Source organism: Myotis myotis, unplaced genomic scaffold (genome assembly GCF_014108235.1).
Source record: "Myotis myotis isolate mMyoMyo1 unplaced genomic scaffold, mMyoMyo1.p scaffold_m19_p_1, whole genome shotgun sequence".
In the NCBI taxonomy this organism is placed as follows: domain Eukaryota; kingdom Metazoa; phylum Chordata; class Mammalia; order Chiroptera; family Vespertilionidae; genus Myotis; species Myotis myotis.
The window spans coordinates 204,165,820-204,236,919 of record NW_023416313.1 but is presented as its reverse complement, the minus strand read 5'-3'; the positions used below and the strand labels follow the sequence as shown (position 1 = coordinate 204,236,919).

The 71,100-nt window shown below is 47.9% G+C and overlaps 1 protein-coding gene and 2 long non-coding RNA genes across 8 annotated transcripts; 1 reads left to right on the top strand and 2 right to left on the bottom strand.

Moving 5' to 3' along the window:
• Nucleotides 1-34,677: 34,677 nt before the first annotated feature.
• Nucleotides 34,678-37,234, bottom strand: LOC118658248. Of its 4 annotated transcripts, none has more exons than XR_004968258.1 (3): nt 37,070-37,234; nt 35,300-35,675; nt 34,678-35,171 (listed from the first exon to the last, which is right to left on the bottom strand). It is a non-coding gene; the product is annotated as an uncharacterized LOC118658248 (long non-coding RNA). The 4 variants fall into 4 exon arrangements; XR_004968257.1 differs by having other exon boundaries at nt 35,300-35,643; nt 36,925-37,233; XR_004968259.1 differs by having other exon boundaries at nt 35,300-35,643; nt 37,070-37,233.
• A 141-nt stretch (nt 37,235-37,375) lies between these two features.
• LOC118658238 lies at nt 37,376-45,205 on the top strand. Of its 3 annotated transcripts, none has more exons than XR_004968248.1 (3): nt 37,376-37,612; nt 38,179-38,385; nt 44,805-45,205. It is a non-coding gene; the product is annotated as an uncharacterized LOC118658238 (long non-coding RNA). The 3 variants fall into 3 exon arrangements; XR_004968250.1 differs by lacking the exon at nt 44,805-45,205 and adding an exon at nt 41,045-41,227; XR_004968249.1 differs by lacking the exon at nt 44,805-45,205 and adding an exon at nt 43,789-44,388 and having other exon boundaries at nt 37,378-37,612.
• A 576-nt stretch (nt 45,206-45,781) lies between these two features.
• On the bottom strand, nt 45,782-49,639 carry FOS (Fos proto-oncogene, AP-1 transcription factor subunit). The gene is made up of 4 exons (XM_036313446.1): nt 49,337-49,639; nt 48,301-48,552; nt 47,742-47,849; nt 45,782-47,616 (listed from the first exon to the last, which is right to left on the bottom strand). The coding sequence occupies exons 1-4, from the start codon at nt 49,475-49,477 to the stop codon at nt 46,975-46,977; spliced, it is 1,143 nt and encodes a 380-aa protein (XP_036169339.1). The 5' UTR covers nt 49,478-49,639; the 3' UTR covers nt 45,782-46,974.
• Nucleotides 49,640-71,100: the final 21,461 nt, after the last annotated feature.

The following is a 71,100-nucleotide window of genomic DNA, read 5'->3' as shown; positions in this document are numbered from 1 at the left end:
TCTTCCCACTCCCCAAATGTATGGGGTTGACCAGATACCGGGAGGGCTTCCAGAGTTCCTATCTGTGGACTTGTTCTGGAGCTCTGGCTGGGTCCAGGCTTCAGGCGGGCATCATATCACTCCTACTGGCTAACAGGGTATTTCTTTCGTAGGATCACATGACGCCAGGCTGCCTGAATGGTGTCAACATGCTAATTTGGGGTGACATATTGGAAACAAGGAGAGTTCAGGGTTCTGGGATATCAGTGCTGACTACAAAACACGAGGCTTGAGCCACATAAGTGGGCTATGCGTCAATTCTCTCTGCTCCCCTCCCTCTCCTCAAAAATTTAGTGCCAGGGAACCCACACACCATAAGGTGTTCCTGCTCACACATATGGGCAGTTTCTTTGTCCACTTTCTTCCAACTTGGACTTTGTGATCTCAGGAGGAAAGGGGCTTCTCTCTTTCTCCCTTCCTTCACATTATTCCATTTGCTAGCAAAAGCCCAAGCCCTTATCACATCTTTAAACAGAGGGTTAATGATGCCTTAGGAAGGCAGAGAAAGTCACATCAAATAAGCCATTCCCAAGAACCAGGATCATCAACACCTAAAGCCCTTGGAAACCTAAAGGGTCCATCCAGAACCCTCAGAGTCTCCATCTACCTCCATTTCAAACACAGGCTGCACACCTTACCACCAACATTCACAATCGTTTTTTAAAATCTTATTTGACTTTACAGTTTTCCTACTTAAGCACAGATGGTGAAAAAGTAGTGTTTCATACTTGCATTAATTCCAAATGGGCAGCATTTCAACTCTATATGAAGTGAAGCAAGTTTCAAGCATTAATTAAACCACATATAATGTTTTTTATGGGAAAATGTATTTCCAGTCCCCATAACCACTTTATAAATGAACTTCTGGAATAGGAAGTTCGTTACTTCTTTTCCAGTATCACTTACACATGCGAGAGAAAAAAAAAGAATTGGGAATACTGACCACACTGGCAATGAATAATGCCTGAGCTTCTATCTAAAAAGGACAGATTCTGCCCTGGCCGGTTGCTCAGTGGTTAGCGGATCAGCCCGAGGACCAAAAGGTCGCAGGTTTGGTTCCCAGTCAAGGGCACATACCTCAGTTGCAGGCTCGATCCCCAGTCTCAATCATGGTGCATGTGGGAAGCAACCAATGCGTCTCTCTTAGATCTCTCTCTTTCTCTCTCTCTCTCTCCCCCTCCATTCTCTCTAAAAAAAAAAAAAAAAAAAAAAAAAAAAAAAAAAAAAAAATCAATGGGAAAAATATCCTCAGATATGGATTTAAAATAAATAAATGAATAAAATAAAATAAAAAAGGACAGATTCTTCCAGAAACAGTCACTTCTTCCAGAAATTCATTTGAGATATTGGTGCAACAAAAACTATTACAACAAAAATCCCTGTTGTAGTGTGCCTGCTTCGGTGCATGTGCAGGTACACACACACCCTGCCTGGGTTTCACGGTGTGAAAGGGATCCGCTACTAAAGCATGTGCGCCACAACACGTTCACGTTGGTTGGACGAAGCTTTTTACTTAAGAGCATGGGGTAGTCATGTCCTGCCAGGGAAGTGACGCAGGCATCGGGGAAAGTTGTGTTCTTCTCTTTGGGGGCTATTGGACATATTTAAACCTCTTACCAAAAAAAATTTTTGCTTGTACTTTTCTTCATGAAAATATAGACATGTATCTGTATGAAATTAATTTTCTGTTGATGGGCTAAGTGTCCATGGTGATGGAAGAGCAGTGAATGAAGGGACAGGCCTTCTCAGTTCCAGACCAGGCCTTCTGTTGACTGTGGGACTGAGGGTAAGTTATCTCACATCTCTGAACCTCAGTCTGCTGAGCTGTGAGCGGGCAGGTGAGGCCAGATTCACATCCAAGAGTCCTCCATTCTGAATGTCCGCAATGTTGCCCCTTGACCTTCCCTGAGTCATTTGAGGCTGTCACTGTATCCACACAGGCCTTGGAGCACCAGTGCCAAGGCTGGGACCTCTGATTGGGTTCCTAGGTAAGAACTGAATCCAGCTGCCACTTAAGCAGATGTCTGCACACTGTCACCTCCCTCCTCCTTCTCCAGACATTTGGTGGCCTCCTGTGTACACAAACTCACGGAGCTTTGTACTGCTGAGTATAAACAGGGATGTTCAGACCCTGAAACTATGAGAAACAGCTGATGGTATCATAACACCAGGCCGAAAACCCGGGAAGCTTGTCCAACCCACACAGCAAATTCACAGCGTGATGTTCACCCCGCTGCAGAAGGAGCTGGGTGTTCACTAAGGTGAACCCTTCTCCTCGTGCCCACCTGCCAACTCAGCACCCCTGGAGGGCCAGACAGTAAGCCTGGGGCGAGGGTGAGGATGAATTTCGTCTCCAGTTTCCACCCTCTTAGAGCAGCGAGTGCTGGGCGGCCCCTAAGAATGTTTGCCGGCTGCAGTCTTGGCCACACTACAGTCAGAGCAAAACCCCTCCCAAGTCCTGGTGTTCTTAGCACAGAAATGCCGCCTCCAGGATTCAATAGGAAGGGAGGGGAGCTGTGTGAGGGGGATCCTCTGGTTGGCTGAGTGATGTTTTTATAATTCTAACAAGTCATGAATGTTCCTGCCACATATATCCAAAGGCTAACCCAGGATAGGCTAAGAACACACAACTAGGTCTCCATTGTGGGCTGACTCAATTATCCTGCCACTGGAGTCCAAGCCCCAAGAAACCCAGGGTTTTACCTGGTATCTGTCTTGCCCACTAAGTGGGCATGGCTTCCCATCCGATAGGTCTTCAGTAAAGATGTGTTGTGCACTTGTTCATTAGCCAAAAGAGCAAGTCCACTTGGAGTGAGAGGACGTTCGTTTTAGATGAATAGTGTCTAGAGGAGCAGGCCAGGGAAAAGGAGACGACAGTCAACGTTGTGACATGCAGAGAGGAGCTGCTTTGCATGCTGGGTCAGTGTTGTAAGCATTCCAGAACCATAAACATTCACCCCCAGAAATCTTAGTGAGCTCCCCCAGGGATGCTGTTTGCCCCCAAAGTTATCAATACATTATATACACTCGGCTGGCATAGCTCAGTGATTGAGCATCGGCCTACGAACCAGGAGGTCACGATTTGATTCCCCGTCAAGGGCACATTCCCGGGTTGTGGGCTCAAACCCCAGTGTGGGCATGCAGGATCAGGCAGCTGATCCATGATTCTCTCATCACTGATGTTTCTATCTCTCTCTCCCTCTCCCTTCCTCTCTGAAATCAATAAAAATATTTTTTTAAAAAAGACAGTATATACAGGGGGTCAGGCTATGAACTTTTGGAGTATGACAAATGGGTGAAATTTCCCCTTTGTCTAAAAAGACCCAGCCTAGGAAAGGAGCCCCTTACTAGCTGAGAGCTAGGGGGTGTATTCTCCTTGAAGCAACTCCTGGCCAGGCCAAAGCCCTCATTCCCTCTGAACCTGAGGCAGTGGAGGACAGCCACAAACGAGGAGAGGAGAAGGCGGCCAAAACAGCTCCCCTTTACCTACCCCAAGCCCTCTCCCCACCCCCACTGTCCTGCGATCTTACTCCTCAACGTCAACAGGAGGCTGAAGTCCCTTCACCATTCCCATAGATGGCTCTCTGTTCTCTGGCTGGTTGCTAATTTATGAAAAGAGGGTTCTGGGAGCTACGATTATCCTGTTCTCCCAAGGATTTTCACACCAAGGGAAGTGTGAAAGTGCTGGGACCAGATGCTGTGAATAGCAGCCAGGGTGGACCCCCTCCTCCCCCGAATGCCTGGCCTTGTGAATTCCACAGCCTATGTCTGGCTGATGTCCTTAGGGCTCCTTACACCCAGGTCCTGCCAGGAGAACGCAGGAAAATGTGTTGGGGCGACATACCTACTTCACTATCTGCTGAAATTGGTTCTAGGGCCCAGTGTGGGTAAACCATGGACTTGTGAGGATTCAATGAAATTAGGCAGAGTCAGGACCGAGCGCAGTGCTTGGGAAATAAGCAGGCATTCAACAAATATTTATTAGCAGCTTGCTGTGCGCCAAGTATTGTTCTAGGCACTACAGATACAATTCTGAACAAAATAAAATCCTGTTCCTCTAGTGAGAGCTTCCATTCCACCGAGGGAGGCGGGTAACAGGTCAGCGATACATAGCACGTGCCTTGAAAAAAATTAGGTATCTCAGCTGGAGGGTCAGGGAAGGCCTCCCTGAAGGAGGCCACGGGCAACAGGCGCCAGCATAGCCAGAGGTAAGAAGGCTGAGTCTAGAGTGAAGCGTGGCTCTGCCTTCACACAGAGCGAACGGTGCTGGGGCAGGCAGGAGCGGGTGGTCATCCCTATAAAGAGAGTGTGGTTTGGTTTGAACGAACTTTCCAGAAGCCTTTCCCTCGGCCGTTGCAAAGGAGTCATTTGTTTTCCCAAAGCACTGCCTATTACAAAGTGTCCCCTGTGCCTCAAGACAACACGGCAGTGCCCCACCCCCCCACCCCCCACAACAACCAGTGTCTCCCAAGGGCTGCCTCGGTTTCCCCAGGGTGATCAGTCTTTAGAAGTCTAAAAACCAAACCATTTAGGACAAGCTCTTCGCCGGGCATTTACTGAACTGTGTCCTTGAGTGGGAAAATTATGTAACTTCTGGGGGCCTCAGTTTTCTTTTCTGCAATGTTGAGATGAGAATGGCGTCTCCCCTGTGGGGGTGGAATGGTCATGAGGATAATAAAATGTGATGATCCAGGAAATCAGTTGGCACAGAGGCTGGCACACATCATGGCCTCAAAAATGTTTTCTTCCTCTTTAAAAGCAGCATGCCTCTACTACTGGGTGAACATGTGAACGTTTTTATAAGACAAAGTTCCACTTCCAGCCTCAATTCTTGCTACTCCTTCCACCTGGCATGATAGGCTTCGATAATACAGAATATATTTCAATTCCTCAAACGCTACAAGCTCTTTCTCACCTCCCAGCCTTTGCACATGCTGTTCCACCTTCTCAGCATTGGTTTCATTGACCAACTTCTCAACCATTCTCTGCTCGTTCACAGAGAGCTTCAAGACCATTCTCCCTGTTCACCCCATGTTTTGCCATCATCTTGGGTGATTTTGCTGGCCACACAGTAGGCCAGTCCAACTCCACTCCACACAGAAACCCCAGCCTGTCACCCGAGTGGCTCTGTCATCTCCACAGTCCTTGGAGTTCTCCATTGCTTCCCGCAGTGTCCAGTCAGGGAATGAAAGACAAGAGACAGCGTGATAGGTCACAGGGAAGGTTTCATGGGCCAGGCCTAGAGAGGGTCAATGGCACTTTCCCCCACATCCCATTGGTCAGAACTCAGTCAAACGTCCTCACCCAAGTGCAAAAGAGGCCGACACTGTAGTCTAGCTATGTGCCCCAGAGGAAAAGGGAACGGGGATTGGTGAACACACAGCAATGACTTGAAACTAAGAACTCTCAGCCCACAATACCCTGAAAAATTTCAGCCTCTGTTAAACCAAGTAGCACAACCTCAGCTACTCAACTGACCCCAAAGTATCAGCTTAATGACAATAACCTTTAAATAACTGCTAGCCTTCATTCGTTCAACAAATGTTTATTGAGCACTTATGTGCCAGTCACTGCGTTCTATGTGAGTGACCCTTACCACCTCAAGCCAAAACACATTCTGCTAGTCCTGGGTTCACAAAATTCTTTAATGGTTCTTCATTGTCTATAACAGTGGTTGGCAAACTGCAGCTTGCGAGCCACATGCAGATCTTTGGCCCCTTGAGTGTGGCTCTTCCTAAGCCTTAGGAGTACCCTAATTAAGTTAATAACAATGTACCTACCTATATAGTTTAAGTTTAAAAAATTTGGCTCTCAAAAGAAATTTTAATCGTTGTACTGTTGATATTTGGCTCTGGTGACTAATGAGTTTGCCGACCACTGGTCCATAAAATTCAATTCAGTACAATAAATATTGTTTTAACATCTTCTATGTACAAGATTTTGGGACCACCACAGTGAACAAGCTGTGGCTTCCCCTTAAGGGGCTTACTGCCCATCCCGAGGAGGAGGCAAACATGTAACAGGCAGGAAAACAAAAAACTCCAAATCATTTGACCAAGGGAAGTTAATATCCACTGTTTCTGCCTACCCAGTATTCATTTCCCTTATTCTAGCCACAGCACCCTGCTCTTCCATTGGAGAATATCTTAGTTTCGGTTTCCCCAAAAGCAGACCCTGAGACACAGATTCAGGTGTGAGGACTTACTTGGGAGGTGACCCCTGGAAATGCCGGGGGGGAGGCGTGTAAAATGGGGAAAGGACGCCAATAAAGAATGTGTTATCAGTCAAGTGACCATTCTGGGCAGCTGGAACTCAATCCCACTGGGAAACTCTGCAAAACACTCTGGAACATGAGCCTCAGAGCTATCCCACCCAAGAGGCAAGAGAGCTGGGGCATTTATACACCAAGTCCACCAGCCACTGGTTGCGAACTCCATCAGCCGTTGGGTGTGAACTACTCCTAGGAGGTGTCATTCCCTGGCACTTCTGGCCTGTCTTGAATGTGCACCGGCGGGCTCTGGTGATCAGAGAAAGCCCCCCAGGCAAAGAGATGCGGGTGTGAACAGTTGAAAGCTGAGCCCCAATCCACTGAAATGGGAAGGGTCCAGGGGTGAGGATGAGGCACTGACAGCATCTGCTACAGTGCCCATCCCTCCCGGTGGTTGGGGTGGAACTAAACTTGTGCTCTTAGGCCATGTCCAGACCTGGTTAGTGAGAGCTCCCACCTCCCCCTGGCCATGGTTATAGTTCCAGTGAGGATAGGGCATGATTACTCATGACTCGGGCTAAGCCAGTCAGCAAGCCCTGAGAATTCTGAGAACTCTGCTAGAAATATTGGGCAAGAGATTACTGAACTGATGGTGTAAGCCTGGGCTAACCAGGGACCATCACATAGAGAAAGCCTGCTGGAAAATGAAACCAACACAGATGAACCCAGAGCTGAGAGATACTGAGTCCTGATTAAATCACTGGAATACCTGAATTTAGCCATGTCTCAAACTCATGCCCTTGGGCTTTTTAATTAGATAAAACAATAAATCTCCCTCTATCTTAAGTTAATGAGTTGGATTTCTATCACTTCAAAAGCAGTCCTGACTAATACACAGGACAATCGGGATTCTCCAAAACATTGTCCCGATTAAAGTTTCTATTCTTATTGTCTATAATTCTGCTACTCATCTATATGCACACGCCCCACTCACTCTGAGCATTGTTCACCTCATTCCCCCACCATTCCAGGAACACCTGCCTAAATCCTACCCATTATTCAAAGCCCAGCTCCAGCTCTGCCTCCTCCAAAAAACCATCCTGACCACCCCAAACAGAGCTCCTTGATCGCTGTTGTCTGTACCATTCATTTGGTGCTTTCATAACGTGGTTTTCCTGGCTCCCCATTCAGACTAGAGGCCAGACATGTAACTGTGTCTTTCATAAAGCCCAGAATGGACTAGTATTGTAATATGCAAAACAAACACACTGGTTGACTCAAATCTCTTTGTGAAAGTATCTTAAAACGAAGTAAATAGTGATGACAGTTTGGGTTGGTTGCATGAACAACCTAGAACACAAACATGTCTTACTTCTCTATTTTGTCTAAGACCAACGGAACATAGTGCTGCTGAGGGAGGCTCACCAGACAGAGTGGGGCACTTTCTCACACTAACTGTTCCTGGGTACCCTAGGCCACAGCCCAGACACCTTGACGTGGGTGTCTGTCATCCCTGACTTCCCAAAGGGCTTTGCATCTCTCTCCCCATTTTAAGGGCATTCACATGGGTTAATTGTGTGTGTTTGTAGATCTTTCCCATATTCCCTAGCTGCTAGGTACAGATAGGTGGCTTGGATTTTGCCACTTAGATGTCCCCACATGGGACTTTGATTTAGAAGTGAGCTACATGAGGAAGAAGGAGGGTGCGGGCACATTTTTTGTGGGCCCAAGGGATGGCGGGTTTCTGGGGTTAGACGTGTCAGTGGCAGCATCCTGGCTGTGGCAGAGGCAAGCATGGTTCTCTGGTTGGCAGTGGCAGCCTCACCCTACCAACCCAGACTTGCAGTGTGGCTCTGGGGGCTGTTCATAGAAGTTCAGCCTCAAACCTGCTTCTCCAGCTCTTCTGACAATTCTGCGAGCTTTCTGATGTCCCCAGGTAAACTCCTTCCTGCTTAAACCAGCTAGAGTGAACGCTGTTGTCTGCAGCTGCGCACTCTAACCAATGGGACCTTGATGTCTGCTGCTCAGCCAATGGCTTGCCCCACATTCCCCACATCACAGGTGTGAATCAAAGTCATGGGAGCTTACCAGGCAGGTGGCCAGCTTCAGTTCCTTCACAGGTCAAAAGCCTTGGAGCTTTGGGGTTTATCTGCTATTTCTCTCTTGGAGAGAAGAGAAGGGGTTGAGCAGCAAGACCAGACAGACAGCCCTGGAAAATCTGCTTAGGTTTCTGGCATTGTGGAAGTTTTTCCTAGTCTGATTGGGGATTCTGCCATTTGCCCCAAAGGTGACTTTTGACTAGAAGCTTTTACTAAAGAAATGTAAGTTTTCTTTATGTCTCTTAACGATTTTTATGGCACCAGAAATTCAAGATTAAAAAAAAAAAGTTCTCTCCCAGGGTGAGGCCGCCTCTGACTCTAGACCAAGTTCCTCTAGTTCAGGTTCCTCTTGTTGGCTTCTGACTCAGCTAATTTTCCCCTTCTTGGGCCTCTTGAAGACCTTCTTCAGCTCCCCCACCCTGCTCCTGCTCAGCTGCTTAAATCATATTTTCCCCTGAAGTGCCTGGTGACTTCCCAATAAAACTTGACCATGTGTCTGCGAGGTCTGGGGGTCTGGAGCTATGGTGAGGGCTGGTTCATCCTTCGTAAATGCCTTTTCTCTTCTGCCTGATCTGAATTCTAAGGTAAACCTTTCCTCCCTCTGCTTCCCATTCTCTACTCCAGCTGGCTCCAGACTAGGCCAAGAATTCCACAATCAGCAAGTTGAATTGTGTGTCCATACTTTATGGCTTCCTTGAAGTGTGCCACCAAGGACACGGATAAGGAGTCATGGGGACTCCCAACTCTAACACAGAAGCACGTGCATGCTGGGCTTATTTCCACGTGGCCACCAAAGATGCTCCACGGGAATTCTCCCCTATGACCTTTCTAGTTCATCAAACAATTATTTCCTGGAGAAACTTCTCTGTACCGAAATCCTATAAGAGGTTAGGTTCAGGGTGGCTTGCCAGATCAGTTTTTGTGGAGAAGTCCGGGCCAATGGCTTCAGAGGAAACAAGGTCCCTGGAGGCCTCCTGGCTATCTGATCATGTGACCCTCTTGGCTGTGTTACAAGGACATCCTGTTCCTCTTGGAGTGATGGCTCTATTGGGGAAGTGACTGTGTCATATCTGGGGCAGGAGAAAAGCTATTTCAAGTCCTGAAGTAATCACTCACTCTGTGCAGCCTTTTCAGGAACTGCCTGGAAGGTAGAGAAAGACCAGTCTTGAGGGAGGGTACCGGAAGCTGATGTTGTTATGGCAAAGGCAGACCACCTGGAGGGAGAACAGGGACTTGTCTCGTCACTCCTCCATTGTGACACATCATTGGACGACTGTGAAATGATGACAGGTGGGGATCATTATACCTGATCCCCCAACCAAGAGGCAGAGGACTCTCCACACTTCCAGGGAGGCAGGGAGGAATGGGCACATCTTCACATCATAGCATCCTTGGGTTTCAAAAGCAGAAGGAGCAACAGGAGGGTACTTGAGGGCTAAGAAACTTTCTCCTTGGCTGGCTAGCGTCCCCTGTGTGCAATGAGAGATTTAAGGAACCTCATTTGTATATTTCCTTCAGGAATTCTGGGACTCAGACCCAAAGCTTATCATTTCCTCATCACCAGAGTGGACTGGTGGAAATAAGGGTTACATTCAGAAAGCTCATGGACCCACACACACTAAGCAGTCAGTGGTTTGGCCACCACTCTTAAGAAAACAGGAGAAGGGAAAAGGCCTTATTCCTGGAGAGATCCTCTGCATTTTCAGCATCATGCCTGTACCTGGGCCTGCCGGGCACACTGTAGGTTTTCACATGTTCTTGGAGGGTGAACGGGTTCATGTTTATGTGTAGAATTTTTATACCATTCTACATTCTCCTGCATCTGTCTGTGTCTCCAGGTGGTAGGAAGATTCTGAGTCTGGATTTCCGTCCTCAACAGTCAATTAGTCAATCACATTCATTTTTTTTACTTGCATGAAAAAATTTCTTAAGTTGCAATAGAAGGCAGAAGGTTGATTTATTGCAAGTCTATAGAGTTCTGGTTTTACCCCCCAAGAAACCCTCCCCTCATCCAAATGGTCTCTCCATTGTCATGCAAAATCAGAGAAAAATAACATTGCTCTCAGAAATTCCTGAGCAGCTGTTGTTTTGAGCACCTAGGTGGGTGATGGTATTTGTTTGGCATGCTTGCTACTGCCTTGTATTCTGTGTCCACGACAGACATCACTAACTCTATAACTCTATACTACGGACCCCCAGAGTCTGTCCCAACATTGCAGCATTCCAGGTAGCCACTACCAGTCAACTGGAATTCACTCAGGAAAAGAAATCAACATATCTTCCTTGATCTATAGCCCATGATGGTTTGTGATGCTTTTGTATCCTAAATCAGTCTGGAAATCCTCACAATATTCTATAACAATGAACATGGAAATTACAGAATTACAAATCTGAAAGGGACCTTAGAGATCACCTAGTTTAATTCAAAATATAAGGTAAACCTGGAACACTTTGTATTGCAATTTCGGACACTGAAGTCCAGAGAGGTTATGCAACTCACCTAAGGTCAGAGCATTAGCTAATGCCATTAACAATCCCTCATGTCCGTATAGTGCTGCAGAGATGACAAAGCACTTTTACCTGAAGCATCTCATATGACCCTTAATTCATCCATTCAATAAGTATTTATTGAATTCCTACTGTGCTCCATGTACCATGCTGGAGATTAGGAAATCAGCAGTTAGTAAAGAAAAAGGCAAAAATTCCTTCCTTACAGTTAGGTAGGGAGCGTTGAAATAACCCCATGGTCTGAGCCGGACAGATACCACTCTCAGTTTTTTAGGCAGTAAGTGATGATAAATAAGAGAGGATATGACACTGATAGAAAATGGTAGCTCTGAAATTCACAAGATCCCTCAAGTCACCACTTTTGAATGAGGTCATCACTGTGTGACATGTAGGGACCAAATTCCCAGGCCCCTCAGTCATTTCTTAATCAGCTACCCCCTATTTCAGGGTGCACAAGGTGTGAAGGAACCTGGGTCTACCTTTCTATTCAGGAAATGGGCTTTTTTTTTTTTCCCTGCAGACCCTGTGACCTTTGACCTTATAGCCCACACAGAGTGGTGAGAAGAACACAGATATGGGAGTGTTAAGTCCTGGCTCCTATCCCCCCTTATGGCTCTAACCAGCTAGCTCATCTTGGACAAGTCACATCACCTCTAAGCCTCATGTCCTCATCTATACAGGAAGTAGGTTGGGCAATGGGATCTCTAAGTTTCCCTTCCTTCCCCCTGACCTCTGACGATTCTACCTGACCAAGGAAGAGACAAGCTGCTCAGCCCTGTTCCACCCTCTGCTTTGGCCAGACGATCTGTATAACAGCTGTCCCTGCAGCTCAGACCCACCGAGCAAGCAGCAGCTCCGGGGAAGACAGTGTGGTCTGGCAAAGCCCCAAGTTCCAATCATGGAACCAACCGATCATGTGACCAGAGGCAGCCAATCAACCTCTATGTGTCAAGACTTCTTCCCTCGCACAACAATAATGGTACAATTGGCCTGGCCGGTTTTCTCAGTGGTTCTCAACCTTCTGGCCCTTTAAATACAGTTCCTCATGTTGTGATCCAACCATAAAATTATTTTCGTTGCTACTTCATAACTGTAATGTTGCTACTGTTATGAATCGTAATGTAAATATCTGATATGCAGGATGGTCTTAGGTGACCCCTGTGAAAGGGTCATTCGACCGCCAAAGGAGTCACGACCCACAGGTTGAGAACCGCTGGATTAGAGCATCAGCCGGAAGACTGAAGGGTTAGATTCCGGTCAAGGGCATGTACCTCAGTTGCAGGCTCAATCCCTGGCCCTGATTAGGGCCCATGCGGGAGACAACCAATCCATATGTCTCTCTCACATCAATGTTTCTCTCTCTCTCTGTCTCTCTTCCTCCCTTCCATTCTCTCTAAAAAAATCAATGGAAAAATATCCTCTGGTGAGGATTCACACACACACACACACAAAGAAAAGGAAGGAAGGAAGGAAGGAAGGAAGGAAGGAAGGAAGGAAGGAAGGAAGGAAGGAAGGAAGGAAGGAAGGAAGGAAGGAAGGAGAGAGAAAGAAAGAATTATCACACCTGTATTAAGGGGTGAGGCTGGAATTCTAGAACGTTAACTACAAAGGCCAGGAACTGGATTTGCCACTAACGTTTGAAACAAATTCAAGGAGAGGCACAGGGAAAAGGAGGGAAGCCTGGGGAGAGTTGATGGCATGAGGTCAGGCATGGAAAGCTGTGTGAGGCCTTCACAGGCTTTCACTGACTTCTCAGCGACAGTAACAGGCTGCCCGTGGGACTCGCTTCTGTTGTTCCACTCAGCTCTTACCTGTGGGCAGTCATTCCATGGGGAGCTGTTTCCCTGAAAGGCCTGGTTTGTGATCAGAACCTATTGTCAGGGAGAAAGAAAGTTCCTTCTCCCACGCAAATGCCAGCCAGGCAGGGGATGGTGCCAAGTGGACACAGGACCCTCATTTTCTGCAACAGTGGTTGCTTTGTGTAAAGGGGGCAAGATGCCAGGGCAACTGCTGCCCAGCATTGCACAGCCCCAAGCGTTTGGGGAGTTTCAGATGGAGACCCGTGGAGGAAAGAGGACTTCCCCACGTGATCCCCGCGCCATCTTCTGGGAGGACTTGTGGGGAAATAATGGAGAGACATTGCTCGTTCCTGTTTCACAGATGCAATGGCAACACTGGTGACATAAGAGCAGAGGGGACAACGGTTAAAGCTAAGAGTCCTCTAGAATGAATTACCAGAGGAGCTGAGCTTTTCAGAGAGGGGTGAATTCCTCTAAGTGTCTAACTTCGGTGATTTGGTTTTGGGGGAGATGTTTTTGTTTGTTTTTTAAATATATTTTGTTGACTTTTTACAGAGAGGAAGGGAAAGGGAGAGGGATAGAGAGTTAGGAACATCGATTCAGCTGCCTCCTGCACACTCCCCACTTGGGGATATGCCCACAACCAAGGTACATGCCCTTGACCGGAATGGAACCTGGGACCCTTCAGTCTGCAGGCCGACACTCTATCCACTGAGCCACACCAGTTAGGGCTGCAGGAGATCTTTTTAAAGCCTGTTACTCCCCCCACCTTATTCAACAGAACTCATGACATAGAAATTAACCTTTCCCTGGTGGTTGCAGGTCACTATGGCGGCCACCATTCGTGGCACGTGCTGAGACACAGACGTGCATGCGGCGACTGGGACATTTGCTGAAGGGGTGCTGGTCTCGGCGACCGCCCTGGAATTTGCTTTCTTGAAAGAAACCCTGACCTCAGCTTGTTTTTCCTTCAGGAAGGTGCAATGCGTGTTCCCTCTTCTTCACAAAGACAAACCAGAACACTGGCCCCAGGAGCTGTGTGACCTTGGCCGAGTGAGGTCATCTCTCAGTGGCTCAGATTCTTCACCTGTAACGTCAGAAATCAGGTTATGAAACTAGATGATGCGTGGTTAGAACACGCACGGGATGCTTTAGAACAATCTACGCAGAACAGTGCGGGCCACATAGGAAGACCTCCGTGTGTCCATTATTACTCTTCACAGGTCAAGACGGGTCCCCAGGTCTGGTTACTCTGGTCTACCTCCTTTAGCTGTGTGCTCCCCAACATCAGCCAGCTCTCTAGGAAGCCACACTGCTGGGGACTTCATCCCCGGGGCCTCGTGGCCACCAGCAATGGTGCCAATTTTAATCCACACACAGCTCACCTCCAGCCTGTGCCTGGTTTAGTAAGAAAGGGAAGAAAGATCTCCTTGGGTTGGGGTCCTCACGGAGCCACGGGCTCTTGCCATCCACCCTACAAGGTCCCAGAGCGAAGCACTCGGCAATTGTGCACTTGGGGCAGCGTCAAAGGCAAACTGGCCTTAGGAGCTACGGAGACTCTGTTCTGGGCACTCCACCCTGTCTTGGAGGCTGAGACAGCACTTGTATAAGATGGAACTAGAACGCTCTGGGAGGGCAGGGGCCTAGGACTTCTTCAGGAGCCAGGGTTGGGGGTACAGTGAGGGGCTAGGAGCCCCTCCAGGCAGCCAGTGTACAGGATGGCATGGCCCCCATCACCCTTTGCCCCAAACCCCGTAAGGAAGGCACTCTCTGGCCTCCCAGCTCACCTTCCCACCGGTGATGTCACCCGCAGCGTTTCCAGCTGGAAGTCAGACATGACCAGCACCAGCGCAGCCTCGCCCTGCACCCTGGGCCACCCCCCACCCCAGCCCCAGGGGGCTCAGGAAACTCTCCCTGCCTGCTTACAGGACCCCCTCCTTCCTCAGCTCACCCTCCCCACACCCGCGCTGCTCCCACCCCCTCCTTGCAGGGCTGGCGCAGCCTAAACCAGGGAGGCAGCTCTCCACCGGCTGGAGAGCCCAATGCGCCTGCTACCCCGCCCTTTAGCATAGACTCCAGCCCCCAGCAGACCCAAGACTAGGGAGACTGCTGCCTCGCAGCCCACCTCTGACGAGAGGTCAACCCCTTAATGGCCTGTTTCCCTTTGCCGCTGCCCTGAGTGCACATTTGCTGAGTGCCTCCCTCTGGGGCCTCGTAGGATGGATTGCAAGAGCCTGTGGCTCCATGAGGCCCCAACTCAAGGAAACCTTTCTTCCTTTTCTTACTAAACCAGGTGTGGCTGGCAGGCCCTGGGGGAACCTTCCCCTCCTGTGCCAGAGACGCATAGCACTCTTTCCGTATAAACCCGTACTTGCCCCTAACCTCGCTCCACCAACAGAGTAGCTCACTGAAGGGGTGAGCAACAGCCCAGGCAGGTGTGGGCAGAGCAGGGGGAGGTGGGGGAGGGGAAGGAGCCCTCCTGACACCTGGTGTGCTGTGGGTGTTCAGTTATCTATTTCTGCTCTCCCCTTCCTCTTTTTCTTTCTCAGTATAAGGCACTCTCTCTCCTCCCACCTCCTTCTCTCTGTGTGTCCTGCTCCTTCCCTTCTTCTCCCACTTTCCCTTTTGGATGGATGCTGCTTGCCTGCCAGGGACACCCAGTAGGGCTGAGGGGGTGCCCGTGGCTCCATCACAAGTTCTCCTGGACCACTGGCCGCCGACCTCTGAACTAGCCTCCTTCGCCATAGTCCTGTGCTTCCCTAAATTCACTGTGGCTCCTTCTCCTCCTCTGGCCCCTCGGACTTGCCCAGTGTGGCCAAGTTGAAGGAATCAAGTCTACAGCAACCTGAAGCACAGTCACGGGGTAGCCTGGCTTTACCAAACACCGCCCCGGTTTTTAAAATGCCCCCTTCTGAATTAGTGTTCCTTTTGCTGGGTGTTATTGCAGTTCTATCTTTAAAGCCCTTGTCTATTAGAGATATATTCTTTGAAGTATTCATAGGTGAAGTGATGTCATGGGAGGGGCAGCTTTAATTAGACAAGTTAGCATATCCAGCCCTCAGTTCTGCCCTACAATTGTTTTACTTTAATTTGTCGTGAGCCCCACTTTTCGTGGTAAACTATTAGAAATAAATGAGGAATTGGGGGGGTGGACAGTTCCCCTTTTTAATGACTTACCCTCAGCTGGGGAAACTAAATACAAATGCTGATAATCTACAGCCAGGTCCTTACTCTACCGCTCCCTCGCTGTTTTCATGTTGGTTTAACTTTTCCTCCCCATTACCTAGTGGGACCCAGAGGGACTGCTCTGGGCGTTAAAGTAGCAGCTATGTCAATAAGGGAAGCATCTTAAGTTCAGGGCCATTTAAGGCCACAGCTGTCCCCTAAAGGCGCTGCTGTCGAATCATGCCAAATACTTCTGCGTGCCAGGCACAGTGCTAACCCATCTCTGCACACAAATCCCATTCTGTAGATGAGGAAACTGAGGGTCAAGGAGGATACGTTACTTGTTCCAGATCATACAACCAGTCCGTTGCAGAGCCAGGATGTGCCCCCAGAATGTGTTTCTACATCATTCTCAGTAAATATTCTCACCTGAGGTGGCAATAGGGCACTCCGTAAATTTTTAAAAGACTCTTAAACCAGTAAATGTACACTTTGTTCATACAAAACTACAAGCACAGGTTGTGTCCGTCTCGCTGACTTCCTCTGTAACTTTTGACAAGTAACATCGCTTCTCTGAGCCTCAAGTTTCTCATCTGTAAAACAGGACTACAATAGCTTCTTATCACAGGGTTGTTACTGGGACTGAATGAGATAGTGGGTATTAAACACATAACACCAGGCCTGGCATATTGTAAGCAAACCAGAAAGTGATACTTAGTAGCTCTGACAATATTTATTTATCACCTACGATTTGCCAGGCTTTACGCTGTGTATTATAAAATAGTATCTACATATATATAGAAGCCTAAGCAACCATTCTGCCATTTGACCGTTCGACCATTAGCTACAAGGCACACTGACCACCTGGGGGCAGACGCTCAATGCACAGGCATGGAAACATGGAACAGACTGATGAATCTCAGATGGAGGGGGCTGGGGGAGAGCAGGAAGAGATTAACAAAAGATCTTATATGCATACTAGAGGCCCTGTACATGGATTCATGCACCAGTGGGGTCTCTCAGCCTGGCCTGCAGGGATCAGGTCAAAACTGGCAGTCCGATGTCCCTCTAGGGGTCCCGGATTGCAAGAGGGTGCAGGCCAGGCCGAGGGACCCCACCAGTGCATGAATTTGTGCACCGGGCCTCTAGTATATAATAAGACTCTGGCATGATATGTGGAAAATACATACATGGAGAGATGCAAACAGGAGTGTGCAAAAATAGGTTAATAATAAATGATAAAATAATTAATTAATAATGCAAAAATAAAGTTTGGCATACTCACAACTGTAAACCTACTTTTGCCACCCCTGTGTATGAATGATTAGGAGAATACAGAAAAAAAGTTTAGGATGACATAATATTAACAGTTATTATGAGAGGTTTTCATTTCCTTCTGTGTCTTTATTTCCCAAATCTTTGTATACAAAAGATGGATTACTTTTATGATCAAAACAAGAGAGTCTTGGGGAATCCGTTTGAAGTGCAATTCATTTTGAAATGGGTAGAACGCTTTTTTTAAAAAGAAGCCATAAAAATTTAAAACCTTTTTAAAAGGTACAGGAGCTTAACAGCCCCAGCAGGGGGAAGAAGTAGGCACTTCCTAGCAAAGCTGAGCAAACCCAGCTGACTTCGCCAACAGCTGCCCTGACACCTGGTAATAGAACAAGGACCTTAGGATTGGAAAGGGGCGGCTTTTGGCTGTCACCTGAGGGAGGCGATTGGCCACTGCTCAAACCCTTTTCTGTTGTTCTGAGGCCAAGCCCAGCTGGGACTCAGCCCTCCTGAATCCCAGTCATCCCTTCACCTTGACATGTGCGTCCGTCCTGCGTTGAGACCTCTCACGGACGAGGGTGCAGCAGCAGCCAGGGGCTGCTCCAGCTCTCCCCACCTGGAAGGCAGATGCAGCCTCTGAGCAGGGACCCACCTGGGCCCGCTGGAGAGCAGCTCCATAGACAGAAGCAGTGGGGTCTGGGAGTGGGGGGGAGCCCCGTGAAGAGGAAGTGGGGAGCGGCACAGGGGGAGGGCAGAGCGCCTTCTGCTTCCCAAGGACGTTCTCAACCAACCCTCACCACAGACTCTGGGGCCCATCAGAAGTTCCATCTTTCAGATGAAGGGGTTTCAGGGAAGGTAGAGCCTTGCTCAAGTCCCACAGCTAGTGTGAGGGGAAAGACTACCGAGTGTTGCCAGAGGGTGAGGACTGTGGCAAATGGGAGAGCTGAGCTAAAACGGGACCAGCTTTTCAGCTCTGGGGATGGGCCATGCTGGAATGCAGGCCCAACTGTGGCGGGATCTTTTGAACTGTTTTGTAAAATAGCTCCATTTCTGACTGTTGGATTTATTTTAAAGATAAAATAAAATCAAGGCATCTGCAGGTCAGTCAGAACACCCCTTCAGGCTGAGTGTGACCTGCGCCTTCGGCCTCAGGAGCTGCCTGGATTGGAGACAGGCTGCCTGGCTTGCCTAGCGGTGGCACTTGTGTGTGCTGCTTGACAAGGGTCCTGGAGCTTCAGGTCCCCTGGAGAAGAGGTAACACTTCCCATTGGGCTTGGGAACTTTTGGGGTGATTAAGTCATGAGGGTGGAGCCTTCATGAATGGGATTAGTGCCCTTATTAAAGAGGTTCCATAGGAGCCCCTTGCCCCTTCCACCATGTGAGGACACAGAGAGAAGAGAAAAGGCACCAGCTTTGAATCAAGAAGAAGACCCTCACCAGAAGGTGACCATGCTGGAACCTTGATCTTGAACTTGCCATCCTCCAGAAGTGTGAGAAACAAACTTCTGTTGTTGATAAGCTATGCAGTCGGTGGTATTTTGTTACAGCAGCCCCAATGGACTGACACAAGGTAATATTAACCACTGAATGAAGATTTAGGAAGAGATGCATGGTAGCCTACAAAATATATAGTATTTCCAACCTATGGATATAAGAGGAATAAATAACCTCAGGAGCATAGAGGTAGTGGAAAAATATAGTAAAGTAATTAGGAAGTGATAAGTTTTGAGTATTCAATACCATAGTTAAATTTTTAACAATGGCTACGTTTAACAAGCAGCTTGCAAAACTCCCCAAAATTTAACAGTCAGTCCTTGTGAAGCACATTGGTGAGGCACCAACCTCAACTATTTAGCGGGCGAGGCCAGCTGAGACCAAAGGCGTGAGACTTAGAGAAGCCAAGTGGGACCAGGTGTCCAGGCAAGGAACCAGCATGGAACAAGGTGGAGAACACATTACCCCAGCAGCTGAGCAGGGAGAGTGTTGTTCGGAGAGTCTTTTCTTATTCAAGAGAAGAAAACTTGGGCAAAAGCTGAACTTCTACGTCCAATGCATCTGATGGCCTTTTGTTTCAAAGGAAGGGGGGCAGTTATTGTGCATGGTGGCGGGAGGAGGACTGAGAGCTCCCAGGGATGCAGTGGGGAGCAAGGCAGAGGGAAAGGAAGGGGTGAGCTGAGTACTGCACAAGGGACCCACCCTACAACAGCTTTCTCCCTCAAACTTCAGAAAAAGCCACACTGCAAAGAGGCAAAACCCTTGAAGAGTTTAATTTCTTGTGGAAAATGCAGTAGAGGCCGAGATTTGTGTCTGAGTCAGTACATACATCAGCCCACAAGTGCGAGAGCATGGGGTATCCTGAGAACTGAAAATGGCTCATCCCCCAGAGCCCAAGGTGTGAGGCGGGAAGTGGGAGGGAAAGGGGGGCCTGGAAGTCCAGTGGACAGTGCTGGATCCTGCCTTGTGCAGCTCAAGGCACCTGGTGCTTCACTCCCATGCACAGTTCTGGGCCTCTTTGCCTTTCTTCTGTAGTTACTCCAGGCGTGGGCCCAGCAGGTGGCCCAGACCCTGCAGAGCCTCACATGACAGTCAGGCCTCTCCTGCTGGGTAGGCCTTGATCCCCTGTCCTTGATCCCAAATAGTCTTCCCGGGACCCAGAGGACATGGTGTGACAGGACCCAGGCAAAGCTCACTCTGAGAAGCCCACCAACACCTGCCCCTGTACTAACAGTGACCTTTAACGGGCATCAGTGGCCCAGAGTGAGAACAGCAAGAATTCCCCCCACCCCAGCTGCAGAGCGTCCTGCCCTTGGACTCCTGAAATTCACCCTATGGTGACACAGCCAGCGCTGGGCAGTGACTAAGCCGGGTTTGAGGTGTCTTTCCATGATGGGGCGATGAAGCCGTGGAAAAAGCCCACTCCCTCTGCAGGGGGTTTTTCTTCCCCCATCGGCAGCTGGCTCATCCTGAAGCCACAGAATTCTTGCCTTCCTCTTCCCCATTCTCTAAAGCCCCAGCGGTCCTGTTCCTGTGGGAAAGGAAGAGCTCCCTTGGGGCCCAGAATCCAGGTCCAAATCACTCTGATCATCTGCCCCGAGCTCCTACACGCCTGCCTTCCAGGAGCCAGAGCTGCCTCCCGGGACAGTCCAGAGGGCTGGGGGACAGAGGGACAAACCAACCACTGCAATGCAGTATGACATGCGCCCTAATAGAGATAAGCCAGGGCCCTCAGGAGACTGGAGAACCTAATCCAGCCTGGGTGCAGTGGGAAAGGCTGCCCAGAGCTGGTGGCAGGTGATTCTAGAATTAGACACCAAGTCGAGTCAGCCTAGCTGGAAAGCAGGGACAGGACATTTCAGACGGATGCAGCAGCATGTGCAGAGACATGAGCAGGAAGGTACACTCAGGTCGAATGAGTGGGTCAGTGGGGTCAACTATATTCTTGTTTACATTTCTACACCCTGGTTTTGGGCGTGGCCATGGGACTTACTTGGCCAGTGAAAGTGGAGCAAAACTGACACCCATGTCATTTCCAGACAGAAATGTATGGTTCAAAAGCCCTAGTCCTCCTTCCCTACCTCTCCAATAGTGGAAACATGGCAAGATAGAGTTTCCATCAGCCTGGATCCCAGATTGACCATAATGAATAGAGCCCCCTGCTGGTTGGAATGGCCATTTGCTACCGCAGCATAACCCAGCCTGTTCTGGTATCATTGGCCTGACTAAAACAGAGAGCATATATTGGGGAGTGCCAGGAGGCAAGCCTGCATCTGTCTGCAGTCAGCCAGATCCCCGATTATTGTTCCTCCAGAACTCAGATAGCAGTACAGTTTGTAGTTAAGTGGGTTGGAATCCCAGCTCTGACATTTCCTAGTTCTGAGGCCTTGGGCCGTTTAGCCCAACCCTTTGAGCTTAAGTTTATCCATCTATAAATTGAGACGAATGAAAACAATATTACCTTTCTCACAGGGCTGTTGTGTTTCCTGAATAAGTAAGTGCTGGATTTTCCCTAACCCCAATTATGACCCTTACCCAGTCACCGGGGTACTTATTTAAAATGCAAATTCTTGCCCTAACCAGTTTGACTCAGTGGATATAGCGTCGGTCGGCCTGCGAACTGAAGAGTCCCACGTTCGATTCCAGTCAAGGGCATGTACCTTGGTTGCGGACACATTCCCAGTGGGGAGTGTGCAGGAGGCAGCTGATCGATGTTTCTCTCTCATGGATGTTTCTAACTCTCTATCCCTCTCCCTTCCTCTCTGTAAAAAAATCAATAAAATATATTTTTTAAAAAATAAAATAAAATGCAAATTCTTCCCATTTGCAACAACATGGATGGATCTTGAGGACATCATACTAAGCAAAATAAGTCAGATGGAAAAAGTCAAGAGCCATATGAATTCACTTACATGTGGGATACAAAACTGAAAGCAACGAATGAACAAAGTAAAACTCATAGACACAGACAACAGTGAGGGAAAGGGGGAGAGGAGGGAGGTAGAAAAGGGTAAAAAGGATCAAATATATGGTGACAGAAGACTTGACTTTGGGTGGTGAACACACAATGCAGTATACAGATGACATATTATAGAATTGTACACGTGAAACCTATATAATTTTATTACCCAGTGCCTCCCGAATAAACTTAATTTTTAAAAAATAAAAATAAAATTGCAATTTCTCTCCCCAACCCTAGACCCAGTGAGTCCCAATCTCTGCTGGCGGGGCCCAGAAAACTGCCCTTCTCCAAAGCACTCTGGGTGGTGTTTTTGCATGCCAGAGCTTCAGAACCACCGCCTTTCAGATTTTGACAGTCAACACCTCTGCACTGAGGGAGAATCGTTATGTGGAAGCTGGGTTGGTCTGAGGCCACGAATCTTCGGCCTGCCGCTGACCAGGTGGCCACAGGGCCTTGGGTGCAAGCCAAAGGTCTCAAATCTCTGTGTTACTTAGAGATCAGGTAACCTCACTTGGAGCCAGCTCGGTCTGTACAGCTCCAGCATTAATGGGCCTCTGCAGCCAGCCTACATCTGCTGCTGAACTCTTCATGAGGTGTTCTTCGCTGAGGAAGAGCCTCAGCAATGTACCTCTCTCCACCCTGCCCACCCCCCAGCCTGGCTCAGTGAGGCTTCCCTCTTGGAGATGCAGTGGCAGTCCCTTTTCCTTCAAGACAAGGCTGGTCTTAGGAGAACATAGACTGTGTAAGACGGAGGCCAGGGTGATGGCTGCACACTAGGTCCTGGGAAGTAGCCCTCTGAGTGTATAGAGCTACGGAGAAGAAAGAAGCTTTAGCTACCTTACTGCCCAACCCAGGCCCAATGTTCTCCTGGCCAGCAACGGCCTCCCAACACATGCCACTGCCATATGACTCTTCCTAAGTACAGCAATCCTTAACTCTTACTGGCCATTTCGTTTATAGAATTTGCACATGCACCACAAGACAAGCAAAGGCTGGCTCACCTTGGCTCATGGTTAATTAAGAGGTGCTGGCCCTAGCCAGGTTGGCTCAATGGATAGAGAGCATCAGCCTGCAGACTGAAGGGTCCCCGGTTCAATTCCGGTCAAGGGCACATGCCTGGGTTGTAGGCTTAATCCCCAGTAGGAGACGTACAGGAGGCAGATGATCAGTGATTCTCTCTCATCGTTGATGTTTCTATATCTCCCTTCCTCTCTGAAATCAATAAAGATTTTTTTTTTAAAAAAAGAGAGGTGCTGATTTTCTTAGTCGACACGTGTTCACACTGTCCCCAGGCTCTCCACCCACAGAATGAAGAGACTAATTCTATCACTTCTCACATGGTGATCTTCAGGCATCAATTCAGAAAAGGATAAAAGACCACAGGTGTTGAAGCCCATCTGCCTGGGTTCATATCCCAACTTCACCTTAAACTGTCTGGGGGTCTAGGGCAAGTTGATTGATCGATCTGTGCCTCCACTTCCTCATGCATAAATGAGGAGACTGCTACTGCCTACTGCACAGGGCTGTTGTGAAGACGAAGGAGTTGTTACATGTGAGGCACTGAGAGGAGTGCCTGGCTCATAGTAACCAAGTGCTGGCTGCTGGAATGTCTGCTCTTCAATGTTGAAGAAATTAGTCATCATGCAAATTTCCCTCATTTACACAACCCACTCACATACACATAATATACACATACACACAAGCACACAACTAAATACACCCAACATCCACAGCACATGCAACACACAACACACACACAACAGAATACACCAAGGCACACAGCCAAGCATTGTTTCATGCTCTGTCGATGGTGGTTTCAGCCCATTTTAAAACCAAATCCCTGCTAACACACATCCATGATTCTCATTGCTCTTCCCCATTGTATGTCATTGTGACATCATGCAATGTCATAATAAAGCAATTTACCAACCGCTCATTCTAATTGCTCTCAGAGCAGAATATTCACCACCAATTTTGTTCCATAAGCTTCTTAGCCATAGCGTCTTCTCCACCACAGTGTGGTGTTCCAGTGCAGAGCTTTGGAGTCAGAAGGACACAGGTTCAAATCCTGACATCATGACTTAACGGGCTCCTTGACGTGGGACAAGCCGCTAAAGTTCTCTAGCTGTGGCATCATTCTCGGCTTATGAATGAGGAAGCAAAGAACCAGAAAGAACAAACTGGTAAACATGAGCCTCGCGTTGCTGTCTATGAAAAAGATTCACCTAGCGTGGTTCTAAGGAATGAAAAGATAAGGCATGGACCACATTTAGATTAGTGCTTGGCACATACTAACAGCATATGCCAATGTAACATGTTGGGTAAGTGGTAGTGGTGATGATGGACTATTCCTTTAAGTGGGGAAAAAAAAGTACTTTGAGTAAATTGTTGACAGTTAGTGGGACTCTCTGATGGTGACTTACGTTCCACTCACACATTTGGGCTCCAGATCCCATAAACTTGGACCCAAATTATGTTGTAACTGCACCATTTCCCTTCATGAAATTTGAGAGGTGATGTTTTGACATTGCTTCATTTCATTTCATTTCCTTCTAATGGGTGGGCTTAACTCATTTCTCAATTTAGGCAGAGCAAAAGGGAGAAGTATTTTAAGTTGTGGTGATAGTCCATGTTGGGCTTACCTTCCGGCCCCTGAGAGTGGGCCCAGAATTCTCTTACATTTTCCTAAGGTATTTGGGCTGTCCAGTTCCTCTAAGTGCCAAATATAATCCTTTCCTTAGCTTCCTCCAAAGCTGCCCCTTTCTCCTTCCTCTCCCACCTTGGCATTCGGGTGCCTTAACATTAACTTTTGAAAGAACATTCCTAGGAAGCATTCACTTCTGTTCTTCTATCTGACTGAAGGAAGATATAGCCCATGTTATGGGTGACACAGTTGAGGCTCAGAATGGTGAACCAAACCCTGATGTCAGCCTTCAAGCAAATGCCACTCTCTCCTGGTACAAGAAGCGAGTCTTTAACTGACAGACACTTTTATAAAAAACTAGAGGCCCAATGCACGAAATTCGTGCCTGGGGTGGGGGTGCCTCAGCCCGGTCTGCGCCCTCTCGCAATCTGAGAGCCCTCGTTCCTAACCGCCCGCCTGCTTGCTCCTTACTGCTTGGCTTGACGCTCCTTAGTGCTGCTGTGGTGGTGGGAGAGGCTCCCACCACTGCCACTGCACTCACCAGCCGTGAGCCCAGCTTCTGGCTGAGTGGCACTCCCGCTATGGCTGTGGGAGCACACTGACCACCAGGGGGCAGCTCCTGCATTAAGCATCTGCCCCCTGGTGGTCAATGCGCATCATAGCGACTGGTCGTTCTGGTCGTTCCACCATAATGGTCGCTGGGCTTTTATTATATAGACTAGAGGCCCAGTGCACAAAAATTTGAGCACTCGGGGGGGAGGGAGGGTCCCTCAGCCCGGCCTGTGCTCTCTCGCAGTCTGAGACCCCTTGGGAGATAACGACCTGCTGGCTTAGGCCTGCTCCCGGGTGGCAGAGGGCAGGCCCAATCCCTAGGTGCAGCCCCTGGTCAGGCTCAGAGCGGGGCTGATTGGGGAGTTGGGGCGCTGCCCCCTGTCACACTCAAGGCAGGGTGGATGGGGAGGTTGCGGCACCACCCCCTGTCATGCACAGAGCAGGGCCAATCAGGGGGTTGGGGCGCTGCCCCCTGTCACTCACAGAGCAGGGTCCATCAGGGGGGTTGGGGCTCTGTACCCTGTCACGCACAGAACAGGGCCCATCAGGGGGTTGGGGAGCTCCCCCCTGTCATGCACAGAGCAGGGCCAATCAGCGGGTTGAGGAGCTCCCCCGTCACTCACAGAGTAGGGCCGATAGGGGAGTTGGGGCACCACCCCCTGTCACACACAGAGCAGGGCGGATCAGGGGGTTGGAGCGCCGCACCCTGTCACACTCAGGGCAGGGCCGATGGGGAGGTTATGGCTCTACCCCGTCACACACAGAGCAGGGCCCGTTGGGGCGCTGCACCCTGTCACACACAGAGCTGCAGGGTGATCACGGGGTTTGGGCACTGCCCCCTGTCACGCTGATCCTGGTGCCGGGAGACCTCGCGGCTCCGCTGATCCCAGTGCTGGGAGGTATATTACCCTTTTACTATATAGGGTAGAGGCCTGGTGCACGGGTGGGGGCTGGCTGGTTTGCCCTGAAGGGTGTCCTGGATCAGGGTGGGGGTCCCCACTGGGGTGCCTGGCCAGCCTGGGTGAGGGGATGATGGCTGTTTGCAGCTGGTCACACACCCTTCAGGGTGGGGGTCCCCACTGGGGTGCCTGGCCAGTCTGGGTGAGGGGATGAGGGCTGTTTTCAGGCTGGCGGGTGACTGAAGCTCCCAACCGCTCCTTTTTTTCTTTTTTCTTTTTTATTCTGGGCCAGCTTTAGCTCTGAGGCTTGGTTCCAGCTCTTAGGCCTCGGCTGTTGAAAGCAGGTATCTGGTTTGTTTAAGTTCTATAATCGAAACACTGTTTCAACTCCAGCTCTGAGATCCCGGCGAGCTGAAAGCAGGTTTCTGGGGTTTTGTTTAGCTTCTATATTTGTAACAATGTTTCAAACGGCAAGCTCAGAGGCAGGCAGCAGCAGGCAGGGAACGTTGGAGTCCTCCGTCACTGAAGCAAGCAAGCCTCATGTTCGCTTCAAGCTGCCTGGCTGCCGGCTGCCATCTTGGCTGGCAGTTAATTTGCATATTGCCCTGATTAGCCAATGGGAAGGGTAGCGGAGGTACAGCTAATTACCATGTTTCTCTTCTATTAGATAGGATTGTGTTAAAGTATACATAACAGAATTTACCATTTCAATCATTTTTAAGTGTATAGTTCAGTGGCATTCAGTGCATTCCCAACGTTGTGCAACCATCACCACCATCCATCTCCAGAACTCTTTTCATCTTCCCCGACTGAAACTCAGTACCCATTAGACACCAACCCCCACCCCCCGCCCCAGCCCCTGGCAAGCACCCCTCCACTTTCTGCCTTGATAATTGTGACTACTCCAGGAACCTCATATAAGAGGAATCATACAGTGTGTGTCCTTTCATGTGACAGACACTTTACAGCAAAATTTCTGGAGGAAGTTTCCAAGATCTGTTCCTCCGCTGCATTTGTTTAGGCAGATGTTGCACATTAGCCAGAAGGATGTCTATTCTAACCCTAAAGTAACCCGCCCCCATGGACATGCACACCGTCGGGACCCTGCCCTGCAAAGCAGGTACTTCTAATGCTTTGTTTTACACTGAATGCTGGCCGTTCCTCTTCTCCTCCAGATAATTGCTTGAATTGTGGTCATCAGCAAGAAATGAAGCAAGAAAAGCTCCTGGAGAAGGACATACGATATTCCCACCTCTCAGGTTCCCAAAGGTCCCTGTCTCCTCTACTGGCCTCTGTGTGTGTGTTGTGTTTTTGTTTTAAAGATCTCTGTGATCCACTTCAATTCATGTTTTGCCCAGAAAGCTAACACAGCTGCAAAGTCTTTCTGCCTGGAACGCCTTCCAGCCTTTCCAGAGTCCTCTTTGCCGGTTCAATGGCCCCCTCCCTCCCTCTCAGACCTCTGAGCTACTGCCCCCCAGGCCGCCTGCCCAGCTCCTGGGAGAAGGCACTGCTGTCTGTGGAAGTGGCCATGCCTTCTCTGTGCAGTTTCTATTACTTGGAGAAGCTCAGGCCCTGGGGCACCCCAGCCCCCTCTCTGGGCTTCCCCCTCAGAGAACTGGCTCTGCTGCCTGCTGGTAAACTGGACTGGTTGTCACCATGACAACAGCCTGGCCCAGGGCCTGGATGACGCCAGGACTGACTCCCTCCCCTGCCTCACCCAAGTCTGTTTGTTTGGGTTCCAGCTGCTTTTGTTGCTTGTCAGTTTGAGGCAGCTGTGTTGCTGATTGGCTGCAGGGGCTGGGCTTGGAGTCCCTGGAAACCAGGAAGTCAGCTCCCTGCCCGGACAGGAATTTCCTGGCACTAGGGGGTATTTCCCCGCCACTGTACCTAGAGCTAGAAGAGTCCTTCAGGCAAAGCAGAGCCCTCAAGAAACGGGGGTGTCAGATAATCAGCCAATGCTCTGACCCCACAGGCAATTTCAATCAAGGGCACGATCACAAACCCGAGTTGGATTCGATTGGTGATGCCACACTCAGGGCAAGAGGCCAGCCTGTTGTTTGATAAAACAAAAGGAACAATAGATGTTGACAGAACAGTCCAGCTGTGCAGAAATATCCAAAATAAATAAGCCCAGGAAGAAGGAGGAAACTGTGTGGGTTTTGAGGAAGTTTAAGCGAATGTGGCGACAGACACCCAAATGAATTTTCAGCTCAGCACTTGGGGAGGTTTTGCCCCTATTGTTTGGGTAACTGTTGAAGCAGGAATCTGGAACACTGTGACTAATTGGAAAAGAGACCTTCTAGCCTTTTGCCGTTTCATCAGGCTTTTATCTCCCGAATAACTTGCTTGGCTGCCAGGGCTCCTGGATTTACCCCAGATCCTCTGATCTGTGATATAAAAGGTGCTTTTCTTCATTGTCCTTCGGAGCTGTGTCAGGACATCCTCAGCTCCGCATCTGTCAAATGTGGGGGAGGGAGCGGGCAAACACAGACAACCGGCCAATGGAGCTCAGGCCTGGACTTACTGAGCTGCTTGCATCATGGTTCACTCCCACCTGTGCCTTTTCTTTGGGGATCCTGACACTCTTTTAAATATATATATATATATATATATATATATATATATATATATATATTATTGATTTCACAGAGTAAGGGAGAGGGAGAGATAGAAACATCAAGGATGAGAGAGAATCATTGATCGGCTGTCTCCTGCACTCCCCCTACTGGAGAATGATCCCGCAACAGGGCATGTGCCCTTGACTGGAATTGACCCTGGACCCTTCAGGCCACAGACTGACGCTCTATCCACTGAGCCAACCCGGCTAAGGCGGTCCTGCCACTCTTTATAAGAATTACATCATTGACGCATTTAACAAATATTTACTAAGTCTCAATGGGCCAGGCACTGCGCTAGCCACTAGGGATAAAACGATAGATGAAACAGACACCCTTCTGGCCCTTTGGCAGCTTGAGGAATAGTGAAGGAAGCATAATTCGTCAAATAACCACCCAGAATGGAAAAGTGTATCTGTGCCACCTGAGTGAAGCCCTTGGGACCAGCCCACCCACAGCGGGACACCAAGGAGGACACCAGTCTTGGCCATATTGGGCAGAATTCCCCAGCCAATTCCTGTCTTAATTCCTGACCCACAAAATCATGAGATATGATAAGTTGGTTGCTGTCTTACACACACATCCCCCAAAAATAAAGTTAGTTACATTTGTATTAAGTATCTAAAACATTAAGAGAACATGAAATAGAAGGAATGAGCTATATTTCTAGTTAGCAAGCCAGAGTTAAGGTAGATTTAGATATAAGAATTTAGGGTTAAATGTCTTTGCCTCCTAAATCCTAAAGCTTAAAGGAGAGTCCAGGGGTGCAAATTCTCAACCCACAGCGCTGCAGAGACCCCCATGGTTCCTCCTACAAAACCTTGTGTCACTGGCGAGCACCCTCTTTTGGCTTGGGGTGCTTTCTCCAGCCATGCTGCAGCTTGTAAAGGGATTTATAGAATATGATGTCCATTCCTTCATCAAATGTGTAGTGAGCACACAGGCCCAGGGGATACAGCCTGCCTCTGACACAGGCTCCCTACCCTAAGGGGCTGACAGTCAGTTGAGCTTCCTGACATCTCTGAGAGTGTCGGGCCAGCTTTATAACTCCCGTTGGATAGATAAGGAACTGAGACGCGGATAAAACGTTGCTGTTATTGATAATTCAGGACTGGGTCTTGGGACTCAAGGAAACAAAGAACCTCTCATTAAACATTAAATTGGGCCCAAATTTCTCACCCTCCATAGCCATACCCTGCCTCGTCGCCCTCTCTTCCCTAACCTTGAGTTCCCTCCAGCTTGGAATATCACTCCGTGGTCCCCTAAACCACAGAACCCACCTCCACACTCTTGTGGCCCCAAATGCCCTCCCTGCCACGTCATCTATGCAGTCACTGTCCTTTCAAAGCCCGCCTCTGGTCTCCCTCTTCCCTGAGACCCTCCCGCTCTCCCCGACATCTTGCCCTCTGGCAGCCCAGGTCCCCTCACATGCATTTGGGGACGTATATCCAGGCAGGCATCTCACTGTATACCCTGTCACATCAGGGACATGGCCTTCGGAGGAGATCAGACTGAACCCTTTGGGTTCAAATCTCGGATCTGCCACCTATTAGTCCTGTGATGGGAGGAAAGTGGTGTCCCCTCAACTCTCATTTTCTCATGGGGATAACATGGTAGTGATTCCTACCGAACAAGGCTGTTCTGAAACTTAAAAGATGTGTTTAAAGCACTTGGCACAGAGTAAGCACTCAGCACCTTATATGTCTAAGTCATTCAACATGTTCAACTTGGTCTCTTGCTTAAAAAGCAATACAGGCCCAGCCGGCATGGCTCGGTGGTTGAGCCTCAACCTATGAACCGGGAGGTCATGGTTCGATCCCCGGTCAGGGCACATGCCAGGTTGCAGACTCCATCCCCAGTGAGGGGTGTGCAGGAGGCAGCCGATCAATGATTCTCTCTCATCATTGATGTTTCTATCTTTCTCTCTCTCTGAAATCAATTATAGATATATATATATAGTTATATATATATAGATATATATATACACACATACATACATATATGGTTTTTTTTTTCATTTTTTTTCAAAGCAATACAGACCTCGAGGCATCTAGGACAGCCTTAGACGTGTGCAGGGAGATATAACCCGGCCACCACGTGGAAAACAGGGCTGATATAGGAGGCAAGGGGCCTAAAGCCCACAGTATTTTTAGGAACCAATGGACATGTTTTCTTTTTTAAATTACAAGAAAATATAGGGTGTCTCAAAATTCACTCAAGATTTGCAATTCAATTCAATTGCAAATCTTGCATGAGTTTTGGGACACCCTATATATTTTATGTCAAAAAAATGATGTAGATTTTAATATAATCGCCTTTATGCCAATGCAATAATAAAATATAATTTTTATAGAGGAAGGGGCACACAAAGGCCAAAGTGCTTACAGCCCATGGAAATTATAATGAAGGAAGCCCTCTGCTATTTAAAAAATAAAAGGGGTGGGGGAATAAAATAAAATATAAAAAGAGGGAGGGAGGGCAAACAGCCACAAAAGAACAAGGAAATTACTGACTAGGTGTGTGTAAAGGCTCCTCCCAACCCTAACATCCTCCAGTTTCGCAAGTTCCTCTTGTCTCAACACGGCCGGGATCCCTTACAGAGTCAAAGGTACATTTTCTAACGCTATCATAATCTTTTAGCAGATCTTGTTCCCCAAGAATTGTGTGTTTTAATCTAACATTCATGCATGCTGTCTTTTATCTACTTGGTCAGTTGTCATGCCCTTCAGTGGCCGACAGAGGGCACAGCGACTCAACCTTAAGCTTGAGGATCACAGTGGCCTGTAGGTGAGCATCTTGGCTCTCAGAATGGTCCAACAGCATGGGAATCGCCAGGTGCTTGTTAGAGATGCAGAATCTTGGCCCATACTCTAGACCTCCAGAATCAGAATTCGCATGTTAAGAATATCCCCCAAGTAATTTATATATATATAGTTTGAGAAACACTGATTTAAAGTTTTTAGTTTGGAAAGGGAAGCCTGCTTCCTCAGGAGAAACGGGGGATGAGAGAGGAACGGGCTGAGGCATCCCTCACAGTCCCCAAATCTCCTGTTCCTTCAACCAATCAGCCAGCATCAATCAAGACGGAGGCAAGCCAGAGGAGAGGTGCAAATGCATTTTACAGGTCACAAATGAAGTGGCTTATTCTTCTGCCATTTCAATAAATGTTTATTGAGTGTCTACTACGTGCTGGCCATCAAGGACACAATAGTGAGCAAATTAAAAGGTGCTGGTCCTGCTGCCCTGGAGCTTTCAGCCCAGGAGGGACACCAAAGGGTGCATAATCACAGACATACACAACTACCAACCCTGGCACTGATATCCGGGTGCTGAGGGCCTGAGAGAGGAACAGGAGGCAGTGGGCTGGGTTATACCGAACGGTCAGGGAAGGCCTCTGTAAAGAATTGAGCTTTAAGCTTGAGATCTGAAGGCTGACTAGGAGTTAGCCAGAAAAAGAGTAGAAGTTCCTGGCAGGGCAAACAGTATGGACAAAGGTCAGGCAACGGGGAGAAACATGGCGCCCTCAAGGAACTGAAAGAAGACTGGCATCGAGTGATGCAACGTGAGGCTGAGAGGAAGGCAGAGCGCAGCCTGGAGAGGGCCAGGGACCAGAGGACACAGCTCCACCTCAGATGTTACACAGCAACTGGCACATGCTCTGTTTCCTGGGGTCCCTGCTCCAAATGGCCCCCATGAACATCTCGCCCCTGTCCATTGAGTTCCCATTCTCCCCCACAGCCCACTCTCTCCTTTGCTAACCTTGCCTCACCCTACCCACCATCAACCCCTTCTTTGTTACTTGTCCATTTCTTCCTGCCACTCTCCAGTGAGAGTCTTTCCCATTCACCATTTAAACCTGCCCCACGTATCCCCCCAACTTTCCCAGGCAACCAGATCTCAATTTCAAGACATCTTCCCTGGAAAACGACAATCTGTAAATCAGAAACAAGCGCCGTTTACTAAGGGCTTATCACGTGCTGTGTCAGACACCACTTGACACATTTTTCACCCAATCCTCACAACAGTCTTATTGGATTACTACTATCACTCCAGTTCTGCAGTTGAGGAGATTGAGTAGAGAGAGCAGTTTCTGCAAGATTACACAGCTAGAAACTGGTTGAGCCACGGCTACCTTCCATTGGTACCAGGGACTGCACGCTGTTACTACTCTGCTGGGAACATTTTAAAAGTATTTTTTTTCTTATTAAAAAAGCAATATGCATTTGTCCCAAAAAAAATCAGAAAGTAAAACAAAGAGAAAATAAAAACACATTCCCTCCTCCACAGAGACAACCAATATCAGCACCTTCATGACTCTTTTTAAGCCATGATTCTACCCTTGAGTTCGGTTCTAGGTGCTGAAAACACGTGTTTGGAATGAGGGTTCGAGATTCCTCTGTGACCCCCAAATAGGTCCTCAGGTAGGTGAGTCCAGGTGTTGGAATCCCTGGTCAACAACTTAGTGCAGAGCCTGACCTGCGGGGAGCAAACCACTCCTCGTGGGTCACAGGGGACAAGAGCTGTCAAGTGGAAGGACCATAAAAGTGACTCCCAACATGCTTGGGATTGCAACACCTTGTTCTTGGGTTTTGCAACCCTCCTTCCCCTTCAGAAAGAACTCAAAGGACTCCATAGGGCATTTGCATATTCCATTCAGTACTTTTCCACATGTGCTGCTGAAGGGAATTAATTTGGCTTTCAGACTGCCATACCCTCCTTCCCCTCACCCATTGGATAAGCGCTGGCAATCAAGCTGGGGTGCCCTTCATCAGGGCTGGGAATGGCAGCTCTGAGAAGCTATTGCAGGCAGGTTCTGCTATGGAAGAGGCCACACAAGGCCTGGGAGTCCAATGCCCAGGGAAGGATGTCTCAGGGCCATTTACACACACACACACACACACACACACACACACACAACAACAACAGGCTTCTAAGGCCCACACCCTCTCCTGATAAAGTCCCCCATCCTGGGAAGGAGAACAGGAAGGGCCTAAAGCTGCTGGCACCAGCCCCACTGGGTCCACACCCTCAGTGCAGCCCTTGGGCAGAAAATGTTCCTAGAACTAATGTGCAAGTCAAACCATTTCTGGTTTCTTCAGATGCCATGATATCTCATCAAAGCCCAGACCCAGGGCCTGCCCTCCTACTCCAAAGCTCTGTGACTAGAGCTGGTCTCACTGCTATTCAATATGTTCAATCTTTCTTGAAACATGAAAGATTTTGAAGATCTTATTCTCCTTTATATGTGGCTCTTCTCACTGATAATAACTATAGCTTCTGTTTATTTTTAAATATATTTTTATTGATTTCAGAGAGAAAGGGAGAGGGAGAAAGAGATAGAAACATCGATGAGAATCATTGATCGGCTGCCTCCTGCACGCCCCACACTGGGGATCGAGCCTGCAACCTGAGCGTGTGAATCAAACCGTGACCTCCTGTTTCATATGTCGACACTCAACCACCGAGCCATGCCGATCTGGCTATAGCTTCTGTTTATTAAGCTCCTTCTATACCAGGCATTTACAAGCAATGTAATGCACATGACAGTCTTTTTAGGGAGACACAATTATCCCCATTTCTCAGATAAGAAAATTGAGGTTCCAAGAAGCAGAGTGATCTGCCCAAGGTCACATAACTGCTAACAGAGACAAGAGCCAACCCAGACCTGACTGACCCCAAAGCTCGTGCACTGCCCTGGGAGGTCGGTGCAGAAGAGAACGGAGAGATCATATAATGTCCCCCTATTCCATTTACATGACAGCTAAGCTGAAAAATTCATTTACAAACTGTTATATAGCACTTACTATGTGCCAGGCACTATTCCGGCACTTTGCAAATTATCAGCTCCATTTTTCCTCATCATCTCACTATGAGATGGGTACTGGTGCTTACAGATGAGAAGACTGAGGCACAGAGAGGAAACCTGCCCAAGGCCGCACAGCGAGTGGTGGCATCTGGATCTCAAACTGGCTCCAGAGCCTGTGCTGCCTCTCTGATCCCTGGAGCAGAGGCTCCCTTTCCTAGTTTTTCATCCTGTGACTCTCCCATGTCGCCACCTTCCTCCTCCTTCCTCTGAGAGGCCACTTCAAACTTCCTCACTCCTCCCTGGGTGGCGGTGGTGGTGGTGTTCCCTTGTGAAACTGCTTTGTGAAACTCCTGATTATGCAAGGCTCTATTTTATTAGATCACTATCTAGATTCCCCCAAAGAACTTAGAGTTCTGGAAGGTTAACTGAAGCCAGGGCTGAGAGCTGCTTCTGTAGAAATTAACCCATTAATTAAGCACTTAATCAGCTTATTGAGAGCAGTTTTTGTCCCCAGCCCTGTGCTGGGCACTGTGAACACAAAAGATACACAAGACATGGCCGCAGGCTTCAAGGAAACAACAGTAAAAACAGCATATAAGAGGGAGCCGTGTGCTGGGTCTGTGTACAACTGTATTTCAAAAGACACATAGGAGAGGAGAGTCAGGAAAGTTATGAAGGAGGTGGAATCTGAAATAGAATTTGAAGAGAGTGTGGGGAGGCAGGGTTTGGCTAGCAGGCAGGAAAAAAGCAGTCCAGACAAGGAGGGGGAAAAACAGAAGTGTTTTCTGCATCCAAATCGGCCAGATCATAAGAAATGAGAGAGAGAGAGAGAGAAATTATCTTCTGCCAAGTTTTGCTGTTTCCAACAGAGTAAACAGAAAATCTTTTCCCCCAACCTGCGCCGCCAAGATGCGGCTTCTGAAATTCGAGGCGCTCTGCCTCACATGTCCACCAGGGGGCAGAGCTGCTGCTTCTGCTGTTTTAGCTCTAAGTTGGAATCAGAGAGGAAGGTGGCGGATCCCAGACACCATGTCAAATCAGCCAGTTGGGATGGCCCGAGGCAGCAGCAGACAGTCCTCTAAGTCTGAGGTGTCTTCATATTCAGCCTAAAAGTTAGGCAAGAAATAGAATATAGACTGTAAGAGGAAGTTGAGTGCGACCGAAAAGGAAGACAGAGACAACAGAGGCATTCCCCCAAAGGCTCTAACCATTATGTACCATTAAAAAAACAAACCTTCCAAAGATGAGAAAAGGGATTTCCATGGGTTCGGACGACGCGTGCCGTCTGCTGCTGTCTTGGCTGAGGAAAGCTTAGTGCAAGACTTGGGTAACTGTGAAAAACGACCAGCTGCTGCGAAGACTGATGTCAGGACAGCTGAGTCTCTGGATAAAGGTGGCCATTCCAGCCATTGTAAGGAGGAATGCTTGCAGCTTTGGGGGTATACACCTCCTGGCCATCGCCCCACGTCCTGGTGTTATGCTGTGGGCTGTGTAGGGCAGCAAAGGTGCCTAAAGGAGCCCTGAAGTCAGTACTGATTTTTACTATACGCCCCACCAGCTCAGCCAGGCAGTAGGGTCCTGAAGCCAGAGAAACCGGAGTTAAAGAGCACCTAGGTGAGGTGGAAGGGGCACTAGTTTGAAGTCGGAGATCCTGGCTTTCCTTGCGCTCTCCCTCCAGAAAGCACGCCCATGCCTTTGCCTTCCCCCCTCTGCTCGCCCCCCCTCCCCGCCCCCCTCGGGCAAGTATCTCCTAAATTCTAAGGCCCCCGTGAAGATTTGCAACCAGGGGAGCAATGGACAGTGGGAGCTGTCCTGGGCTAAGCCCTGAATCTGTCTCCCAGCTCCCTTTTCTCTGACTCTCCAGTGAGCTGACAGCGGTCCCACCAAAGCTAATTTCTTTCCTTATACCATTTCTAGAGCCAAAGCAGCCCCATCCAGGCTCTCTCCTGCTGCTTCTTCTACCCTAAGCCCTACCTAGTTTCACTGTCCCCGGCTTTAATAAGTAAATAAACAAATACTCCTGGCTTTTATCTGTCTTTTCAGCTGTGCTGTGCGTGTTTGGATGGGTGAACCAACTTCTCTGACCCTTAGTCTCCGCATGTGTGAAACAGAAAGGCTGAACTAGAGAATAACCTCTGAACTTCTGAAAAACACACATTCCTTTGGCCAGAAGAAGTGAGGGTGTGAGGGAAGGAGGGGCACACGACTGAGCGGCTTGAAGGGTTAACCCCAACCCCCCCCACCCCCAAAGCGGGCTCCCCAGAGGGAGGGTGGGGGGGGGCGGCTCCCGCAGTGGCCGCTGCGACACTTCCCGCCTCACCCCCACCCCCTCAGGCCCGCGGCACACGCCCACGGCTCCCTCAGACACTTCTGGAATCTCGCCGGATTCCTCCCAGGAATGCTTATTGCCCTTTATCCCTGCAAATCTCTTTACATCAGCAACCTTGCGGCACGATTATTAATCATCGCCATAGTCCTCCTTCCGCCTGTCAAAGGAATTGCGGGGTCCGGATTTATGGAGATGAAATCCGAAGGTAATTTGCCTGTGGTTAACTCAATGATCAGTTAACTAAAATTAATTAAGCGCCTAATATGGGCAAGCCGCAAAGAGACACACAAATCCAGTTACTATGGGTCACAATTGTAGGGGTCCTCAGCGAACTGCACTGACATTCCATTATGTCCGGGGGGGGGGGTGGGGGGGGGCGGGGGTTAGAAGGCGACAGACGATCTCCCGGGACAAGTCTGACCGCCCTGCCCGCTCCCCCCCACCCCCCCATCCATTTCCCACGCCGGGGGAAGGGAAACAACCTTCCCAAGGTCACTCATCCCCCCCAGGGGCAACAGTGACCCCCAAACCTCGCTCTGCAAAGCTTTCCACTGCGCCGAGGGCGAGAATCTGAAGTTCAAGCCGATAAAACAGGAAACGGAGTTAGGCGCAGGGGTGGCTGTTCCCATGATTGCTGGCCACCGAGGGTGAACACCGTGACCCCGGCTCACTCACCGGGATCATTCGAGACAGTCCCAACCCCTGACTGCGGCCTCCCAGGTCAAGGGCCGGTGGAGACCTCAGCGTCATCCCCCCGCCGCCCGCGTCCCCTCCCGGTCCCTCGGCGACCCCGGGGTCCTCGGGAGGGCGAGGGGCACGTGGCACGGAGCCAAGGTCAGCCCTCCACGGGGGCGTGTCCCGGACGGGGCGGGGCGGGGCGGGGCGGGAGTCGGTTCCCAGCCTCCACCCGTTGGGCGGCGCGGTGGCGGCGCCAAATAAGGGCAGAGCGGAAGCGGCGGGCAGACGTCACGGCGCCGGGTGCGGGCCGCGCGGCGGGGCTGGTGACGGGCGGCGCTGACGGCGCCTACGTGTCACCATGGAAACCAAACAGTAAACAGAGGATTCGGGCGCTCCTGACGCGGCCTGACCGGACGACCTGCCCTGGAGCAAAGGGTCAGAAGCTGGGGAGGGCCGGGCGGAACCTGGGCCTAGCGCCCCTTCCGGGAGGCCCCTGGGAGTCAGCGCGACCTGTTGCAACCCTGGAGCCAGCAGCGGCAGGTCGGGAATAGAAAGGAGCGCTCCTGGATGGAAAGCCTGCCTGGTTTTTGTTTTGTGTTTTTGTGTTTGTTTTGTTTTGTTTTCGAAGAGCTTCCGTTGGCCTCCAAGATTGTTGGGGATATTGGTTTGGCTTTGTTTTTTTCTAACTAGTGGCTTTGGAGCCACGGTGCCCGGACGTCAACTCTAGCTCCCCCCACTCTGGTTGGATGATCTTGAGCAGATGGCAATCCTGTGCCCCGACACTTGTTTATCTAGAAAACAAGGAGAATAGCAGGACTTCCCTGCTAGCGTGGTGTTAATGCATTAATATAGATGTGTGTGTAACTGTCTAGCACATGTTTTAGTCTTACAATGAACAATTTGAAAAGAACTTCCCACTCTAAAGTTAGTATTACGGTTTCATAAAATACTTCACGTGTTAACTGAAATGGGCTCTTACCAAATAAAAACATTGCTTGTCTCAGTTTGCACTGCTTCGTGGTTTTAATTTTGAAACACAAAAACTCCAAATGGTATGTAGACTAACAGAACTTAAGGACCTCAACTTCCGTTTCTTTGTCTTTCAGGCCATTGTGCTGCCTTCTCTTCAGATCTGCTGTTTAAACACAGTGTTGTGTGCTACCAGAGTCAGACACTGCATTCAAAATGATCACAGCGATTCCGAACTATTACAGACCTTTAAAGTGAAGGCACATAGCAAAGTCCGTGTGTTGGGAACCAGCTGTTGGTGTAACTGGGAGTTTACTTCCATGTAGAATACATTGCTTTAAATGGTAAGTAATTTTTAAATGAAGCTTACATATACATTAAAAAAAAAAAAAAAAAGTTCAACAGTAATCCCAGCAACTGTTTAGAACGTAAAACAAGATTTTTTTCAGAAGGATTTTGTCACTGACAACATCTAGAATTGCCAATTTATGGTGTTTTACTACTACGTTTAAATTCTCAGCAGGTGTTGTGACCCCTTGTGGATGACCAGCCCTAGGGCGACCCCCATAACTCCTGCCTCCTGGTGTCCATGCCTTTGTGTGGCTCAGTGGTTGAGTCATCAACCTGAGCACCGGAGAGTCTCGGGTTCGATTTCCAGTCAGGAGCACGTGCCTGGGTTGCAGATTCCATCCCTGGTCCTGGTTGGGGCGCATTGGGGAGGCATCCAGTTATCTCTCTTTCAATCTTCCTCTCTCCTACCTTCCCTCCCTCCCACTCTCAAAACCAATAGAAAAAATATCCTTGGGTGAGAATTACAACAAAATTTTTTTTTAAGAAATAAAAGAGTCAGGCCCTTAGATATACAAGGAAATAAAGTCTGTCAACAACCGGAATGAGCTCAGAAGCAGACTCTACCCTGTTCAAGCATCTAGCTGAGAACGCAGTTTGGCTAGCACCTTGATTGCAGCCTTGTGAGGCCTTGAACAGAGGATCGACCCACAGAGACAGTGAGACAGTGAAGCTGCCCAGCGTGTGGTAATCTGTTACACAGAAATACAACGCAAATCCACCCTCTTTGCCTACACCTGGGACAGACGGGCTCCTGCCTCCTGGCACTTGGCATACCACTGCAGCACCCCATACACGGCTCAGGCCTGCCACCCTAAGTGATGCGCTATGGGTCCTTCAGTGTCTTTCCTCACAAGTCATTAGATATTGTCAGAGTTTGAAAGCTGGAAAGGGAGTTTTGAGATTTTTGAAACATACTCCTGATTTTTTAAAAATATATTTTTATTGATTTCAAAGAGGAAGGGAGAGGGAGAGAGACATAGAAACATCAATGATGAGAATCATTGATTGGCTGCCCCCTGTACACCCCACACTGGGGATCGAGCCTGCAACCTGGGCATGTGCCCTTACCAGGAATTGAACTCTGACCTCCTGGTTCATAGATTGACCCTCAACCACTGAGCCACACCAGCCGGGCCCCATCCTGACTTGGTAGACCGAGTAAACTGTCTCAGAGGGCTTAGAGCAGGGGTGAGCAAACTTTTTGACTCGAAGGCCACAATGGGTTCTTAAACTGGACCGGAGGGCCAGAACAAAAGCATGGATGGAGTGTTTGTGTGAACGAATATAAATTCAAAGTAAACATCATTACATAAAGGGGTACGGTCTTTTTTTTTTTTTAGTTTTATTCATTTCAAACGGGCCGGATCATCTGGCCTGCGGGCCGTAGTTTGCCCACGGCTGGCTTAGAGTCTTACCCTAGGTCACATAAATACATATTTAGGGGCAGATTTGAACATTCTAGCAGAGCAGTTAAGCACTTTGGACTTTAGAGTCGCAAAGAGCTGACTTCAAACCTCAGATCTTCTATTTATCAATGGTGTGACGTTGGTTAACTTATTTAACCTTTCCTAGATCATTTTCCTATCTATAAAATGAGGATCCTCATAATATCTGCCTCACAGGATTGTTGTGAGGACTAAAGGAGAGCATCCATTCAACAAAAAGTATTGCACACCCATTATGTGCCAGTTGCCAGAAGTGAAATGCTTAGCAGAGACTGTGGTCCCTGCTTTAGCATTGCCTGTGAAGTGCATAGCTCAGTCTGGCACAGAGCAAGCACACATGTAAAATGTTAGCCATTATCAATATTATATTCTAGGGCTCCAGGTTCTATTCCAATCACATGCCTCCAGGCAAACTCCATAAATTCACATCATAGAACCTCTTTATGTAATTCCAACTGCCTACATCCCCTACCCACCCCCCCCCCACCCCCTGAGAAATTGCATAGGTATCGCTAACTCAACATGTCCAACCCAGAACTTACCGTCTTATCTCCCAAACCTGCTCTTCTTCCTACAGTCACAAAGTCATTGGTGAAACCACAGCCTCCTTGTGTGTCAAGCATGGTAAACCTGGGAGTGAGCTTGAATTCCTCCCTCACCCTCACCTCCCACATCTACTCAATCACCAAGTCCAGACAGTGCTACCCCCTAATTACCTCTTGTTCCCTCTACATTCCCACCACCACTGCCTTGGTTCAGCCTACACACAACTGAACTAAGTAAATACCAGGCTTTTCATGCTCTGGCCACAGCTATCTCTTCTTGACCTATCTCCAGCCCCCTCCACTTTGATGCTGCAATATTGATGCAAATGAAATCAGATGTACGTACGGGGTGCTCTTTAATTTACATCTCCCACCGTCTCCTCCCCCACTCCCACAGTTTATAGTCCAGCAAAACCAAGTGCATTGTTTTACGAGTCTGTGTCTTTACAGTGCTTTCCCTCTGCTCCCTGGAACCCCTCCAACTCTCACTTGCTCATTCTAGGGAACTCCATTCACCTTTGAAGCCCAGCTCAGAGGTCCCTTCTCAGAGGCTCCCTAGAGTTCATCCACTCCCTCCTTCGTGCAAAACCTGCACCTCGTGTTAATTTTCATTGTTACAGTAGATTATAATGGATGTGTTTATGTGACTTTCTCCCTCATAGACCATGAACTCTTTGAGGACAGGGCTGTGCCTTCCTCGCATCTGAATTCAGCACCTGACGTATAGTAGACACCCAGAAATTTTTATTGAATGAAATGAAGCCCATGCTTGCTCCAGAGGGTATATATTTTCTCCCCTGAAACCCACACCTCCCTAAATTATAAAGATAATACATAATAGCTAACACTTGTATCATGCTTTTGTGTGCCCAGGCACTGTAATTTAGCGCTCTATACATACTAGCTTCTTTAATGCTCACAACAACCCCAAGAGCTAGGTACAATTATGATCCCTTTACAGATGGGGAAACTAAGGTGGCCCATCCAGGAGCCAAGATGCCAAGCTGAGTCTATGCTATATTGGATCCAATTCCTCAAATCCAGGTTAACTACTCATCTTGTTTTGATAAGTTTAGCTGTGATGACAGTTTCATGATTGACTAAAAAGACTGAGGAGGAATCATTGCTTCTGTAGTTCTGACCACAAATTGCTTGCTCCCCAGTGTAAATATGGCAGCAACTGAGGCCTGCACCATCTACCCTTATGATCAAGGTGGGGCCTTTTGCTCCATATCCTTAAACAGGCTCCCTTCCTGGGGGCCTGCTTCCAATGTAACCAATGATCCAGCCCCTCTGCGTTCTTATCCGAATCAACTGATGGAACCACACCCAAGCACCACGTCGTGTGAGCTGAAAGTTTTTTAAAAAAGCCTTATTAATTCAGAAGCGCTGATGGCCACTGGGCCAGGCAGCCTCCTTGGAACAATGGTCAGAGCCCTTTCTGCCCTTTGTACTCTTGGGCAGCTGAACAATGCTTCCTGGGCACAGGAGAGGCAGCTTAGTTTAGTCCATGAGTGGGTGTGGGGAACCATTGAAATGACTTGCATTGCAACTAAGCTTCTGGGGCTTTCTCCTTTGTGCAAAGGACGTGGAAATCTATCCAGCCAGCAGCCCTGGGGGACTTTGAACTCACTCATCAGGAGTCAATACACCTTATTCCCAGCTGCTTTTCTTCAGGTCTGGGCATATTCTTGGTAAATGATGATTATGGTAGTAATGACATTGATATTGATACCGATAGTGATAGCAGCTAACCCTTATTGTTCTATTGTCCCGCACACTATATTGTAAGTTTCATAATTTCACACACCCAGTTGCTAAGAGTCAGTGAACTCAAATGAGTGTGGTAGTCTGAAAATTTTATATCAATAAGAGTGAAAAACATAGTTTTGTTTGTTTGTTGAAGATGAACATACCCATATTTAAATACACATCCATTCTTCATTTAAAATTTGCTCCATATCCTTAAACAGGCTCCCTTCCTGGGGGCCTGCTTCCAAAGTAACCAATGATCAAGTCCCTCTGCGTTCTTATCCAAATCAACTGATGGAACCACACCCAAGCGCCATGTCGGTGTGAGCTGAAAGTTTTAAAAAAAAAAGGCTTATTAATTCAGAAGAGCTGATGGCCACTATGTGTGCTAAAGTTACTCTGGATGGATGACCTGGGAAGTTACTCTAGATAGAGTGACTCGGGTAGCCCTCTTGGAAGGGATGTCCTTTGAGCTGAGTCCTGAGTGATAGAAAGGAGCTAACCCCCGGAAAAGAGGCCCAGGCAGAGGGACAGCCCGTCCAAAGGCCCTGCAACAGAAACACTCTGTGTCAGGAATGGAAGGATAGCCGTGAGCAGAGTACCTGTAAGGGAGAAGGGCAGGAGATGGAGTTAGAGAGGAGTCAAGAATTGGCTTCTTGCCCAGCTGGCGTGGCTCAGTAGTTGAGCATTGACCTGTGAACCAGGAGGTCATGGTTCAATTCCTGGTCAGGGCACATGCCCAGGCTTGCGGGCTTGAAACTTGAACCCCAGTGTAGGGTGTGCAGGAGGCAGCCGACAATGATTTTCTCTCTCATTGATGTTTCTGTATCTCTCTTCCTCTCCCTTCCTCTCTGAAATCAATGAAAATATCTTAAAAAAAAAAAAAAAAAAAAAGAATCGGCTCCTTAATATTTATGGCAAAACTGCACAGCTTAAAGTGCTCTGATATTTACAGTCACGTGATGTTTATATCACCTTTGTGTTTTGAGGAAGTTGATTATTCTGTGTTTGGGGGAAGTCTCAAACAGTTAAGGATTGATTTTTTTTGGTTTTGTTTTAGATTTATTTTTGTTTGAAATACATTGAAACTTCAGATGGTTTCTTTAGAGTAATCATCTGAAAACTTTTCCTTTGCCTCTGTCTCTTCTTTATCTACTAAAGATAGCCTAGTTGCTTTATTTTCATTCACACATGGAAAGTTGCTGTTGATTCAAAATTACTGTTATTAAAACAAATTGTTAAACGCTACCCTTTAATTTTGATAATTACATAAGATGCAGAGATATGCAAAGACGATGTAAACTCTACTATCCACTATGCTATAGAGATAAATATTTTGTTTCTTCTATCCTGTTCCCATCTAAAATTAATTTGGAGCTGGAAGCACTATGGCTGTGCATTCCCTTTGAAGGTGAACTGGCAGAGGTAACCCAGGGGAGGCCGTTAAGGAATTCCAGGAGCCAAGAGAGAAGTGGGGTGTGTGTCTGAAGCCAGACATAAAAGATGTGGAATCCCCAAAGCTTAGAATCATAATAGGGCCTGGAATAGGAGAATTTAGAGACTATCTGAGGAATATATTTGTTTGTGGAAATAGTGAAGAATTTATTCATTCCTCCACCTGGCAAATACTCATTAATCCTGTACTTTGTTGCAGGCACTGGGCCAAGTCTGGGGATCCATTGGTGAGCTAAACTAGACCTTCTCCCCATAAGGAAACAACCCCTTCCGATCCTTATTCCCGTCCCTGCTAATATAATATATTTATTTATTCTGTACCAGCATTGAACGATGGTGCCCTGGGATAGTTGTATTCTTGAGACCAGTGGAAGGCCATATCTCGTGGATAGGGAGCAGAGTCTTTCCCAAAAGGAAGTTGACATTCCCAGTGTCTATCATCCATGGAAGTTGTTGAATCGTGAGTCGGGAAAGGAGGACTTGGAAGGAGCCCTTTGGCTGGAAAGAGAGGGAATTCCTTTCTCCTCTTGATCCCGTGAGGAGGGTTGGCAGGGAGCTTGGTGGAATGTCAGCCCTATGGGGGACCCTACAATAGGCCTCTGAGAAGCCTGTTACAGAGACTACCTGTGTGCAGGTGCTCTCCCTGGACCTTCAGTGCAGTCTTGTTGATGCAGCAGCCTGGTCTCAGCTGGGCCATGGTAACTAGAGGAAGGGTCTGTGTCCAGGCCGAGGTCAAGGCTGTCAAATGGAAAGCAATGGTCTGTCTTTATAGCCAGCATGAGGCTTACAGGGGCCATTAGTCAGGTGCCCGGGAGCAGTTCAGTGTCCGGTGCTAGAGGTCCAGCCTCCTTTATCCATCTGGGAAATCTTCCATGGGTTGTTATTATTGTACATGGGAGGGAGCCAGCTGGTGTCCTTACAGGGTATATCACCTTGTTATTTCAGAACTGGGTGTCAGTTATAAGACAGCAATTCTGTATTTAGTTTAGGTCATATTTAAAGGCTACAGAAAATTTACCCTCTGAGCAGCAAACAGGGAGTCTTTATTATTGCCAGACAGGAAAACATACTATGCAAGTGGTGTGTGATATATCAGTGCTCTTAGGAGCCTAAAGCAAGTTGCTTTTAAATGCCAATTATTATGTAAAAAGCAGGGAGATGACAGGTAAGAACATCAACCTCAATGGACTTGTCATTTTAAATTAAAACTTTCAGTTTGACTGAGTGTGACGCCCGTAACCACCCAGTGATTTTCATTATCGCCAAAGCATTAGAAGGCTGGCACCGAAGCTGCTCTGCACCCAGCATGTGTGCAAACATGGTCCCTGGCTTCCAAGCTGGTGCCGACAGGACACCTGAGCGCCGTGGAGGAAGGGCACCGCCTGCGTTCTTTGTGCTGTGCCTGTGCGTGTAAGTGCCCCATTACCAGAGGTGTCCCAGACAAAGGTCGTGTTCTTCTTTAAGATGATAAACTTCTAGGGTAAAGCTTATTCAGTCATGCTGACTTCTCATTAAGCTGTTATGTAACTTTTATTTACCAAATGATCGACCATTATTTGTACAGTTTGCGATCGCTTTCAAATACTCAGAGCCAACTTTTCTTCCCCCAGTGTAAACTAAATGGCAGGCATATGATGTTAAAGAAATTTTTAAAGCACAATGGATTTATTACTAAGGGGTAGGGCAACAACCTCCTTTCTTTCTGAGAAGAAAAGTAATCCAACTAAATCAATGTATGTTAGAGTTAAGGATGGAAAAGGTAGCGGGGCAGGGGGTGGGAGGTTCTAACCAAATGAAAAAAACATTTTTTTAACCAAGTATTAAGAGAGAGTTCAGCCCGACCTGTATGTCTCAGCGGTTGAGCGTAGACCCATGAACCAGGAGGTCACAGTTTCATTCCCAGTCAGGGCTCATGCCCCAGTTGCAGGCTCAATCCCCAGTAGGGGGCATGCAAGAGGCAGGCGATTCCTATCATTGATGTTTCTATCCCTCTCTCCCTCTCCCTTCCTCTCTCTGAAATCAAGTGTCCGGCGGTAGTTCAGCCTGGTCGATAGGATAATGAGTGAGGATGATTCCAATCCCAATAGTGAGACATTGAGAAAGTCATTCAATCTAACCATTCTTCAGTTTGCTCACCTTAAAAGTGGAGGTAACCCTTCACATGATGGTGTTGGATTAAAAAGTCAAAGTAGTTTGTGCAGAGCTGAATTTTATTTGTTAAAAGGGTTCCTTGAAGATCAAGACATTTAAATTTAATATTAGCATAACTAGATTTAAATATTCATCCCTTTGACTTTCAAAACAGAAAAAGAAGCAGGAAGACATGTACTCACAAAAGCTATCTCAGAGCAGATTCCCACCCTCAGAAGCTATAGGTAGAGAATCGTAGTAGTGCACTGTGAAGACTCCTGGTATTTATAACATATTCCAGCAACAGCTCTAGAGTTTCCTTCTCCTCTTTGATAAGAGATCAAACAAAGGGGTGTGTCCCCCTCCAGAAGCTACCCTTCTTGACAAACTGGTCTCCGATAACTTTCAGAATCTTATACCAAACTTCCAAAATGAAAAGAGCACGAGGCTGATCGCATTCGACTTAAATGCTTTTATTGACAATGTCTTTGAACAATAAGCAAACGATGCTTAAATTTTTCATTCAAATTCACTTTCCACATGTCAAAAGACCTCAAGGTAGAAAAAAATAAAATAAAAATATAAATATCTGAGAATCCATCTTAATAAATAAATTAAAAACACAATAAAACGTTTTCATGGAAAACTGTTAATGTCAGAACAATCATTCCACCTCAACAATGCATGATCAGTAACATTACAATGAACATTGATGTTGAAGAAAAACTACAGTACATGGATATCGCTATTTAACTTCTATCTACTAGAAAATAAAGTCCTATCTTTTCTTAGTTTAATATTGGTCATTGCTAATCAGAACACACTATTGCCAGGAACACAGTAGTTATTGTTAAAATCAGCTGCACTAGATACAATTTGAAAATATCCAGCACCAGGTTAATTCCAATAACGAACCCAATAGATTAGTTAATGCTATGAGAAGACGAAAGAGAAAAAGAGACACAGACCCAGGCCTGGCTCCACATGCTACTAACTACCAGCTCTCAGATGTGTCACTGGGAACAATACACACGCCATGCGTTTTGCTACATCTCCGAAAGAGGTAAAGACTTGAGTCCACCCGTGGATGCTTTCAAGTCCTCTGAGGCCCACAGCCTGGTGTGTTTCACGCACAGAAAAGGTCCTCCCTAGGTCTACGGGAACCCTCGAGGGAAGATGTGTTTCTCCTCTCTGTAATGCAGCAGCTCAGGACAGCGGCACTGGTGTGTGCCCGCTGCCTCCCCGCCTTGCCTGCTCACAGGGCCAGCAGCGTGGGTGAGCTGAGCGAATCAGAGGAGGGCTCGTTGCTGCTGCTGCCCTTACGGTGGGCAGCCGCACAGCTGGGGAAGGAGTCAGCCTCGGGGTAGGTGAAGACAAAGGAAGACGTATAAGTAGTGCAGCTGGGAGTACAGGTGACCACCGGGGTGCACAGGGGCTCCAGCTCTGTGGCCATGGGCCCCAGCCCCAGGGAGCCACCGTGCAGGGGCTCCCAGTCTGCTGCATAGAAGGAACCAGACATGTCCATGTCTGGCACAGAGCGGGAGGTCTCAGAGCCGCTGGGCCTGGACGATGCTGGGAACAGGAAGTCATCAAAGGGCTCAGCCTTCAGCTCCACGCCGCGCATGTTTTTGATGGGCTCCGCTGCAGGCTTGGGCTCAGGGTCGTTGAGGAGGGGCAAGGCGAAGGCCTCCTCGCACTCAGAGGTGGCAGCCTCAGGCAGGCCTCCACTCAGATCAAGGGAAGCCACAGACATCTCTTCTGGGAAGCCCAGGCCATCGGGCATCTTGCAGGCAGGTCGGTGAGCTGCCAGGATGAACTCCAGTTTTTCCTTCTCCTTCAGCAGGTTGGCAATCTCAGTCTGCAAGGCAGACTTCTCGTCTTCTAGTTGGTCTGTCTCCTGTACACAGCGGGATAAAGCAACGTGTGAGACACGGTCTTGCTCAAGGACACCGCTCCTTGATGTCCAGTTCTCCAACTTTCCCCTTAAGTTTTGACAAGGAGCAGCCCATGAAATCTACCTACCGCTTGGAGTGTGTCAGTCAGCTCCCTCCTCCGATTCCGGCATTTGGCCGCAGCCATCTTATTCCTTTCCCTTCGGATTCGCCTTTTCTCTTCTTCTTCTGGGGACAACTGGAAGGAAAAAAGACCAGCAGTCAGTAACAGCGTCTGCCATGAGCTCCATTCACCTGCCCCAGTGGAACTGGCTCCTGCCACTTCCCAGCTTCCTGACACCTCTGTCTGCGTAGCCAAGTCTTTCTAACCTGCGGCTTCAGGCTGGCTGTGACTTGCATTTCAAATAAGATGCTCAGCAAGAGAATGAAGAAGAGCCCAGTGTAAAAGCATGAGACAGGGACCCCTTAGGGAAGGAACTGTTAGGGTACCCCTGGGGGTGTGACTATCAAGAGCCTGACTCCAGATGGAGTGGGCTTGGAGCCAGAGTTCCCGGTTCAGGATGTGTAGTCACAATGTGAAGTTCCTTCATTGACTTCCCCCTACCCACTGTGCTCTCCATCTACACCAGCGCGGAGCCCTCCCCCCACTCCCTACCCCTAAAACACAGAGAAGGTGCGGAAGGACTCACCTGTTCCACCTTGCCCCTCCTGCCAATGCTCTGAGCTCTGCCTCCTGTCATGGTCTTCATGACTCCAGCCCTGGAGTAAGCCCCCGCCGAGGGGGCGGGGACCCCGTAGGGGTGGGGGCCTCTGGTCTGGGATGGGGCCACTGAGGAGACTAGGGTGGGCTGCACCAGCCACTGCAGGTCCGGGCTGGTCGAGATGGCAGTCACAGTTGGGATGAAGTTGGCACTGGAGGACGCCAGATCCGTGCAAAAGTCCTAGAACAAAACAGGAAGGAGAAGCTGACGTGAGTGAGCAGATTCGGGACGCAGGTGAGGTGAGTTTCCCAGTGCCGCATGCAGCAGGGAGAGAGAGGGAGGAGACATGGTCCTGCCGGGGACTGCTCATGTCTTCTTATATTCCCCTCATCCTGGATGAAAGGTCTTCCCCTTTCCGCCAAGAATTCCGGGGCGCAGCGCAGTGCCTTTCTCCTACATCCCGCTGCTGCGTTCCCGTTATCCCTTTAGCATCACTGGCTTGAAAGGGGGTTTGTTATAAATATCCCTGACGTCTGCACTGACGCAAGCGCCGCTCCGGAGTCTCCTGAATGAACTCGCTATTTATCAATGAAACTGCCTTACACACCCGCCTGCTGCGCCCTTCTTCCCAGTCGCTGCTTCAGGCTGGGAGCGGACGGGGGGTTGCCGCTTTTTGCCGCCTCCCTGGAGGAGTCAGGCTCTAGTTAGCCAGTCTTTGCTTGGGACAGGTTTGCTCCAACTGGTACCAGAGACCAGTCAGAGAGCGCGGGCCGGGGGCGGATCAGAAAGAGCCTGCCGCGGGAAAGGAGAACCAATTCTAACTTTGACAAGCGCGTGTGCGCTCCCAACAAGTCTAGGGCTCCCAAAATAGGGCTGCTCCAGCCGGGGCAGCCTCCCTCCCGGCCCAAAAGGAGTCCCCGACTCAAGAGGAGTCCCCGACTCATCTTACTGCGCTTCCCGTCCGGTGTCTCCTCCCCGGTGACCCCGAATCCCCGTTCCCGCGGTGGCGCGGAGCCAGCCTTACCTGCGCATTGACAGGGGAGCCCATGCTGGAGAAGGAGTCGGCCGGTGAGTGGTAGTAAGAGAGACTGTCCCCGGCCGGGGAGGCGCTGCTACAGCGGGACGAGGACGCCTCGTAGTCCGTATTGAAGCCTGAGAACATCATGGTCGCGGTTAGGCAAAGCCGAGGCGAAGGGCTAGGGGATAGAGGCAGGTTAGCAGCTTTGGGGCAGAGCTGGGTGGGAGCGCGGTCACTGCTCTCTTGCTGCGCCGCCGCCGGCTCTGTCTCCACTCCTGGGCTGCTCGCTGCAGATGCGGTTGGAGTACGAGGAGCCGCAGCATTTTATGAATGAGTCAATGACGTCACAGCGCAACCATTGCCGCGCTGGAGGGGTGGCGCCAGAGCCTGAAGCTCTCTGCGGCCTCCTGGTTGCCCCTGCCGCTCTCGCAGCTCCCTTTCCGGTCCCCGGTCTGGTTGCATTTCCTTGTTTTATGATTATTTAGCAATCTGGATGCTAGGGGTCCCTTAGACCCCCCCTAGGATGAGGGACTGCAGGGATCGCTCCCCCCACGACAGCAGGGACCGGCCGTGGAAACCTGCTGACGCAGATGTCCTAATATGGACATCCTGTGAAAAGGGAGGAGGGATTGACGGGAACTGCTCGCCGGCTGCAGCCAACAACTGGGGTGCAGCGCGGGGGGAGGCGGGAGCTGCAGCCGGGGGAGGGGAGGCGGGAAAGGCACAATACGAGCAAAGAACATTCGTCCCGGTTCTAGGCGAACCCTTGTTCCCGCCGTAGGGGGAGGGGTGGGGACGCCTTTTTACAGGTATACAGTAACTAAGGGGCAGTTCTGAGCCTAGGAGACAGGTATGGGAGAAGCAGGTATACAGCCCGAGGGCTCCAGCCTCCGCCCGCGAAGTCAGGCGCCTCTACCCCCCTCCCCAATTCTAACAAATTCTGTGCAAACTGTGGGGGGGCAGACCCTCACCCCCTCGCCTCAATCCCCCAAGCTCGAGCAATACTAGGACTGTTACTGCGTTGGGAAGCAAAAAGTCGGGGGACTCCAAAATAAAAGGACAACCGACTTCGTCTTCGATGCTAAGGATTTTAGTTTTATTGTTATTTTGTTGTTTTGAAGGGGGAAGGCGCATTTTTTTTTCTCAGTCATATATGGGTATGTTCGTGTTACTGTCCGATCCCTGAGACACTAGACATTCAGCATCAGGCAGAGCCTCCACGCAAGGATGTCTGAGGGGTTCAATTGCCGGGTTCTGAGAAGAGGCCTGGGCCGGGGGGTAGGGATAGGGGGTGTTATGTGGACAAGGTCGTCAGCTTGCTCTTGGGGACCGAAAGTCTGAACGGGGGGGAGGGGCGGGGGCGGGGGAAGGAAGCGGGGGTGATTCCGTCCCCCAGGAAACTCGGCTTGCGGGGAGCCCGCATCGGGTGATTTTCCAGCGAGGCTGGGAGCGGGAAGGACCGGGGGCGCTGAAAGGACCTTCCTCCCAGCAGGGCCCAGGCGGGAGTCCTCCGCGCTGGGACCCGGGGGCGGCTCGGTGCCCCGGCACACGGGGCTTTGGAGCTGCCAGGTGCTCAGGAGCGCCTTGCGCCCCGAGACGCCCCCGGCCTCCCGGCTCCACGGCAAAGGACAGCCGGGGTCACAGTGCCCCGGCTCGCTCCCAGCACCGGCCACCTCCAGGGGGTGAAGCCGTAGGTACCCGCAGAGCCCCTTTGTCTGTCCCCCCACCCCCACCCCCGCCTTCTTCGGGCCTGGGGGGGGTCACCGTGGGCACCTGAAGAGGTGGCGGGCGGGATTGGCAGGGGCGGGCCCTCAGGACGAACTGGGAGTGGGGCAGCCGACCTGCCTCCCGCCGCCGCGCCCCGGAGCCGGGCGATCCTGCTATAGATAGTAACAGGGAAGCTGCTGTTTACAGCAACACTGCGCCGCCAGGGCCGTCTCCAGGCGACGCCGTGCGGCCGGGTGCGCCGTCGTCCTGGCGAGGCCGCCCGCCCTCCTCGCTCCCCCGGGGCCTCGGCCTCGGCCTCCCCGGCCCCGTTGCGGCCGCTCCCGCCGCCTGACATCATCGGCCCGGTCCGTGGGCTGAGTGCGGCTCGCGCGCGCTCCGTTCTTAGAGATGCGAGCCCGGCGGGATCAGGGAGGGCGGGGAGGCGGGGATCCGCGGAACTGGGCCACTGGCTATTTTTGCCTTCCCTGTCACCGGCAGAGGTGAAAACAGAATGTCACCATTCTATGTCACTGGTTTATGTTGGTGGGAATCTAGGCGCTTTATTATTTTTCCTCACTTCAAAAATGGGAGGGAAAAGGGAAAACACATAAAAACAAACACAGACTTCTTGGAGCTGCTCCGAATCCTAAAGTCATCCTGCGGCCTTCGGTTCTCCTGCATCATCTAGTCAGGCTAGTTCACTATCTCCGATTACTTACTTTTCCCCAAAAGTTTATGAAGGCAACTCCATGTCTCTCCTAAGTAGCTTTGGACAAAGTAGGTCAAGCTTTGAATTCCTGGGTCTGGCGTTGCATTCCTCTCATAACTGGATTCGGGCCTCTTCAGAGAAAACCTAGAATGATTTCATTTACTTCCCCTCCAGAGACTTGAACCCGGTCAGGCCAACACCTAAAGGATGTGTCAACATTTTATATCCAGGATTTATCTCATATGTGACTTCTCCTGCCTCTGCCAATAAAAAGGGAAAGGGTCCTTGGATCAACATGTCGCCTCTGGGTAGTTTAACTGTTTCCTTCCTGGCACCGCTATGACCAGAGAGTTGGAGACAATAATTCATCCTCTGGAAAGGACCATGAATCCATCCGTGAATGTATTCATTCATTCATTCATTTATGGAACACAGAACTATTGAGAGCCCCCTGTGGCGGGGCGCTGCCAGGGCTGGCACTTACTGAAATGAACAAGGTGGACCTATTCCTACCCCCGGAGAGATGCCAGCCTCCTGGAGCAGACCAACAAGCCCATAGAGAATTGCAGGCAGCAGTACACCGTCTGACAGAGTGGAGAACAGGGTGCTGTGGAGCACGGAAGGGGGTGGGAAGACTGGTTTCCCAGGAAGTGACCGCAATACAGAGCTGGGAGCTGGAACCTCCGTCTTCTGGGAAGCAGCATGATAAAGACTGGAATGCCAGAGTTTCTAGGCACGTGCTCTGTGCCAAGCAGTCACATCAGATGATAGCATCCCAAGCTTCCCCTAACATCTGAACCTGTGATCGTTCTGACATACTCTCACACGTCTCAGTCTACTCATGGTATCTATTTCAGGCCTGTAAAATCGCATCTTCAATGTGGAGCTCACATGATGTCGCCTCAAAATAAAGAGAAATCAGAGCCAACATGTGAAGTTATCTTTGCCATTTGCAAAGGTCAGGGTGACTTTGAGACAGATGTGCGTGTGCCGCTGTGAGCACAGTGCTGCCTTCCAGCAGGGCTGCGGTTCCGTGTTCCCTGTTCAAGGCAGAGCATATGAAACCCAGACTTACATAGTTTGTGACCTGTGTGCTGAGTTCCTCCTATTTGGAGATCCAACAGTGAAAAGGAGGGTAGAATCCCACATCTGATTTTTTTTTTTTTATTGCTTAAAGTATTACAAAGGGTATTACATATGTGTCCTTTTTTCCCCCCCGCCCTTGACAGTCCCCTAGCCTCCCCTACCCCCCAGTGTGTTATGTCCATTGGTTATGCTTATATGCATGCATACAAGTCCTTCGGTTGATCTCTTCACATCTGATTTTTAACCCAAACTGCAAGCAACTTGATTTTTCCTCAGCAGTTGTTCCTTATCAGATAGAGACTTTTCCAACTTTGCATTCTCTGGCACCTGGATGAAGAGACCTGACCCACATTGAACATTTGTTCAGCGTCTCTGGAATTCAGTGCACGTGGTTTAGCTTGGTGTTATTGCAACATTAAGTGAAAGGCTGCTGTCGGTGCCGCCTACGTAAATGCTGCCACACATCCATCCCCAGCATGCAGAAGTAGTTATTTATTTGGGGAAGTGTGGTCTAGTGGTGAAGGGTTGCGGTCAGAGCACGGGACCAGAAGTCAGGAAGACGCATGTAGCAAAAGCAACTCCTTCAGGAACTTGGGGGTAGTCGCTTCTTAGTTCAGCATCTACATACTTTTGCCCTTGTCTTTTTCATGTACTGATAGTCACTTAGCACCTAGCACAGTGCCTGGCCCAACATAAGTGTTCACTAAATATCTATTGAATGGATGAATGCCATCATCCAAGCAAGGGGAATACATATTATTGTCCTTTATGGGTACTTAGAAATCAAACAGGTAATGTTCTTTAATATTTGGGAAGGCTGAACAAGCTGCATCTGTCATTCTTGAGTATGAATAGGCAAAAATTGGAAAAGAGAAATTAACAAGATGCTAGGGCTATTTTTAGCTGTTGCAACCTCTGTGTATAAAGAACACCCAAATGATTCGTAATAGAACATCAAACTTGCCCTTGTTAGTTAGCCCTGCACATAAATGCTACATTGTCTGCAGTGACAATGACCTTGCTACCACCACCCTCTAATCTATTCATTCTAAATGTCTGGACCCAATGGGGAGAGCATTCCACAATTTCTGCAGGACTCACACACACGTGAGCCCAATTAAAGGTCTTGGGGGTCAAGGTTACTCACCCTATGGCTCAGACAGCAAGTAAAAAGACTGCCTCTATTTTAAAAGAGTGAAGACAGGATTAACAGCACCCATCACCACACACACAGCCCCCACTACCACCACCACTACTAATTAGTACTAGCGATTTAGCTTCTTTGAGAAAAACTGTTTTCATTCGGAACAACTCTTGGCTTTGTGACAGGAGATGATGATTCAATGGGATCCCCGTCCTGCTGCTAATGCCAGCATTTAAACAAAGCTCTGTGTGGTCCCCGGGACACGCTCCATCTGGAGCTGATGAAACTGGGGAACAGCTATGGTGTCTAAGAAGGACACAGTTCAACCCAAACTGGGGCATCTTTCGCCACAAGCAGCAGCATGGGACCCTCATTCTGTTAGCCATGATGAACTCGGCTGCAGAAACAAGAGCTCCCCATGGGCAGCCAAAGTCTTCTCCAGGCTGTCAGCAACTCAGATGTCCTGAGCTAAACTTCCAAGGCTCTGGTGGACTTAGCTGCTGGAATGCCAAAGGAACTCTATCTACGTCACTAAACCTATAGGACAGCACACCCTGATTAGAAACCTCAACTGCAGGCTCCCATCCACAATCAGCATGGGTGGGGCGGGAATGGGGGATGATGGCTAAAATGGACTGGCTCATGACGTGCACCGGAGTGTTAGGACATCTCAAGCATAGTTTATACCAGTTTATCCACTACCTTACTCAACAAGGAGGCATTAGTAATTGTAACACATACACACACACACACACACACACACACACACACACACACACAATCTCCTTTCCTAAGCAGGGAAAATCCTGACCAGTCAGTTAGGCTGCCTTTTGACCTACATATAGATCATAGTTTTATCCTGAGATGTGAACATTTTTTGTCTCAGTTCACTACTTGATTTTGTTCTACAAGCGAACTTCCAGTTGCAACTCCCAGCTGAGGTTTGGTTTCCTCCACTGACATTTTACCTGAAGTGTCAATGAGTTACAGATCACTTGTGAAAATCCCCAAAATGACTCTAAGAAGAATTCCACCTTTAGACTTGGACCCACGAAGACTGTGAAGTAATCAATTCATAGAGGGACAGATCGAACATTGAAAGTCTACTCTTCCACTTAGTGGGGTTCTGAATTAAATCATAACACTAAACACTAAATCATAAATGCCTCCAAACCTTTTTAGTGACCAATATACAGAATAATGTTTAGAAAAATAAAAAACCTATACTTCTTATGAGGTCTACCAAGTCTGGGTGACCCCGGGCCCTGCCTCGCCCTCCAATCTCATCCTAAACCACTTTTCCTCATTCATTCCACTTCACCCACACCAGCCTTCTGTCTGCCCCTCACACATGCCAAGTTGGCTCTGTAGCTGAGCCCTCATACTGTTTCCTCTTCCCCCCAGATCTTGACATGTTGATTCTTCTTCATGATCAATATCTGCTCAAATAGCACCTTTTCCCAGAAGCCGGTGCTTTCCCCTGTCCAATGTTGCATCCCTCCTCCTTGCCCCTCAGTCACTTTCAGTCACACTACCTGGTCTTATTTTCTGTCTAGTACTTAACACTATGTTACCCTATTTGTTTATTTAGAGACTTTTCTACTGTCAGTCTTCCTCTGCTAAACCAGAAGCTCCACAAAAGCAGGGACCTTATCTGTCAGAATCAGCAGGTATCTATCCTCAGTGCCTGGTTTCTGGACACTAGTGAGCATTCCATAAATATTTGTGGAATGAATATGTGTTCAACAGAAAGCTCATCAGCTCTTGTCCAGGCTGAGAAGGCAGCATGGATTCCCTTTTTGGATAAAGGGGTTTGATGGGTAACTTCTTACCTGTACCCTCCTCAGGGAAAAGGAACTAAAATCCTGATCAGAACCTTTCTCTCTCTTTTTTTTTAATCAGACATAATAATTAGGTGCTTATAAACCAAGGGCTGCACCCGTCCTTAGAATTCTAGATCCATCAAATCTGCTGTCTAAATGCTTCCACTACCACACAAGAGGATATCAGTACTGTAGTTTAAATAATAGGTTTTTAAAATTTATTTTAAAGAGACAGTAAGGTGGAGAGAACGGGGGTGAGGGGTGGGCGGGCGGGGGTGGTAGAAACAACAACACTGATTTGTTTTTCCACTTATTTATGCATCATTCATTGATTGACTCTAGTATGTGCTCTGACCAGGATTGAACCCACAAACTTGGTGTATCAGAGTTACCCAGGCAGGGCTGAGTGCCGAAGTTTTAAATCTGCAATCACCCTGACCAGAAGCTATCAGCACAATCAGAACTTTCATCTGGAGTGGTTCTCTCCCAGATCTTTTCTTTTCCACAAGCAGCCTGATCCCACAGTGACTTTTTAGAAAATGTTTGGGCATAAAAATAAAAACCTAACCAACTTTTTAGTTTAAAAGTGCCGAGAGTAGGGCCATAATAAAACAACTTGTCCCCAATCCTAAAATGATGATGGTACCCTCCCAAGCAATTCTCAATATTACATTGTAAAATAAATATTTATTTTAAAAAACTAAAACTTACAAGTATGGTGAAATGATGCCAGGATGTCAGTTCCACGTGGGAGAGGGAAATTGCTATTTCCCCAGTGCCTGGCTCAACAGCAAGCACTCAATAAAGAGGATAATGGGCACAGCTTTTCTAACTCTTCCCTGAATGCTTCTTTGGCAAACCAGCCATGACTGGTCACATGGCTGGGGCCAGGTTGACATTTGTTTATTGGTTGACTTACACAGGACAGGAGGACTGGGGTATCACAGGATCACCTGACACCTAGATGCAGCGGCTACAGCAGCCTCATGTGCAGATTGCTAAGCACGGAGGGAGGGAGAGGATCAGTCTACAGCAGTGGTTCTCAACCTTGGCTGCACATTAGAATCACCTGGGAATCTTTTTAAAATCCTGATTTCTGGGCCTCATCCTCTGGAAATTCTTTTTCTTTGTTACTAATGTTGTGGCCCCACCCCATAAGAAAGAAACAGAATTTCCGGAGGATGAGGCCCAGAAATCAGGATTTTAAAAAGATTCCCAGGTGATTCTAATGTGCAGCCAAGGTTGAGAACCACTGGTCTACAGGATTCTTCATTGGAATCATTTGGCAGAACCATTCTTTTCCTTTCTCCAGGTTAATCAAGTGGTTTGGAATATTTAAGTCTTGGGTTACCTGTGAGTGAAGAATCTGCTTTCCCCTTGTCTCTGTTGGCCATGAATAGGAACTTCACAGTAGGTGGGGATTTGGGAGTTGGTCCTTCGCCATCGGAGTCAGGTTTATTTGAACCTGGGGCTCCATCCAGCTGGTGTCTGTCTGAGCTTGGAACTTGGAAAAGAGTGAAGCAAGGGGTTGTGAAACAGGCTGGGAAAATAGAGAAAATCTGATGATCTTCAAATAGCACTTCGCTCGTTGGCCTGCCAAAACAACAGGCTCACCAAACACCTCCAAGCCACAGTGAGTATTGGGACACTTCCTACCTACTTCTGGCCCATATGGTAAAATGACCAGATAAGTGCATAAAGAATAATAATGGAGAAAACCAAAGAGCTTCAAATTAAGTGATTTCAGATTGTATGTTTGGATAAGAGCAGCCCTGAGGTGTTTTAATCACACTTCTAGTGTGAGATTAATTTTGTTGTGTTCTTATCAGATATCCTTCTCTTGCTTTCATTTTTCCATTGCTTTCGGAATTCCCTCCAGGGAAAAAAGAGGTATCACATACTTCAAGTTATTATTGCCTTGCATAAGAGCCAGCAAAAACCATTACCGACGTGCACTAGGGTATGGACTCTACAAAGTTAATTCTTTCTTAACTCAAATTATACAATCAATTACTTTATTCTTTTTTTCTGCATTTAGTGCCTTTATTAAGCACCTACTATGTGCCAGTCACTGGAATTGGTAGTAAACAGACAAGCTTCCTACTGACATGAAGCTCAGAGCCAGTAATTAAAATGGAGGGATATGTTGCGAGTGGCTGTGTTGCTACTGTGGATTGAGGGGAAGGAGTTGATATTCGCCAAGAGAAGTGAATGACAGGAAGGAACCCACCGTGTAAGGACGGGGAGCAAAGCATTCTGAGCAGAGGAAGTGTTTCCCAATGTAAAGTTAGATACCAAGAAACAGCCTGACTTCCCCTACCTCTGAACCCAGCAGATCTTCTGTCTTTGCAAGGTGCACCACAAGCCCCACTGTCTGAGTTGTCAACGGACCATCTCTCCCTCCTCCAGACCATAACCAACTTTGTGATCAGTGCTAGCAAACTGGGAAATGTCCCAGCTCTTCCCAGTTTAGTTTCTTTCTTAGCTCTCACTACACTTCAAATAGGATATATGGATGGTATTGATTTCATTCTCACGCAGAAACCACCCATATGGATCTTATGGACTAAAATTGATGGTTAATAAGATCTCACTCAATAGCTGAAGAGTCTTTTTTTAAAAAAAATATATTTTATTGACTTTTTACAGAGAAGGGAGAGGGACAGAGAGTTAGAAACATCGATGAGAGAGAAACATCGATCAGCTGCCTCCTGCACACCACCCACTGGGGATGTGCCCGCAACCAAGGTACATGCCCTTGACCGGAATCAAACCTGGGACCCTTCAGTCCGCAGGCCGACACTCCATCCACTGAGCCAAACCGGTTAGGGCAATAGCTGAAGAGTCTTAAATGAAAGCACTGACAAATAGATGTAAATTGCCCTAAACCAGGCTTTGAGATCTTCCAGGGCCCTTTTCAAAGGAATTTGAAAACAGGCGCATTCCATTTCTGCCTTTTCTTAGAGAGCTATTGACAATAAACAGCTCAGCTTAGAATCTGTGCTGTAAAACAGCAGAACACGGAACAAGCAAAGCTTTCTCACCCAGGGCAACACTCCCCTGGTGCTGCTGCTACTTACACAGGGTTTAAGCAAGTATACTTGGGAAGTTTACGGGAACTAAACTCTCAAAGTATTTGTTTCTTGAATTCTTTGTTATTTTGACTGTATGGAGACTACTTCACAATCCATCATTCGAATCCGCCCATCCTCAGTTTCTGTAAACATGATGTCTACACAGAACTATGTGAATTATTTCATGGCTGGAATATGAACCAGGCTGTGAAAACTTGCTAATAGGTCTTACACAAGAAAATTAAAACTTAAATGAGAGTAAACTGCAGCAGTCCAGGGAAGAGTGGCTAAAGGATTATGTGTGGGTGTGTTAGGGGAAAGAGGGTAGCTCAACCCTCAGAAATTGATTATTCAGCCCATGCTTGGTTATTTAAATCCAGCAGCAAATGTATGCTGACACATTCCTGGGGGCACAAGGGTGACTTTCATTACAGCAAGTGAAAGAAGCTGAGTTCAGTTCTCAGGGGCCATTCTTATCATATTTGGTACTAATTGTTCCAAGCAATTAGGGAAGCTGAGGCCGTGACTGGCAACTGCCAGTTAATTCCTGAGAAAGAACAAACTATAGGCAACCGCTGTCGTGTGTTCTGGAGCCGAGGGCTGAATTCAGTCTGGTTGCAAAATTCAGTCTGATGCAGGAACTGTCTCCCATCTTTGGCAGTTCCAGCCCCTGCAACATTTGTGGAAAGGCACTGTAACATGGAAAGACGAATTAAATCTGTTACTAGTATTGTACACATATTCTCTACTCCCATCTCCTCAACAAAGCCTCCTCTTACCCAGATCTCAAACTTAAAAGGTCATATCGTCATAGATGACTTCTCTGAGCACCCAGGCTGAATTAGGAACCCTTTCTAGTGGTTCTCAACCTTCTGGCCCTTTAATACAGTTCCTCATGTTGTGGCCCAACCATAAAATTTTTGTTGCTACTTCATAACTGTAATGTTGCTACTGTTATGAATTGTAATGTAAATATCTGATCTGCAGGATGGTCTTAGGCGACCCCTGTGAAAGGGTCATTCGCCCGCCAAAGGGGTCACGACCCACAGGTTGAGAACCGCTGCTTTAGAAGCCCTCCTTCCACCCTAGCTTTGCATTTATGGCACATAGCACCCACTATTTATTTAGAAAACAATTGGGCTAGCATCCAAAAGATAAGTTCCCCAAGGATAGGGATTTTTATTTTGTTCATTCTCGACACCCTCCCCCCCACCCCAGGACCTAGAGAAGGCCAGGTATTAGTAGCTGTTAATTGTTGATTGAATTTGTTTGGTGTCTATCTCTTCATTCCAGGAAGGCAGAAACCTTGCCTATTTCAGTCATCATTGACTTCCTAGCCCCTGACATAGTATCTGATCACATACTATCTGCTTAAAAATATTTCTTGAATGAATGGAAATACAACAGCTAATATTTTTTGAATGTTGGTTGGCTCAAGGCTTATGCTGAGTGCTTTATAGATATTGTTCTGTTATTTAATATTCAATGATATGGGTATAGTATTATGCCATTGTGGTTGAATAGGTTCAATAAGAATTAAAATAATAATCCTATAATTCTCTAACCTGCAGTGGATAATTGAGCTAAGTTTTCTTTCTTGGGTAGTAGGTAGTACCCTGGTGACCTTCCTGAAATAAATAAGTGAATTTATTTCCCTAGGTTTCCACAGAGAGTGACTGATGAGAGAGAAGCTCAGTGTCATGGGTCTTAATTATGCTTATATTGCTTAGAATTAAATTATAGGTTTAAATTAAATTAAATCTATTTACATATATGAGATGATAGATAGATAGATGATAGATAGATAGATAGATAGATAGATAGATAGACAGACATGAATGTTGTACTGGTTGCATTGGGTTCATATACAAAACATGTTGGGCATTTCCAGTTCTATCATAGGAAACTGGAAGCAGGAAGAAAACATATGGGCCAGATCTTGTCCAAGATGCTGGTTAAACTGGCCCTGCCAGTGTCTCCTGCACCTGCCTGGGACACCAGTTGAAGGCAAGTTAGTTCCCTCCTCTGGGAACCATGCCAGTCTCCCCTGTTCAGCCCCATCTGATCTGGCTGAACCAAGCATAGAGCAGCCAATAATCTCACTTTCCCAGGTAAAACTAGAAGTGTTTGAGCAGGTGGAGCCTGCTCCAAGCAAGAATTAGACCGATGAGAAACAAACTGATTTGCCCCAGAGCGGAAACAGTTCCAAGGAAATTACTCAAAGTGTTATATTTCCACCACCAGGAGCCCATCCTGGTGAGATTATGTTATTTACTTTTACCAAATAAATTGACCCGAAGTGCTAAGTTCAACAAGTGGTCAGTTTGATTAAGGCAGAAAGGGTCTGTACATGTGTGTGTGCATGCAAGCACATATTAATTTTTGAGTCAGATTTGTACCGCTCCTTAATTTCTCCATGTGCTTTTTAAAATATACATATTTTTATTGATTTCAGAGAGAGAGGGAGAGACAGAAACATCAATGATTAGCGAGAATCACTGATTGGCTACCACCTGCATGCCCCACACTGGGGGTCAAGCCCACAACTCAGGCATGTGCCCTGACTGGGAATTGAACTGTGACCTCCTGGTTTATAGGTCGATGCTCAACCCTGAGCCATGCCAGCTGGGCTGTCCATGTGCTCTTCACCATTGTCAACATTATGCATGGAGAATGAAGAAATTATAGAACTGTCAAAGGAAGATAGGAAAAATCAAAACAAAACAGGGAATTTTCATAAAGCCACATATATTCAATTTCAAAAGCCTGTCCTTTAGTCTTAGATCATAGCCTCTTGACTTTTTAAAAAATGTCTTCTCACCCTGGCTGGTGTGGCTAAGTGGATAGAGCATCAGACTGTGGACTGAAGGGTCCCAGGTTCGATTCCGGTCAAGGGCAAGTGCCTGGGTTGTGGGCTCTATCCCCAGGAGGGGGCGTGCAGGAGGCAGCCGATCAATGATTCGCTCTCATCATTGATGTTTCTCTCTCTCTCTCCCTCTCCCTTCCTCTCTGAAATCAATAAAAAAACATTTTTTAAAAAAATTTTAAAATCTCATTTATATAGTTTATATATTTTTAATTGATATATATATTTTTTAATTGATTTCAGAGAGGAGGGGAGAGGGATAGAGAGATAGAACCATCAATGATGAGAGAGAATCATGGATCAGCTGCCTCCTGCACGCCCACCTCTGGGGATCGAGCCCACAACCCAGGCATGTGCCCTTGGCCGAAATCAAACCTGGGACCCTTCAGTCCACAGGCTAACACTCTATCCATTGAGCCAAACCGACTAGGGCATCTTCTCATTTATAAAATGATGATGATAATAAAAGGTGAATATTGTCATTTGGTAAAATTAAAAGTTGGCAACCCACATCAGTTTGACAACTTTTTAAAAACTTGGCTGGTTCCTAAAACCCAACAGGCCTCTGTATTAGTGTGCAGCAGGGTCCTAGGAGGCTTTGAGCGAGGATGGAAAGGAGTCTCCCCATCTCGTGAGTGGGTAGAGCTACAGGTCTGCTGGGTGAGCTCTGAGCATCCTGTCAGCAACTGGCACAACCGTGAGGGTGAGGGGCGACTTTGAATAAAATGAATACTCCTCTCTGGGCTCCTAACATCCTGTTTCTCAGACCTACCCACAAGTCCATTGTTCCTGTGTGGTGCCATCTCACCTGTTGAGAAGGAAACTGTCTGCTAACCTAATGTATGCTAAACTTTAGGAGCTTACTATTCATAAGAGAATCTGTGTTTTAAAAGTAAGATCTGAAGAGCCTGGTCACTATGGCCCAGGGGTTGAGCGTCGACCTATGAACCAGGAGGTTACGGTTCAATTCCTGGTCAGGGCACTTGCCTGGGTTGCAAGGCTCAATCCCCAATGTGGGGCATGCAGGAAGCGACACAGCAATGATTCTCTCTCATCACTGATGTTTCTATCACTCCCTCTCCCTATCCCTTCCTCTCTGAAATCAGTAAAATATATCACAAAAAAACTAAATCCTGAAGAGAGTGGCAAATGCTTACCCAAAGGCATGTATTGCTGACAACAGAATTTTAGGGACAGTGAGGAACCACACCAAGCTATAGGATGTATCAAATCCTAGGTGGGCAATCATCTAGCCTGTCTACAAATTATGCCCCTCACCCTGGCTGGGTGACTCAGTTGGTTAGAGCATCATCCCATACACCAAAAAAGATTGAGGTTCAATTCCAGTCAGGACACATACCTAGGTTGTGGGTTCCATGTTCAGTTGGGGCACATACGAGAGGCAAGCGATTGATGTTTCTCTCTCGCTCTCAAAATCACTTTTAAAAAACGTATCTTTTCCCAGCCAGTGTTGCTCAGTGGTTAAGCATCAACTCATGAACCAAGAAGTCATAGGTTCAGTTCCCAGGCAGAGGACATGCACGGGTTAGGGGCTTGATCCCCAGTGGGAGGCATGCAAGAGGCAGACAATTGATGTTTCTCTCTCATCAATGTTTCTATCTCTCCATCCCTCTCCCTTTCTTTCTCTCCAAAAACCAATAAAAACATATATTTAAAAAAAAACACACAAACATATCCTCGAGTGAGGATTAAAAAAAGAAGAAATACCCCTCAAGTCCACCTACACATAGTTTCATTTACAGGTCACCTCTTCTTATAAAACATTTTTAAACTTGAAAATGCCTTCTGCTTTATGGTTTCCAAAGCCCTTTCATACGCATTACCTAGCGTGACCCTCATAACTGTCCTGAGAGGTAAGCAGGGCAGATAGCAATGTCTTCGTTTATGTAACAGGAAAGCCAGACTTGAGGAGTGTGAGTTGAAGAGCTGAAATCAGTCAACAAATAAAAAGTATTGGCGAGGATGTGAAGAAATGGGAAACTTGATGCACTGTTGGCAGGATTGTAAATGTAAATTGGTGCAGCCACTAAGAAAAACAGTATGAAGTTCCTTGAAAATTTAAAAATAGAACTACCGTAGAACCCAGCAATTCTACTTCTGGGTATTTACCCGAAGAAACTCAAAATACAGACTTAAAAAGATATATATGTACCCCTATGTTCACTGCAGCATTATTTATGATAGCCAAGATGTGGAAACAACATAGTCGTCCACCAATAGATAAATGGATATTAAGATGTGGTGTACAGGTAGAATATCATCAATAAAAAGAATGAGCCCTTGCCCTAACCGGTTTGGCTCAGTGGATAGCGCATCGGCCTGCGGACTTAAAGGTCCCAGGTTCAATTCTGGTCAAGGGCATGTACCTTGGTTGCGGGCACATCCCCAGTGGGAGGTGTGCAGGAGGCAGCTGATCGATGTTTCTCTCTCATCGATGTTTCTAACTCTCTATCCCTCTCCCTTCCTCTCTGTAAAAAATCAATAAAATATATATATATATTTTAAAAAAAAGAAAAAGAAGAATGAGCCCTAGCCGGCTTGGCTCAGTGGATAGAGCGTTGGCCTGCAAACTGAAAGGTCCCGGGTTCGATTCTGATTCAGGGCACATGCCCAGGTTGTGGACTCGATCCCCAGTGTGGGGTGTGCAAGAGGCAGCCAATCCATGATTCTCTCTCATCACTGATGTTTCTATCTCTCTCTCCTTCTCCCTTCCTCTCTGAAATCAATAAAAATATATATATATTTTTAAAAGAATGAAATTGTGTGATTTGCAACAACATGGATAAACTAGAGGATATTATGTTAATTGAAATTAAGTCAGAGAAACAATATCATATAATTTCACTTACATGTGGAATCTAAAGAAAACAAAACAAATAGACAAACAAAACAGAAACAGACTTTAAAAAACAGACAAACAGAAACAGACTCAGATACAGAGCACAAACTGATGGTTGCCAGAGGGGATGGGGGTAAAGGGACAGGTAAAAAGGTGAAGGAAATAAGAGATGCAAACTTCCAGTTATAAATTAAGTCATGGGGATGTAATGTATAGCACAGGGAATATAGTCAACAATATTGTAATAACTTTGTACAGTGACAGATGGTTACTTGACTTATCATGGTGATCACATTGCAAGGTATATAAAAGTCGAATCACTTTCCTATACACCTGAAACAAATACAATATTTTATGTCAACTATACTCTAATTTTAAAAAAAAAAAAAAAAAAAAAGCAGAATTCAGTTATGACTGGGAGGTGGAAAAGGTATGGTGTGCACTTGCCCCTTAGAAAGCCAGGTAGGTCACTGCTCCTATACCTTCTGGCCTGGGATAAGGCCTCTTTACTGTGGAAACCTGGTGGGAGAAGGCTCCATGCAACACTAAGTCAAGGAGGTGTTGGGGGATGTTGAACCCATTAATAATAATCAAGCATTTGTATACCAGTTGGTATTTCCACAGTATCGACTAATAATCACTGTATCATTACAGGAAACATGTGGGGTCATTGAGTTCTCCAGATACCATTTTATAGCAGGGGAAATGGGCTGGGTAGATTAATCACCTGTGGTTTGAGGAAATCAGCCGCATAGCAGGATATTAAGGTATCTTAGGTTGAACGTGGTCAGCTAAATAGCGTGGCTCGGGCAAACCACAGGACAGAAAGGGTCTGTACATGTGTGTGTGTGCACGTGCAAGCACATATGAAACAAACGGTTTTTAGCACCATCAGAACTATAATCTATTTGGTATTTTCTAAATTAAGAACTCAAGACCATGTTTGGGTCATGGTCAAAAGAACAACAGCAACGAAAAGAAACTAAGAAAGAAACAAGTCTGAGAGATGGAGAAAACAGGAAAGCTTTGAGGTTTTAATGATGCCCTTGGACAGAATCATAAAATCCAGTTCATGTGCTGCAGTCAAATCTAGGCACTTAGAGATACTGTCATCTTCCGTCTTCCTCCCCTCTTCCTCATCCACACTGAGAAAATTCCCTCAGTCCCCTCTTCTAGCTTTTCAGGTCATCTTCAATGTACAATGTCAATATTGCCTCATTATTCCTGTTTCGGTGTAACCCAGATATATTGGCTCTCAGAGACCATGACACTCTGTATTCCTGGAAATGTAAAGAGAGATGATAGAATTAGAAAGGGATGTGTGATGGTCTAAAAATGACCGTATATCAGACTTTCAAATATTCCCTGGCAGTGCAAGGACAGGAGGGAGAGTAGCCTGGCAATTTAATATATTTACTGGGTAAATAGTAAGCATTTGCAGTCTCGGTGACTTAATCAGAATGAAGCTAATTTTGATAAAGAGCTGTGCCCTTTGGTCCTATTTGCATTAAGCAGGCTCCCAATTTCATTTATTATCACTCACATCTAAGGAAACTGTAAGCTATGGGGTTAGCTGAGGGGTGGGGGAAGGACAGTTAGTAAGGATATCCACCAGGGCAGATAAAGGGGAAAGGAGATAGTGGGTAAGATTAGAGCAGAGAGAACAGGTACGCTCCTTATCAACTCCAATTTATAAAAGTAGTTTTACTTTCTTGTTTTTAACTTGAGGTTTGCATCAGTCTCTCTCTCTCTCTCTGGGTTTTGAAAACATATTATCAGTTAATCTAAATCTTTTATGAAACATAAGACTTGTATGTGCATGAGCTAGTGGAGATTTATTATATTTGACACCATAACTAAAGATTTTAAGGCATTCTTTTAAGCACAGCTTGTCTGAATCCCCTGAGGCTGCTAGATGACTATCTCTTGCCAGATGTTAACTTGGTTTCACTGATGGGAGCCTGGGATAAGGTTAAAGCTTTCTGTAAACATCATTTGTGCCTTGGAATGTTTAACTCCATCAATATATTACTATTATATATGAAGAAATCTGGGATTTTAAGACCTTAAGTCTCCCCCATCCCACCCACATCTCTGTCCTCAGTTTATTTCTATATCTTTTGGAAAAGGCAAAAGGCCCCTCTTCTGAATTAAAATAGGCAGAATAGCAGAAGAGTCCATGAGGGCACGGAATAAAAATACCAACCCATGTTCTTTGGTTATCTGCTCAGAACACAAGAAATCCGGGTATCTCTGGGTGGGAATATGAATAAATGGTGTCATTCAACAGCATTAGAACCAGGCAGGGACGTGCAGCCGAATTCTGCAGGGGACAGCTCTGACTCGTGGCTCTGCCAGGTACCAAAGGCCCCCGACCGCGCTTGCGGGCGTGAACAGGTGTAAGCGCGAAGGCAATGCCGTCTCTGGGATGAGGCTTAGAGGGTCTCAGCATTTGTGAGGAGTGATGTGGGGTGGGGTCGGGGGCTTAACACCACATATCGGGCCTTGAGGGTCGCCCGGCCTGGGGGTCTGACTCCCACAAGGGACTCAGCCACAATGGAACTATGTCATCTGGTGGACTGTGATCGGCAGGCGCAAGCTGCACGTTGAGCACGTTTTCTCCAGGATTTCATCCTTGGCGACGGAACAAGACCTCAGGCTCCAAGATCTGTTTGAGAAATAAACAAGTGGGAGACAAACAACCAAAACAGCAACACAGCGGCGTGGCGGAGAGACGAAGCCCCGCCTTTGGAAGCCCCGAGCCAATCAGAAGCCTGTTGCTGGGGCCCGGTGTTTGGCCGCCTGACGTTGCCATGGAGACAGAGGAACGTTACACACTAAACACGGGGCGACGTTGAGGTCTAGGCATTAGAGCCTTGGAGACGACAGAGTAAACGTCATGCCGCCGCACGCCAGGGGCGGAGGGAGCGACGCCGGCGTCGGCGTCACGTGCGGCCAGTCCGGAGCCAGGCCGGGGGGCGGGGCCTGTCGCTATGGCTGCAGCTGTGGCTGTTATTGTTTGGTGCTGGAATTAGAAAGTGCTGAGGCGGCAGGGGAGCCAAAACCGATGCTGGAGCAGCGTCTCCCGCCCCCGGGCCAGAGAGGGTTCCCCAGCCCCTGGAAATCCAGGACACCCCTAGGCTGTCCCGACACGCCTCGGCCCAGGTCCTGCGCCAAGATCGCTGTGCTGCCTGGGACTCCAGACGGAGGGCCAAACCAGCCCACTCCCTCCACCCCTCGTTGGCCATAATTGTCAGGGGGCCTCCCCAACCGCCGTGCCCTCCAGACAGCAGCCCACAGAACAGCCACTGACTAAACGGCCTTGCCCGTGAGACAGGAACCAAGCCCAGCGCTGAAATCTTTCCCACTCGAGGGGTGAATGCCAGGGTCAGGAGGAATTGAAAAGTTTGTATTTGTCTTTTATACGTTAGAGGCCGCAGGACGTTGGACATTCGTTCCCTAGGCCTTTGCCGAAGACTGGAGGGAGGGGTGCCTCATAACCCCATTCAAAAACAGTTCTTCTCAAAAGGAGAGACCATTTAGACACCCCTGAGGCCTGTGGTGCTGAAAAGTGGGAAGGTCTGAAACCCTAGGCCAATAGGAAGCGAAGCTTTGATTTGGAAGCGCTTGATTTCATCTTGACTAGACCAGCTCGGGGGAGTGAGAAATCTCTGGGTGCCAGCCTCCTCTCTCTTCCCACAGCTCTGGAAACAGTTATAGGAAAGTTGCAGCAACAGAGTGTAAACAAAACCAGATCAAGTCACAGAGGAGCGAAGGAAGGACTGAGATGACTATGAAAGCAACCACCCTGAACGCAAGGCAACGTTTGAATGATAAGGCGCAGCTAAGGCGCCCAGATTATATTTGAATGTTCTCCAAATATAATCTGCCAGCCTCGCTGAATGTAAAGCCAACCTAAAAAGTTATTTGTGAAGGACAGCAGAGGGGGCATTATTTGCTGGAATTAAAAATAAGCTGTTGCCTGGCCGGCATGGCTCAGTGGTTGAGCATCAACCTATGAACCAGGAGGTCACGGTTTGATTCCCGGTCAGGGCACATGCCCGGGTTGCGGGCTCGATTCCCAGTGTGGGGCATGCAGGAGGCAGTGATCAATGATTCTCTCTCATCACTGATATTCCTATCCCTCTTCCTTCCTCTCTGAAATCAATAAAAACATTTTTTTTAAAAATAAGCTGTTGAGGTGAGTATGTCGTGTTTTTCTGATGGCAGGAGCATAAAGAAGGATTTCATTAAAATGAATGGCACCAGGGATTGGTTGGGATTCCTCATTTACTCCACCAACACATATCCAATCCCATTTTCCATCTTTGACCAACCAGAACCTGCGGGTTCCCTTCCTGTCACTCATGCTGGCCCTCCCTGGGCTCCCAAGGAGGTCTTTTATCACCTGTCCCCAGAGCATATCCGTTCCCTTTCAACATTCCCTTGCCCCATCCTCTGACCTACCTATTACTCACTTCCCCGACACCCTTCTTTAAACAGTTCTCCCTTCACTCGCTCCCCACTGTGTGGCCACTCCCCAGGTTTCTACCCACTAGACCAGCTCTCCCCCAACCTTTGCCTCATCCACCCATCACCACCATAATGGTTTTCCTGTCTGGGTCTTACTTAATAGAAGCTGAAGTCTTTTGTAAATGTTGACTAAACACAGGAGGAAGCTGAACCAAGTCATCTGAATTTAAAAAGAAGAAAAGAAAAACACACCAGAAAATGGTGCGATCCAAGCCACATAGCCAAGCATTATGCGATTCTGCTTATTGCAGGACCATAGGCAAGGCAGCGAAATACTAATGCTGATATTTACAGGGAAGTAATGGTAATTTCTACTTTTTCTGACAATTGATGATCAAGTTAGACCCCATAGGAGTGTCAGTTTCCCTTCCCCCAATACCATAAGGCAGACTGAAAAGAGAGAAAACCTCAAGTTCAAATGAATTGGAAGGTCTGGCTCAAGGGTACATTCGATTGCATCAGATTTGGCATGGGAATGAAGTGGTTTGTGTTTTGTTTCTGATGGGAAAGTAAGGCATTTATTTGATTTACCCCCAGGCACATAAATAACCTATTTTACCATCTAGGAAAAAGAAAAAGTGGGGCAGCAGTCCTTATCTTCCCTACTGTAAACTCAGACATAACTTAGAATAAGACAGTTTGTTTACTGTAAGATTATCTCTCTCTCTAGGTCTCTCTTGTAATTCTCAGGCCAATCAAGGACCCAGCAAGCAGCTGACAGAGTGTGGGGGAAGGAAAAACTGAAGACAAGATTTATCTACCGTACTCTTTAATGTGCCAGGACTGTATAAAGTGCTCTCATCTATGCTCTCATACCCTCCCACCACTCCTGTGAACCAGGTCTACTTTTTAAAAAATATATTTTTTTTTATTGATTTCAGAGAGGAAGGGAGAGAGAGACAGAGATAGAAGCATCAATGATGAGAATCATTGATTGGCTGCCTTCTGCACACCCAACACTGGGGATTGTGTGGATTGAGCCCACAACCCAGGCATGTGCCCTGACTGGAAACGAACCGCAACCTCCTAGTTCATAGGTCAACGCTCAACCACTCAGCCATGAGAGCCGGCCTGAGCTAGATCTTCTTATGGCCGTTCTGACAACCAAAGAAACTGAGGAATTAAGTAACTTGCCCAGGTTTCCAACCCAGGTGTCAATTCTCAGAGCTTTTTCTTGTCCTAGGTCCCCACGATCAGGTGGAATGCAGGAAAAAAACCTCTACTTGGATCACTTCACAAATTTCCTTTCTTTTATCTTTTTTATTGTTAACAGTACCACAGATGTCCCTCATTTCCCCCCTTGGCCCCCCTCCCTCCAGTCCCCGCCCCACCCCAGGCCTTCACCACCCATGGGCTGTCCTATATGCATATGTGTTCTTTGGTTAATCTCTTCCCATCCAAGGAGACTCAAGCCGCTTTTTCCAAATTCGTTAAAAAGAAAAGGTGGAGGGGAGAGATGGAAGATCTTTTGTGAAATCTGCTAGAAAGATCGTCAGGAAAAGGTGCTGACACACAAAGTTAAAAACACAGATCCATCCCTGCCTCCGGGAACTAACCTACATTTACTTATTGGCCCAAGATCCAAGAGACAAAGAGAGACATGCCCGGGAGCACACGCAGCAGAAAGGTCTGGGCGAGTTCTGGGAGCCTCTGACCCGCCCCAGGCCAGGGAGGCACTAGCTGAGTTCGCAGGCTACCTGGAGAACTCTGCCCAGATTTATCTGGGGCTTGTACTCCGCACTGGCCGCTCCTTCTCCGCTCCCTCCTCCCCCATGCCAGACCCTGCGGAGAAGCACGTCCAGCACGAATTCCTCCAAACCTCACATGCCTTTAGAAATTTAATGTGTCTAAAGAGTTCCCTCCTTGACACGCAGCATTAGTCAAGTAGAGTGGGTGGGGAGGGCATTTCCCGGTGATCCAGCGCCTGGGGGAAGGGGAGACCCTCCTCCATCCCAGGCTTGGCAAGCA

Excerpts from the sequence above, each read along its gene's own strand:
- FOS (XM_036313446.1), bottom strand. The coding sequence starts at position 49,477 with ATGATGTTCTCAGGCTTCAATACGGACTACGAGGCGTCCTCGTCCCGC. Across the intron at positions 48,553-49,336 it reads GCTCCCCTGTCAATGCGCAG|GACTTTTGCACGGATCTGGC; the intron begins GTAAGGCTGGCT and ends GTTTTGTTCTAG. Across the intron at positions 47,850-48,300 it reads GGAGGGGCAAGGTGGAACAG|TTGTCCCCAGAAGAAGAAGA; the intron begins GTGAGTCCTTCC and ends TTTTCCTTCCAG.